The sequence below is a fragment of the Lathyrus oleraceus genome, chromosome 1, assembly GCF_024323335.1.
Source record: "Lathyrus oleraceus cultivar Zhongwan6 chromosome 1, CAAS_Psat_ZW6_1.0, whole genome shotgun sequence".
NCBI classification, from domain to species: domain Eukaryota; kingdom Viridiplantae; phylum Streptophyta; class Magnoliopsida; order Fabales; family Fabaceae; genus Lathyrus; species Lathyrus oleraceus.
Window position 1 is genome coordinate 58,050,150 of NC_066579.1, and position 72,089 is coordinate 58,122,238.

At 39.2% G+C, this 72,089-nt stretch overlaps 1 protein-coding gene across 1 annotated transcript; it reads right to left on the minus strand.

The window, feature by feature from the left end:
* Positions 1-2,777: 2,777 nt before the first annotated feature.
* LOC127091238 (uncharacterized) lies at positions 2,778-59,065 on the minus strand. Its single transcript, XM_051029822.1, has 3 exons — positions 58,986-59,065; positions 58,678-58,902; positions 2,778-2,906 (listed from the first exon to the last, which is right to left on the minus strand). Exons 1-3 carry the CDS (start codon positions 59,055-59,057, stop codon positions 2,778-2,780), a joined length of 426 nt encoding a protein of 141 aa, XP_050885779.1. The 5' UTR covers positions 59,058-59,065.
* Between the last annotated feature and the right edge of the window lie 13,024 nt (positions 59,066-72,089).

A 72,089-nucleotide genomic window follows, 5' to 3' on the forward strand; every position in this document is an offset into this window, starting at 1 on the left:
GCATTAGCCCTACGGTGTGCATGCATAAAATTCTCATGGAAGATGATCACAAACCAGTGGTCCAACCCCAAAAGAGACTTAACCCAACAATGAAAAAAGTGGTTCGAAAAGAAGTGGTGAAGTTGTTAGATGTTAGTCTTATATATCATATCTGACAGCTCATGGGTGAGTATGGTGCATGTGGTGCCCAAAAAGGGGGGAACCATCATCGTCAGAAATGAGAAGAATGAGCTAATTCCTACAAGGCCGGTTATAGGTTGGCGAGTATGTATTAACTACAGGAGGTTAAACATTGGGACAAGGAAATACCACTTCCCTTTCCCATTCATTGATTAAATGTTGGAAAGGCTAACTAGTCATGATTACTACTATTTTCTAGATGGATACTCCGGGTATAATCAGATTGCAGTTGCTCCAGAAGATCAAAAGAAGATAGCATTCACATGTCCCTATGGTGTGTTTACTTATAAAATAATGTCATTCGGGTTGTGTAATTCACCGACCACCTTCCAAAGATGAATGACTTCCATTTTTGCTGACATGCTTGAAAAGCATATGGAAGTGTTCATTGATGATTTTTTTGTCCTTGGTTCTTCTTTTGATAATTGTTTGACTAACCTCTCTCTTGTTTTAGACAGGTGCTAGCAAACTAATTTGATTCTGAACTGGGAGAAGTGTCATTTCATGGTGCGCGAAGGTATAGTCTTGGGTCACAAAATTTCTCGCAAGGGAATTGAAGTTGACCAAGCAAAAGTTGAGGTGATATCAAAACTTCCACCTTCGATAAACGAAAAAGGTATAAGGAGTTTCTTAGGACATGCAGGTTTTTATCGCAGGTTCATAACAAATTTCTCTAAGATAGCCAAACCTCTAACCACTTTATTGGTTAAGGATAAGGCTTTTGTGTTCGATAAAGAGTATGCCGAAGCTTTTGAGACATTAAAAAACAAATTAGTGTCGGCACTAATTGTGATTGTCCCAGATTGGTCTCTCCCGTTTGAGGTTATGTGTGATGCCAGTGATATTGTTGTGGGGGCAGTTTTAGGACAACGGAGAGAGAAGCTATTACCGAGAAGGAGTTGTTAGCAGTGGTTTATGCCTTTGATAAAAAAGATGAAAAGAATGAGCGATACTATTATGAGAGGTTTGAGAAGGTTGAAATTGAAATCTTAAGTGTGAGTAGAGAAAATTGTTCGTAATTGTTGGGTTAATGCATAATAGATTTGAGTAATAGATTGGATGTGAGATAAATGAAGTTTGAGTTGTAAAATAATACAATTTGGTTTGATTTAGTTCGGTTTGCAAAATATAAATCGCAAACAAAACCGAACAGCGCCGTTTTGTTAAAAAATGTCTCAAATACATCCGAATCAAATACGGTTTTTTACGATTTCAATTTAATTTGGTTTGATTTGCGATTTTTTATTGGGTTTGTTTGATTTCAAAAACTTCTAATTTTAATCTCATATTTTAAAACTCTTTGATGGATCCTCTCCACATTTGCAAACGTGACAAGATGTGAAGCGATGAGTAAAAAAAATATTTTATTATTTTTATTGAGCTGATAAGGATAATGTATTAACTAATATTTTTTATAAAATTAATTAATAATTATGTAATATTAATTAAGTTTTTTTTGAAATTATTAAAAAATTAATTAATATAAATTTTAAAATAAATTATTTGAATTTAAGACCTAAATCATTTCAGCATTCTTTCAATCCACAAGAAAATAATATTTCAAGTAATTGTGACCAATATAAATACCAATATTATTTAAAGACAAAATAATGTGAAACATAAGTCTCTCTTTAGTACTTGAGCAATCATATTTATAGAAGCAAAACCATTAAAATCCACTGGAGGAATATATTTTTATACACCAGTTTCCAAGTTTGGGAATTATGGGCTGCTATGAATAATGAGTATGTGGGATTATGTTGCACTCACAATCCTTTAGTTATTTTTTTTCTCAAACAACCAACATGACTATTAATTCCTTCAAGCTAGATTTCTTTGATTATTTTCGGTTTCTCCTAGTTATCATTTCCTCGTCATCAAAACCTACTTATTTGTAACAGTTACTTGCATTATTCTTTGATTATTACAATCATATCAAGCAAGTAACTGCATTTTGATATTAATGTAATTGCAATTTGATCAATATTGACACATATATCCTTTGATTTTATGTAGAAAAGTTTTGGACGCATTGCTGGGAGATAGGCTACATTCTTTTGAGCATAAGCACATTATTAGAGCATGTGCTTTTTCTGATAAAGATAATCTTCTTGTCTTTGGCACTTTAGAATTATGTAGCAGCAATTGTGTTGTTAGGGAATCGAATTATAATGGACAAAGTTGGAGTATGAAGCGTGAGTCAAACATAATTCCAGGTACAAGGTTCTTTAAGTGTTTGTTTGGGATTTTTTTTAGGGAAAAGCTTTGTAAGGTTATAAGGTTATGTCTATATCTTGAAATATGTATTATATTTCTAAAAAGTTAAAAAAAAAACAATATGATTTTGTATGTTAATGTACTACATTGTTTCTTAAAATTTATAAAAATATCACAAGCATTTCAAGATATACACGCAACTCTCCAAAAAATTTTCTTCCAAAAAAACAACTCCCAAATGGACCCTAAAGAAAAACAGTAATTGTTTCCAGAAATAACTCTTCCAACAATCGAGGTCTAAATTGTAGGATCTTTATACTATGATAGTAGATAGAAATAAATTGGTTTCTTATGACCCATTTGAATGATTACTTTCATGATTATTTTAGTGATGATACCAACTTCATATCCACAATTAGAAGACTTTCTAGGTGGTGCAATGGAAACTCGTCATCATGAGTATGAGGACATGAAAGAGAAACAATTGCTTTATTAAGCTTGGACAAAATCTATTACAACCATAATGTAGAACATGAAACAAATAGAAAACATTCATCTCTTGACATTTCACCATACTATTAAGGTTTTACTTGTCATGGAATGTATCAAGCACCATTCTTGACTCCTAATGGACTTTCATTATATTTCTTTGCCCTATCGATGGCTTTTTGTAATTACCAAGACAATGGCGCCCCTTAGGGCGTCTTTTATATTAATGACATTTACTGTTAATTCCTTTATAGCCATTTCTATATGATTTTTGTATGGACCTTGATTGAGGGTATTTGTTAATATCATACCCTTACAAGGCAGAGCTTATGCCTATCGTTTCCCTTGCAAGGAGAATAGTAAGGATTACTTTCAATAATTTATTGCTTCTAAGGACTTCAAGGGTTCCTCTTGGATACTCATTATTTTGATCACCTCCGAGGGCGGTAAGGATCCAACTTATAGTTCAAACATTTTGATCTCCTCATAAGGCAACAAGGATCTCACTTAAGGATCCAACATTTTGATCGCCTCTAGGACGACAAGGATCCCACTTTAGGGATCTATCATTTTGATTGCCTATTTATCGCCTCATAGGGTGACAAGGATCCCACTTAAGGATCCAACATTTCAATCGCCTCTAAAGGCGACAAGGATCCTACTTAAGATCCAACTTTTTAAACCCCTCATAGGGCAGCGAGGATCCCACATAGGGATCAAGCATTTTGGTCGCCTCCCAAGGGCGACAAGGACCCCTCTTAGGGATTCAGCATTTTGATCGCCTCTAAGGGCAATCCTCTCTAGAAACTTTATGTTTCATGCAAAAAGGAGAATAGACGACAAGTGCATATTCTACAAAATAATAAAATGAGGGGCCTCATTAAAAACCCTTGACCCCTTACTAGGTACATAGGTAAAAAAATGCACACACAAAATACTTAAACGAAAGCAAAGAAAACAAACAAATGACAATGGAGAAAATAACACCAATGGGTGTCTTTTCTGGGTAGTCAGTCTTTGACTTCCTCGCTAGCTTAAGGGGGACCTCCTCGCCTTTACAAGCCTTTCATGGTGGCTTTATTCGTGAGCCCACTTTCATGGTGTTCGCGCATAAAGGACAAACCCTTTTGAGCTTGAGGCTCCATACGTAGCATTTCCTAGCAATGTCATGCTCTCCAATATAACTTTATCTCTCCCTCTAGATATCAGGTACTTCATACACAAATACAAAGTCGACAAAGCGACGTCTAGCTGATTAAAAGTTAGACGCCTTATAATCATATTGTAAGAAGAAGAGACATCAATAACAAAGTATTTAACCTTAATTTTTTGGATTGATCCTGCTCTCCAAAGATGGTCTTTACAGTGTATCACTTGCATCAATTCTTCAGAATATCCAACTAGTGAGCCCTTAAATGGCTTTAAGTCCTCTAGGTTTAGGTGGAGTCTTTCAAACGTGTCCCAATATAGAATATCCGCAGAACTTCCTTGGCCTGTGAGAATTTGTTTGATCTCTCATTCATCACATCTAACCGTAATAACCATGGGGCCGTTATTGTGAGGATGGTTGTCAGTTGTGTCCTTCCCAGAGAAGGCAATTATGGCTTTTAACGTCTCAGGCTCACCTTCATCTTCAACACTGAGAGGTTTTCTATATTTAGGATTTTTTTGGCGAGTGTACTTACTACGAGCAGAGCTAGTCTCCCGCCTCTAGCAAATCCCCCTACAATAGTCGAGTGTGTGATGCACTATAACACTCCAATTTTATTAATTGTTTTATTTTGAACTATTGGTGATTTATGATAATTTTCAGTATTTTATTTAATTATAATTGTATGTAATTTATTTAGTTATTATGGTTTAACTAAATAAATAAGTGTTAGAGGGAGTGTGGTTAGCATTGTTGAGTGTATGGAGAAAACTAGATTAAATCTAGAATATTAGTATTTTAATATTTAAATATTAGTAATTCACTTGATTTATTTAATTATAATGAGAAAATAGAGACCAAAAGAGAAATTATGAGAAGTGGAAGGGAGTGAGGAGTAAGAGGGATAAGAGTTGGATCAGAATTTTGATTATAGAAAGATTATCCTAATGATAAAAGTTAAGAGTCTAACCTAAGTTTAAGAACTTTTTGAATCGGTATGTAGAAAATTGAAAGGAAAAAAAAGAGAAAGAGGCAAGGGAGAATAGGGAGAAGGCTAGGAGTTGTGGAAGAAGGATCAATAAAACCTGAATTTTACAAAAAGTGCTATTAGGAATTAAGGTAAGGGGGAGATTGCTTCTTTAATGGGCGTTTAAGCATGAGGGATAGAATGAGGAGTCTTTGACCTCCAATAGGATTAGGTGTTATAATGCTTGATTCTAAATTTTTTGTAATAATTATTGTTGTATGATGAATTTAATATGAACTTTGTTGCTATTATATGTTCATTATTTTCTGTTTTGAGATGTCAAATGTTTTCCACCATGTTTGAGGGTTTGGAAGGTTTGGGGTAAACATGAATTGATGAGATTAAATGATTTTGCTGATGTCAATATGTGAATTATTGTGAAATTTTTCTGTTTTAATCATTGAATACGTGTAGTATGTCGAATTCTGAGATCGGGGTTTTTTACGGAATCAAAATCGGAGGTCCAGAAGGCCTCCAACAGTGAAAATTACGCTTTTTTCCGTTTATGTACAGTGGTAACCGGTTAACGCATTGGTGTAACCGGTTACATCTGAACTGATAAGTTTTTTTGAAATTTTCATGACTGTAACCGATTGCGTGCTTTGGTGTAATCAGTTACAACTGTTGTGTACTGATTTTTTGGCCCCAACGGTTTTCATCATAACTGGTTTTTCATGACTCGGATTGAGATGCGGTTCAAAGTGTTGGAAAGATAACGTGAAATACTATCAAATGGTAATGTTTTCAGAGGTTGAATGTGGGGAAATTACCTGAATAATTGACGGAAATTACATGTGTAATTGTCTGACGATTTACGTCATAACTTTTGATATGATTGTCCAAATGACGTGTCGTTTGAAGCGTTAGAAAGCTAACGCTCAGAGTTGCATCATTGTAGTGCTTGGTGAAATAGTTGAGAGGTAGTCATGTGCCTACTATGGGGATGTTTGTGCTGACATGTATGATCGGTTAGCGAATCGTTATGTTTATATGGTGATATATCATCGTGTTGGTGAAGTAACATGATCAAATGCATATGAAGTTACAATTGTTGAGTTACTACTATTTGTTGTTATTTGTTGTTGTTTTAACGTTATTTAATTGTTGCTTGGTGATGAATAATTATGGCGACTGTTAAAGATGTTGCATATTTAATTATACATATACTATGTTTATGTTGATTATGTTGCTGGTGGCATATACGGTTAGAAGATGGGTCAATGTGTATGTGTTGTTATTGCATGATGGGAGTCCATACATTCATGTTATCGAAACTTCGATTATTTTTGGCGAGCCTTGGTCTTATGGTATGGATCGAGTGTGAGTAGTTGGTTACAGTGGGAATCAGTGAAGTGTTACTTATGGTGATGGTAACGATTTTGGTGTGCTTTGGTTCCAAAAAGGAATCTGATCCTATGGTGGGGATCGGGGAGAGAAATTAACCTGAGTATTCATATTTGGTACCACATGCATGTCAACTCGGTGTTGAGTATATTGCATAAGTGTTACATTTGTATTGATTGTTGTTGATATTTTGTTGGATGAGAATACTTAGTATGTTGGTGTTGATTCGGTAATGTGTAGGTTGTTATGTGATAATCTACTCCTGTTTGTTTTCACTGTTAATTATTGAAGTGTATTCTCACCCTTTATGTTTGAATGTTTCCTTTACATGGGCATCGTACATATACTCAGGAGTAGTATTGTTGAACTAAGTGGAAGATAGATATTCGAGTTACTTCTTTATTTTGTTGCTCTAATCATGTAACACAAGGTTGAGTTAAACACTTGTTTTATTCCTTATGTTTGATTATGTTGAAGTCATAAGACTGATTTTGTTGTTGAGCATTCTTAAGATGTTGACTTGATTAATTATAAATCTCTTATTTTGTTATTAGAATTGAAGTTTGAGACTAAATGTCATTACTGACTTCATCTTCCATAATTATTGATGATAATTTTGTTGCGGTGATACTTTAAAATGGAAGTGAGCATGTGATACTTTAAAATGGAAGTGAGCATGTGATGACAGGTTATGAATGTCTTATTATATGAATATGTGATACCGATCAGATGAGGTCGATGTTGTGTAAGCATCCCAGGTACAATTCAGATAAGTTGGATGTCGTGTAAACATCCTTATTACGAATGTGTGTACTGAAATTTACTGTTTAGACCCGTGTTACTGAGCAGGTCGTGTGTTTTATGAATGTGTGACACCTTACGTGGTTATCTTTTATATTTAAATTATGTGATAAATTATGTGCGAGGTTTAGGGTGTTACACATACAATTATGATTCCCTCGCCATGGGATGCCTCCTTCGCCTTGGCGGGCCTGAGACTCCTTGCGTCGTCTCGCAAGTGAGAACTAAATTGGTCTTTCCCACAAGATTAATCGTCCATCACATACTTCTTGAGGTATCCCTCTTGGATCAACCTCTCGATCTCTTTCTTGAGTTGGTAACAATATTTGATGTGATGCATATTGACTTTGTGGAACTTACACCATCTACCTGGTTCATGATCCATTACATTTGCCTTCAGATCTTGAGGCACGAGGATGTTGTGCACGTGAAGAACCTCATGCTAGATCTGTTCACGACTAGAGTTCAGAGGTATGAAGCTCTTTATCGCCTTACCTTCTCTCTTGAATGCAATTTTGTCCTTGATGGAAGAGGTGTAATAATTCTTCTTTTGGTGGTGTAAACCTTTGGTGTTGGGGACATGCTCATTAATGTCTCATTCATTCTTCTCATTATTGCTCTCCTCGCCTTTTATGTAACATTTTACCCTTGTGACCACCTCTACTAATGAAACTGTTGGTTTTTGGGCGAGAGACTCGTTGAAGTGTCCCGCCTTCGGACCATTCTGGAACGCCTCCATGAACATTTCTTAGTTTGATGGAACAATTATAATGGTAGCTTCATTGAACTACGTAAGATAATCCATCAGCAACTCTAATAGACCATATTATATGTTGAACAAGATGGTGGTTGACATCTTTCTGTGATAGTTGGCAGCGAAATGATACACAAGTTTCCTTACTAGCTCGTGATAGATGGTTCTTAAATCTCAAGGTAGACCTATGTACCATCGTAAGGTGCATATTTGAATGTTCCAGAAAACAGTTGGCACTTCATGGAGTCAGGTGCTCTAATGATGGCCATTTGGGTGTTGATAGAGGCAACATGCTCATAAGAATCATTTTGCCCATCAAAATTGGCCAGAGAGAGAGGTATGAATCCTTTAGGGACAGGCGCTTCCCATATTTCTCCCAAAAGTGGTTAGGGATCCAACACTTACATCTCCTCTAGGGGTTGGATTATTGATGTTGATGTATGATAATGTGGACATTATCCTCTGATGTCTGGTTCTGATGGCGTAGTTCGCCCATAGCAGCTTGCATTTCTGCCAAGGTGTTGGCATCACTATTACCACTGGTATCCTCCAGCGTATGGGATGGAACTCTCCTGTTAACCATATATGATGATGGCTAGGTATAAGAGTGGGGGTAATAATGAGTAAGGTGATTGTGATGAAGTAGGTGTCACCCATGGTGGGTGCAACTGTACTTGTAAAAAATTGCATATGTGTGTGGTGTTCCTACAAGGGTAACAAATACTTAGAGGACTTAGTAGGTTTATAAAATTTTAGGGTGGTTAAGGCTTTCCCACAGAGACAATAAGCCTTTTATGGTGGTTTTAGAGGACCAACTTATGTGAGGTAAGAAGTTATGTATACAAGCATGTTGCTTTAGGTATTGTTGTAGGTTATGATATATCCTTGTCCCGTTATGGGGGATGTATTTATGGAGGCCTTTAAGTCCTAAAAATTAGGAAACCTTAGGAGGTTGTAACTATTCCCCCTTTAATGAGGAAGGTTATTGACTATCTATTCTTTAGGAAGTCGTGGTATGACTCAGTACGCATGCCTTATGGAGAGATTCTAGCATAATGCACGTGTCTTATTATTAGGAGGACGAGTCCCCGCACTTCAAAGGTGGTGCATGACGTCACTTCGCGGAGAGGGAACCCTCATATCACCCCTGTTTGGGGACTTTCAAAAATATAACACTACAGGCTTTTTGATGACCAAAAGGTCCCCTGTCGGTCAATAACTTGCAATCAACATCAGGAATCAATCGAAAGAAGTCTGAAGAGGACTAGCCAAAACTGACAAGATATTACATTCCTCGTAACCATTAGCAATTGAGTTTTGTATATTTTTTGAGGTTAGAAATATGGTTGGAGAGTAAACAATCACCATATCAGTAGCCTCCATTAAGGGACTTTCCTCGTCAATGATAACTAGATTTCCTCGATTTGACTTGGCTTGAGTGGTCTTCACCATGGCTTAAGCATGATACTTCTTTAAAGCATTTAGTTTATCATAGAATGCCATATTATTTTCAAAAATAAAACAAGTAAAAATTTGTAAAAAAATAGCAAGTTGGCCATGAAAGGGAGAAACCATAAGATCTTCGAACACACCCATCAAACTCATAATGACACCAGTCCACAACATAAAAAAGGGATCATGTGTCAACATACTATATCCTAATCTTATGATATTTAGATTTACGGTTGTAATAGGAGATCTTATTAAAGCCGCCAATAAAATGTTGTATGACATCAATAGTCTCATTATTTTCTCAAGAAATATCTTATGATTTGAAAGAAAGACTTATTTTCATACGACAAAAAACATCCTGACTCCAACACCTTGGAAGTCCAAGTTCATGGGTTGCATCCAGGACCTCCACTTCACAACTGCATATATTTGAGCAGGTCTTATGGTTAACATGCTCAACCAGCACATAACAAAACTTACATTTTCTCCAAGGATTTAGTGAAGACCTCAAACGTTTTCGAGGATTGTTAAAGTGGACTAAACCATAAGGAGAAGCCAAACTTTCTCAAGAAACCAAAAAAAAAGAGGAAAAAAACCTTAATCGATGCCTCTCATCCTAAATATCAACATACATATAAGAAAGCTTGAATGAAGGCCCATCAATTGAGGTGTAACTATGAATGTGGTATTGCCAAATAACAAAGGACTTCTCGCTCCAAGGTAATAAATGGCATAAAAATTTCCATCTATCAAAAGTATATGTCAACATTAGGAAGAAATGATGGGAGAAATCTTGACATATTTTATTTGTGAAAGTCAGGATACTAATTTTATAAGCATTAGAGAACCTCTTACTTCATTAACAACTTCAAAAATATCTGATTCCTTCGAATCATAATACACTAAAGGAGTGCCTAAATAAATATCATTTATCCAAGGATGTGAGTTAAATTTGTCTTCATCTGTAATAGGCTCAAAGGGTATCACATATCATGGACCATTGTACCTAAGCACATAATAATAATAATAATAATAATAATAATAATAATAATAATAATAATAATAATAATAATAATAATAATAATAATAATAATAAGATGCAAAGAAAGCAACATTTCATGCTCACCATTCTCCCCTAAGAGAGATAGAAGATGACTAACCTAAAAATACCCCCATATTGCTATTACAAAACCCCCATTGATCAGTCATCATTTTTGTTGTATTTATCATCATTTGAACATTAAAGGTATGTGATTTATCTGCATTTTCATACAGTTTGAGTAATTTAGTGGATAATTTTTTTGTTTCCATGATTGTCAATGTTTTAAATTATTCCTAATATTTTTTATCTTTTGGGGAATATTTTCATGTGTTTTACAAGTTGGGAGAAAAAGATAAAAGAGGTCAGATCAAAGTCTGAGCCAAAACACAAAAGTTGAATCATAAGAAGCAAAAGTCAAAGCACATATGCCCATACGTGTGTGACATGGTCAATACGCATATGCAAATGCTCAACAGGCCAGATACGTTGCCTCTTACGTGTATTAGACCAAGTGGAAACATCCACTGCTAATACACGTATGAAGGACCCTATACGTGTATCATTATGTAATAGAACAAGAATAAGGACCCTTACGTGTATTAGAAGAAACAAAGAAAAACAATCAATATGTTGCCAATGCGCTAAATACATGTATAAGGTGCAGGAAATGAAGTCATGCACGTATGAAGGGCCCAATACGCGTATGGGAGCCCGAAGTGAAAAAAGCCTAGTTTCAAATTATTAAATGTGAGGAAGTGATATTTTGAGGGGAACTCTTGATTTTTAACTATAAGTAATGAATTAGGAGTTGAAGAACACATTAGAAGCATGGTGGAACATCATCTTCAAGGGATTGTTGAAGACTCTTCATCTTTAATCTTTATGTAGTGTTTGATAATTTTATAATATTGATTATTATTACTATGAGTAGTTAAATCCTCTAATGTTAAGGATGAGTCCATGTTCTTTAATTTGTTGGTTTTTATGAATTGAGCCTTATAGTGATTTATATTTTATCTTTATCTGATTTACTTTTGTATGATTTTAATGCTTTCTCTCTTGGTCAAATTGAGAATTGATTTATGGTTATCTGTTAGGAAGGACTTTTAACAATAATGCTTGATCGTAGTATTCTATATTAGATATCACCTAGGGCTAGAGATACCGTATAGAAACTGATATATTCTTGATAATTAAATGCTTAATTTTATCTATAACTCACTATGGACATATGAGTTATTTGAATGTTTAAAAGGTTTATTCACTAAGGACTTAGGAATAAACACCATTGAGAATCGGTAATCAGTAGGGATAAAGGAAGTTGTTACAAGGTCAATTTGGATTGTTAACGAATTCAGGTTCAAACCCTCATACCTAGCATGCTTTAGTTATATTATTTTCTACTTTATTACATTGTTATGATTTAATCTATTTACTCTTTTGAAGAAAAAAAACCACTTAAAAGCCTCAATTACTTTTGTTTAACTAAATTAAAACTTGAACATTATATCATCATGCGGTCTTTGAGATCGATACTTTGGGATTTACCATTATTACTATATTGACATATTATTAGACTTGCTAATTTATCGATCAAGTTTTTGGCGCCATTTTTGGGGACTGTCAAAGATTATAGAGTTCATCGTTTTATTTAGCTACAATTTTCTTTCTCTGCAACTAAAATTTTATTTCAGTTTTTACTTTTATTGTTGTTATCACTAACTTTTTTCTGACATTTGTATTTGAGGAAAACCCTCATAAAGTTTTCCTTTTAACACAAAAATCAAGAGAACCTTACACGCTCAACTCAGGAAAGCTCGGTTGCAGAAACTAGAAGAACAAGAGGAAATCAACTATAACCATTCAAATATAGAGTCAGAAGGAGAAGAGGAAGTCATGGATAAAAATTCACCTGGAAAATTATTAGGTGATTACGGAAGAACAAATGCACATGGGGTCGATTGACAATAATAAACCAACTGGTGAATGTTCCCGATTTTCAGCTGCATCCTACCACCATATGCCAAATCGAGAAGAGACCTACCACAAGAAAAATCAATGAAGACACCAACAAACATATGCAAAGGTTTTTTACTATGAGTACTCTAGAGATAGAAAGGCATACTAAAGAAAGAAAAAAACTAAGAATGTTGCTTTTCACTTTAGTAGAGGATGCAAAATAATGGTTTTATTCACTTCCAGCAAATAACATCACTACTTGGGAAGAGATAGAAACAACTTTTATAAATTAATATTTTCCTGCTTCAGTTTTCCTCATAAAAAGATATGAAATTCTAAAGTTCAAACAAAGAGAGGGTGAATCACTAGGTAGTGCATATAACATATTCAAAAGGCTCATTATTGCTTGTCCTACACACAAGTTAGATAAAACTGGACAAATGAAAATGTTTGTTAACAATCTCATATAAACAACTGATTGATACAATTGTTGATGGCTTATCAAATTTTACAATAGCCATTGGTATCAAGAAGATTATTGATGTCATCGTTGTAAATGAACATTTGGAGTTGTATGGTAGATGCACAACTGTAACACCTCAAAATTTGCCCTCCTCTCTTGGGACTAGCTTAACATATTGCATATCATTTTTAAGTCATTAGGCATTGCATATTGCATATCATGTGGTTACATTGTGCAAGTCATCCTCACAAGTCTTGATCAGAAGATAGGAGGTCATGTGCAAGCTAGGGTTTCATTGGACTGGTCATTAATCATCTGAGGATGTGGAGGTCCAAATTAGGGTTTTGTGATTCTCAAGGAGATTGGTCCTTATCTTGTTTGAAATGATTCATCATCATCATCATGGTTTGTCATCATCAAGTGTTTGATCAAGATTCCTTGAGATTAGGGTTTTGACCACTGGTCAACCCTAATCGGTTGTATTGGGCCAATCAGGGCATGGCTGGGAGATGGGGTCTATGATGGAGATGGGGATCATTTCATGTGATTATATGGAGCTTATTGAGGCTAGGGGTTCATCCTTGAGCCATTTCATCAGAGGATTGGGGCTCAGATTGATCAGTGCATTGCCAGATTCATCTATCAGTTGAAAAAGTCAACTGTGGTCAACTGTGCTTGATTTTATGGATTTGGAGGTGGGAGAGAGTTGGATACACTTCATTCATGTTGGAACAAGTGTTATTTGACATGGCAAAGCTCAAGAATGAAGAAAATAAAGTCAGAACAAAAATTGCCAAAAATAGAAAGTGACTTGTAATGGAAGTTTCCAAAAATGGAAAGGTTTTGACCACAAAATTACATGTCCAAGGAAGCTTCAAATGAAAATTTGTTCAACATGAAAGTTGTAGAGCTTGCTCTCACCTTTCCAAAAAGTCCAAGAACTTGAAAATCTCATGTATGGTTGGCAAGTTATGGTCCATTCAATTTCAAAAATGACCCATAATCAGAGGGGCATAACTTCCACATGGAGTGTCCAAATTAAGTGATCTTTTTATGTGCAAACTCCATTTGACATGTACTTTCATGGTGCATAATTGGAATTCATCAAAAATGGTCAATGCAAAAGCTCAAATTTCAAGTGTATAGTTAAAGATCCAAGGGCAAAATGGTCCAAGTTGAGAAATAATGGGAATTTTGGCATGGGAGTTTTTGCAACACCTCACATATGCCAATTGGAGATGGTTTGAACTGTCATAAGCTTGAAAAGTTCAATATTTGGTTAAATCATTTTTAAACTTCACTTGAAAATGCAAGATGTGGCATAACATAGTGAAAATGAGTTACACAAAGCCAATTGCCATGAGACAAGTTGCAACACACCACAAATGGAATTTGGAGAGTGTGTGAGCTGTCATACAACTGTCATGGGCCCCAGGGTGAAAAGACATTTTTGCCCTTGCTTTGTAAATTTCACATTATGCTAATTACATCATTTTGGTTAATTTGTGATTAAGAGATGGATTAAGTGGAAGTATATAACATTAATCATAACTAACTTTGGATCACAATCACAATTCTCAAGGTGTAACCACTTTTCCCTCCATTTTTCTCCAAATTCATCAAGAACCTTCATCAACCAAATTCATCAAAACTCCACGAATTCTTCATCATTTGGCTTGGTTTTTGTTGTTTCATCTTCCATAGATCATAATCTCCATCTGTTTTGGTGAATTGAAGCGAGAACCATCAAGATTCGCAACTGTTCACACCATGCTCAACAATGGAGTTTGAAGATTTCTCACATCTAGATCGTGCTTGAGCTGAAATACAAGTTCCAATCAACTTCCTGAGCTTCGTGCTTCATCTGTTTTGCCAGCCACGCCTTGTAACATCGAGATTCCTCACTGTCTTCGAATTAAGGTGCCAAATCGAACCTCATGATTCCTTTAATTGTTGTATGCGTTTTGTAGTGTGTTCAACATAGATGATCATGATGCCTTTAGTTTTTGGAATGGTTGATTGTAGAGAGAGATATTCCGATTTGAAGAGTTGATGTTAAAACCTAATTTGGTCGATCCATGAGATGTAGTTAGAATTAGGATAAATCATGTACATATTCGTGATCCTCTTGTTTAGACCTTTCCATTGGTTATACGCATGATGATTTTTGTTGAGATTCATTGTTCTTGATGTTCTTGCCATTTCTGGAAAAATGATGAAGATTTCTGGAAATTTTGAGCGTTTGATCTTCATGTTTGCAATGCCCGTTTGAATTCGTGTTTACCGCCTGTGTGGACCAATAGAAACATTTCGTTCCTAAGCTCAAAACGGCGTCGTTTTGAGGAAGTCCAAGTTATTTTCAAAAATGCCACTGGCGCCATTTATTTATTTAATTATTCTATTTCATTTTTTCTTGTTTTCCATTTAATTACATAAACTTCAAAAATTGATAACTCCTTCATTTTTGATCCAATTTGAGTGAAACTTTTTGTGCCATACTCATGAAATTGTGTAGAATTTAATGGACATTTTTTTTGGAATTTTTTGCATGGATGGAGAAATAAAATGGCTAGGGTTTGTAGAATGTGACACAATTGTATACATGTTTCCATTTTCATTGTGAAATGCTCATACATTAAAAGAAATTCCTGAAATTTTTTGTGCTCATTCTGGACATGTTGATGGTGATTTCCATGTAAAGTTTGTGATTTTTGGATACGTGATGATTGAGATATGATTTTTTGAATCTAGGTGTGACAATTTGTGTCACACCTAGCTAGGTCAAGTTTCTGAATTTATTTGCATGACCTATGATTGTTAGATTAGATTGAAATTTTGCATGAATGATCATTGGTATGTCAAGATAACATGTGAATTGTTCTGGATTTTTCTATGGCATTTTCCAATTAATTGATAATTTTCTTCACTGTATGCTCATTTTGCAACATTGTGTGACACATGTTTGTATATTGTTTGTGAAATTCTCATATGGTTTTGGATAAATGTGAAATTTGGTGTGCTGATTGTAGACACATTGTAGGACATCATGCTTTTGGTCCCATTCGTTTCTTATATGTTGTCACTGTTTTGTGAATTTTTGAAGTGAATGCATGTGTTGGTGCTATGAATTGGCTTGAATAATTGTGTCTGGATTTCTTGATTTTTATTGACCTAGTTCCTTTTGTCCAATTGAGCTGAAAATTGACATGCTACTTGTTGATTGTGTCCTGTTTAGATGTGAACTATATGAGGATTTTTGGAATTGTTTTGGTATGCTTTTGAGTGAGATAGTTCTGTTTGGTTAATTGAAGTTGCAAATTGCATGTTTGATGCCAAATTGTGCATGAAATGATATTGGTGAATGGTATGAGCATGGGACCAATTGCATTTGCTTTTGATTTGTTTTAATTTGATTTTGGTTGAACATTCCTTGCTGTTTAGAAATTTTTCTCCCTTTTGGACCCTAGGCTTGGCCTAGTGGTCTAGTTTCTCACATTTGGTTTGACTTTTCAGGTTAAAAGTGCAAAAGGCTTAAGAAGGAAATTGAAAAGTGAAAATTGAGTTTGTTTGATGTTGTCTACTAACATGTCTTTGTTTTGTAGGTTGTGATGCTTGAGCTTGAGCTTATAGCTTGCATTTGTGTGCATTAACTTGTGTTGTCTGTATAGATTAACATTTGTTGTTTATTGTTTGTCTGTCTGAGTACTGATGATACTTGATTGATTTCAGGTACATTTAGTCGCTTACAGTTCTTTAAGAACTTGCTTGCTACTGCTTGATTTTTAAACCACTTGAGGTAGGACTTCTATTCTTCATGTAGTCTGGAAGACCTGGCCTGTTACTTGGCCAGGCAACTGTCTGAAGTCCTCCTTAAGAGGCGTTGTTTGTGGTTGTTTACATTTGTGCCAAGCAGGTAAAGACCTCTATGAGGCAATTGGTGGATCAAAGGGATATGCAATCTATCCCCCACTATTCTGTGAGTCGTCCCTCTGCTCACACGGCTGTGTGTTGATGCATTGGGACACAAACCCAAGATCTTGTGCTGTTGCACAACCGAGTCAGAGTCTTTGAGCGTAGAAGGGTCCCTCCATTCTGTAACCCACGCTCCTTTGTCTGAAGCTCTCCCTGGTCAGGGATAAGAGCTGTGAAGTCTAATCTTCACTCACCTTTCATCTGCTTCACCTTAGCCCCTCAATGGCAAGGTTAAGAGCGAGCAATACCCATGTACAGATGACTTGCTGAGGCAGTCAAACCCATTGTTTGAGCCCACTTGACTGGTTATAGTGTGTGCTTTGTGAATATTTGTTTGCTCTGTTTGCTTGTATGCTTGTATGCTTGCTTTCTTCCTGGATAGGATTAGCTTGCAGTTGTGCAAGTAGGTAGAAACCTCAACGTAGGGCAATGATGCATGACAACACTAGGCTCGAGTACAGCTCCCTGGTAGTGTGTTTTCCCTTGGTTTCTGGCTAGATTTTCTCCCCCTTTGGGGGGAACTACATCGCCCCGATCCTTGTTCCAGACGAGGTATGTAGGCAGGAGACCGTGCGAGGTCTCTCCGGGCACCTTTTTTTCTTTTTGTGTGTGTTTGCTTGTTATCTTCTTGATTGTGTGTTTGGTTCGGATGCTGACGTAAGTCCAGTGATTGGCGGTCGGGCTCCACGTTTGCCGTTTTGTGCGTGTTTTGGTTCGGATGCTGATGTAAGTCCAGTGATTGGCATTCAGGCTCCATGTTTGTCTGTGTTTGTGTTTGCTTGTTTGGCGTGCGTGAGCCGAACTACGGCAGCTCTGATTCTCGTTCCAGACGAGATACGTAGGCATAGGATGCGACGTCCTATCGAGCTCTCTTCCTCTTAACCCCACCTGTGTTGTCTTCGGTGTGTGTGTGTATGATGTTTTAGCAACCTTTTCTTTCTTAGAACGTGGATCCCGTCGAGTACGACGGACGTGAGGGGTGCTAATACCTTCCCCTTGCGTAACCGACTCCCTTACCCTTTCTCTTTGGTCGCGAGACCCTGCTTTTTCCAGGTTTCTCTGAGCGTTTCCTTTCCCTATTTTGGGATAAATAACGCGCAGTGGCGGCTCTGTGTTGTTTTTGTTTTAGCCCGCCGGTTGTTTTTTCGCGGATGCGACAGCTGGCGACTCTGCTGGGGACCTTCACAAGATGTCGACCTGTGCTGGTCCATCTTCCCTAAGCGAGTCCTTCCTAGCGTTCTAGGATAGTTTAGGTTGCTTGTTTTGTTTTATTTATTGCATTTATTATTCTAACAGTGTATATATTTGCATAAATGTCTGCATGCATCATACTATCATGTTGCCGTCCTCTGTGCAGGTGGTTCCTCTGTTTGGGGGTGGGTGTTCTGAGTGGGGCTAAAACCCAGGCCCGAGTATACACCTAGGACTAGTGTGGTCTCATGTTGCCTCCTTCATGTTAGGTCAATATGTGCCTGGCAGCATGATGTACCACAAGCCGGACGAGGTTCATTTGATAGTGCTTGCCTCTGTGGGTATTCCACTTTGGTTGAGTTACTTCATCTGAACTGTTGACTCTGGTGACCGATCATTTCCCGGATCTTTGGTTTAGACGATCTCAGGAGAGCTACAATGGCACACCCGAAAGGGCAAACCCATTGAGTATCTCTGCCCGATTGTCGAGACTATTATCCGCCTTAGGATGACCTGATTAGAATTTACCTGTGAGGGGAGGGTGATTCTTTCAGATGCATGTTCAGATGGTGACTTTGATGGTGACTTTTGGTTCCGTTGATCAGAGTCTTATTTATAAGTCGGATTTATGGCCGTTTATTTCCGAGACGTCGGAGTGCTGTCCGAGTTATTTATCAGTGGGGATCCGTTTATTTTAGGATTCCCCGGGCCGATTCAGATGGTTATGGGTATCTGATCTGAGATGGTTTGATGATGATGATGATGTATTTGTCTTCCGTTTATTTCGGAATCCTTGAGTCGGATTTGTGGTTACATGTTCCCTCAGATGGTTGTGATCGGTTCAGAGATCCGAGCTGTGATTCAGAGCAATAGATGATCAGATGACTTGGAAGATGGCACAATGCATTGCATTCATTCATCTGCATCATTCTCATTTTGCATTCATCTGCACCTGAACTACGTCTAGCCATGTGGGGAGTATTATGGATTGAGAATCTGGTTGAGAGACATCTGGATGTCAGAATGTTATTGATGAAATATTATCTGTCTCGATGAAACCAGAATCGAAGGACAGAATCTTCCTCATATGGACAGACGTTGCATTCATGCATATTAACCTGTTTGCTGTTTTGCAGGTATCGGTCTAACCAGTGCGCACAACTTTTCCGCCCAGATACCCTCCCAGACTCAGCAAATCCAAACTGATGGATCTTCCCAACGCCGACATCCTCGAACTGAAAGAGATGGTGAGGGATTTGTTCAGTGTTGTGCAAGAGCTTGCCTTGGGGCAGAAAGCCATGGCCGAGAGATTGGAAAGGATTGAGGGCTGGATGATCAAGGAGAAAGTTCAGGAAAAGGCTCCGTCATCCGAAGTAACAAATCCCTCTGGTAAAAGGTTAGTATTGGAATGATCATTGATACAAAGATGAGTTTAAATTTTGCATATCACTCCACAAATAATTCATATGGGATAGAAAAGTTTAGCTTCCCGATTGATTTTGTGATTGTGGACATGCTTGAAGATGAAGAGACACCTCTCATTCTTGGTCGACCATTCTTGCTTACAAGTCAATGCAATATCGATATGGTAAAAGGTGCACTCAATTTAAATGTTTATGAAGATGAAATAACTTTGAATGTGCTTGAAAACGGGAAGTAAGAATGAGAAAAAGGTAATCACTATCAAGTAGGCATGATCAAAACATATGTGGAAAGCAAAATCCCAAGACTACCACCAGAAAAAGTCTCAAGAATAACCTTTTAAATGGTGTCATATCACTAGCATTTTCGAGTAAAAAAACTCAAAGTTCTAGTCCAAAAACCAAGAGAACAAAGAAAAAGCAACATCGAAGTAAGGCTATGGAAATATGGAGTAACTTGTTGCACAAAGTGGATTCTTTCACTGAAAGAGATGATTTCTTCGTCTCGAAAAGTAAAAGCAACAAGGTCTGGAAGGTGAAGTATGTAACACCCTAATTCTCAACCTGACATTTAATAAAATAATTCAACATATAGCATATTACACATGTTTCACCAAAACATAATCTTCAACAAAATATAACGACTATTAATGCAACGGAATATAAATATAAAGTTTGACATGAAAGTCTCAACACCAAAGGATCGTGAACTATCTAAAAGCATCTCAAACGAGAACATAACATAACATAAAAACATTGTGCAATGCATATAAAATAGTAAATAAGGGGGTTTTCAGGTTTCAAATTCAAAAATAAAATAAAATGTTCTGATAAAAATGCGAAAGCGATCAAGTTATGTATAGAATCCCTTATTTCTCTATTGTTGATGTTCGATGCATTAAATGAATGATATCGTCACTATAATCCCACTGAGAATTTACAAAACCTCTATACTCAATCCCTTGGTATATAGCTCACTAATTTATACTCATAGTTTTCTATCCCTAATCCACCAACGTAAGTAAGATTAGGCAATGTAATAGAGCGTTAATTCCTAAGTCACTACTCAAAGTTTCACATTTCTAGTCCACAAGCGTAAGTGTTGAAAAGTATATTTTCGGCAAATATTTTAATATCGTATCCACAGAGATTAGTTGCTATTACCGCCGTTCTATAATCCAAATTGTTATAAGCTCAAAATGTAACCAAGTTGTTTTGTTTGATAAGTATCTTTTGAGTAAAATGTCACTAAAACAATAAAATAGTTTTAATCAAATGTAAAATGATTGGCAAGATTGAAGTTCACTATTCAAATTGCTTATGATTCCTTGTGACAACTATATAGACTTAAGATTATTGATGATGTTCAAGTATCCTCTCAATATCATTTATGTCTGAATGATATTATGATAATCACTATATTAATCTTTAGACGATTTCTCCACCTAACTATCAATATAGCAATCTTTAATGGTTGATACAAAAGAAGAGTAGTGGATAAATCTATTTCTACAACTCATTCACTACTTGAAAATATATTTTATGTCAAGACTTAAATAATCTCTTTCAACAACTACTCAAATCTAATATTCAACTTAGGGCAAAAATATCATTCAATACATCAATAACCTTTTATCATATATAAGAGTCAAATGAAATACATAAACAAATAGGAATAGCTACTACCTCCAATCTTGACAAAATGGGGTTTAACTCCTCATCATCATTTTGGACAGCAAAATGCAATGGTAGAATAAACTCTGTTTTTCTCTTACAAAATGCGTATCCATCAATGAATATTTTTCTATTTTCCATTCTGTTTTCTTAAAGAGTTGAACCTTTCCTAAAATGTTCATTTTCATCTAAAACTGAAAAGCACCCTAAAACAGATACAAAACTGTCACAATACAGTTGGCTTCAAAACAGAACACTTGGCCCAACAAATGGCTTGCTGGTTTCGCAAGGTTCGCGGCGCCATCCTTGGTCGCGGCGCGAACTGAAGCTGATTCAGCTTCCTTGCCTTGCAAGCTTCATGTAACAAGTCTCCCAAGTGGTAGTCTTCCAAATTATGCCTCCAAATTGCATTTAACACTTCTTCCAAATTATGCTTATGCACTCCAAAGCTCTCTTGTCCAAAAACTCTACAAAACTAACAAATACGTGAAATAACTACTCAAAACAAAATCAATTAAACTTAATTGCGTTTAAACAAAATTGTGAGAATAAAAGTGTGTAATTAAATCCAAAATTGGTAAAAGGGACCAATAAAATTATATAAAAAAGTAGTACTAATTGGTCCCTAACAACTCTCTCCAACTTATCATTTTGTTTGTCCCTAAACAAAAGTTCCCACCAACACAACCAAAGCAATGACACAAAAGATTGAAACAAGGATTAACCAAGGACATTCAAATGGTTCAAAAGTGTATGGCACTTTCTCAATCCACCTATCTCAATGCTAGACAAAACATGAATAAGAGCAATGGTTGGGTGCAAAAATCATACCAAGGAATTCAAAGCCATATATGTCAAAATTGAATCAAACTTACACACATATCATAATAATGATGAATAAACATGAAGGTCTACTTTCACTCATCCAAGCAATTAAATCAACAATAACTCAAATCATGCGGTCATCAAAACAAACACCAAATCATGTGAAAAATGAGAATCAAGAGGTCTTTCAAGGGTTGTAATGTGGCTTGGGTTACAAGAAAGGATATGGTTAAGAGAATTCAACAAAAATGCCTATCCTAAGGGAGCATTCCCATACATTCAACTCTACACAATTTCCATTTCTTTGATCCCCGTATTTTTTTTCTTTTCTTATTTTTTTACATCCACACAACCATGAGCCTTTTCTTTGTTTTTTCTTTCTTTTCTTTTTCTTTGCTCTATGGTTTCAAGGGTGATTTCTCTTTCTTGTTTCTTTTCATACTTTCACCCTTTCATAAAAACTCACTTTTCCAAGTTTCTAATCAACTCTTTTTACTTTACTCTCCCCAACTTTAGATTCCAAAACCAAATTTATTCAATAATGCTCCCTACTTAGACATAAGCAAAAGGCAAAATTTGCAAACAACTCGGTTGCGAGTTCAATTGACACGAAAGAAATTAGGATTCATTTATTCACAAAATTTTCAATTGATTTTACACTTATCAATCAAATGAATCCTAAAGCAAGCTCAAAGGGGGTTAACTAAGGATCACTCCTCACAAGGTTAGTTGATTCAAAACTTTTTGGTCAAGTGGTTTTTCTCATAACAAACAATGCCTCTATCATTTTCAATATTTTCACACAAAAATAGATTAATGCATGATTTAGCATGATAAGAATGAGTTGAAATAATGTTCAGTTTCCCGCATTTTAGTGTACAATGGAAAGCTTCCTCACAATTGGTTTAGTCCTATTTTGATTCAAAAATGACATGTATTTCAATGAATTTATGATATGGAATTTGCAACACACCATCAAACTACTCATGTTAAGTCTAGAAAGCGATAAAGTGTATCTTGAAATGCCGACACTAATTCTTATCATCACCACTCGAAGTGTCCTATGCTTTTTTCTTTGCGAACATTTCTTGGTTGCTTTAAGCTTGACTTAAGAATAAGAACAATTAAACACTACGCCAAATAAGGGAAAAGAGGACGCTTATTTTGGCCTATAACAGCGCTTTTAAGCGCCCTCTAAAGTGGCACTGGCATAGGTAAAGACAACGCTTTGTTTTCCTGGTGAAAGCGCTCTCTAAAGTGGCCCTTTAAGTGCCACATTATAGTGCGCTTTCAGAAAAAAGCGCCCTCTGGAGTGGTCCATAAAGGGCCACTGTCATACGGTGAACTGACTTGGGGTGTTTTGCTTTTTATCGCAATGTCGCGGATAGCAAGAGTCGCCACCGACTTTTCTTTTATCCAATAAGGAAAGGTGGAAAAGAACAGGAAAGACCTCAATAGATTTTGGGTTCGGGAGGTACATTATACAAAGGGAAGGTGTTAGCACCCTTTGTATCCATGGTTATCCATGGGCTCTTAATTACTGGATCACTTATATTTTTGTCTGAAAAGTGTCGGTGAATTGCTTAAAAAATGTTTGAAAGAGAGTTTAACTTTGTAATGATTCTCGTATGAATGTATACAAAGTATTTATCTCATTTGATTTTGAAAATGGTTTAGAAAAATATAACTCGGTAATGATTCTAGTATGAATGTATACCAAGTGGTGATTTTCTAGGATTTGTAAAGTGTAAAGTGTGAGGGGTGGAAAATGTTTTAGGTTATGATCCAGTAATTGAGAGTTATACCTTCCTGAGGTCGTTATGGGCATTTCCTATCCTTATGAGGGTAAAACTGTCCTTACTATTGAGAAGTAAGTAATCTTACCCTTTGGATGTTTAAGGGTCACCGTAGGGTCATCGATAGGTCATTGAAGGCAACAATTGTAAGGATACCTTAGCATTCGAAGGGACGATCATCATTTAACCGTAGGCTACACCGAAGGGTCATCGAGGGACAAAATCGTATTTTCGAAGGCAACATCCGAGGGACCATGATTTATTTTATGATGATTTAATCGAAGGGTCTTTGCTAAGTGTATCCCTACATTCGCGGGACATGACCGTTATACCGTAATACCGAAATCGTGGGGTAACCAAGAGAGGTCCAAGATCACTTATTTAAAGGCAAAGTTTTACAATTAATTAGGTAATTAGGACGAGCCTCCATATTAAAATCAATACATTAAAATTAATACATTAAAATTAATACATTAAAATTAACACATTAAAATTAATTAAGTAATTTAGGGTGAGTCTCCACAAGGGTATCCCACAAATAAAGTGGAAGACCTAACGACAATCTTTTCCTGGGACATGTGAACCTTGGCAAAATTCAGCAAACGGGTTAGAATACCAAATCGGGGTGTAATCGAAGATTACACCGCAAAAGAAAATACAGCAGCATGAATGTCAGGCAAAACAGTGCATAATTAACATAGAATAGATCAGATACGCATAGGACATAACAAACAAAATATTAGCGACTGTCCCGTTCGCCTCTGCCTCGCCTAGCGAGGGCCTAGCGAATACTCGCTACATGCTCGCTTAGCGATGTGCTAGCGAGCGGCTGCGGGTTTTGAATTTCAGAACAGTATGACTTCAACCTGCGGCATGGCTTATGGCATCCAACACATAATTATACGGTTCAACATTCACAATATTCAGGCACACTTAAATTCACATGCAAAACCTTAAATATGTTTATGAATTCAATTATAATATCACATGCAAGTTAAGAACATAAAGCGGTATCACATGCAAATTAAGAAAATAAAGCGATAATAGTAATGCAAACCTGTTTGCAATCGAATTGCAACCTTGAATTGGCGAGCCGGATTGAGTTGGGCGGTGGTAGCTTCGGAGCGGAGGAGCGGCCTTCAGGGTTTCTAAAGTAGCCTCCAGGGTTTTTGTGCCAGGGTTTTCGTCTGTCTCCCTCTGTTTTTTCTCCTCTCTTTCATTACTGAAGTGCTGGTATTTATAATGCCCTTTTTCATGACCTAATGGGCTCAGAACGAAGCCCGAAATTTTTTGTTGTCTGTCAGCCTCGCTAGGCGAGCTGGTAGCGAACGTTTGCTTCGCTGGGCGAGCGTGTAGCGAACGTAACGTTCGCTAGGCGAGCGTGTAGCGAACAGGCCAGTTTGGGCCATTTTCTGGATTGGGCCATTCGTGAGCTGGGCCTTTGTCCCTTTAAGATCAGTGCCATAAAATGAGTCGGAATGCCCCTGAAAAATGTCTTGAACTATTGATGGGCAAATTTTGGGGTATGACAGCTGCCCCTGTTCAATATTCTTGAACCGAGAGAGTCAGAATGGTATGTGCCGTTCGTGGTCTGGAGGTGAAAGATTATTGAACACTAGAATGCCCCAACAATTTGCACTTGTCAATTAGTCTTGACGGAGATGGGCTTAAAGATGCCATCCAGGAAATTTGATGATGAAAGCTTCAGATTGCGCCGTACATTAGGCCAATTTGAAGACATGGGCGCCACACTGGGTCGTACGTTAGACCGAATAATGAGTCATCCATTAGGCTGTTGACTTCGCTAGGGAGTCGGAGTGTGTCATATGCTGCTGGGGATAAAGGATCAGAATGGATCATGCGCTATATCGTATCTGAGTTGAAGAGAGGGTCGTACGTTAGGCTGTGTCTGATGATGAAAGGGGGTAGTCGTACACTAGACTACACTTCAGAAATGTACCTTACACTAGGTAGCATCTGAGGAGACGAAGGTCTAATTGGGTCGTACATTAGACCGTATCTGAGCAGAATGAGCCATCCATTAGGCTGAGTCTGATGATAAAAGGGGGTAGTCGTACACTAGACTACACTTCAGAAATGTACCGTACACTAGGTAGCATCTGAGGAGACGAAGGTCTAATTGGGTCGTATATTAGACCGTATCTGAGCAGAATGAGCCGTCCATTAGGCTGAATCTGATGATAAAAGGGGGTAGTCGTACACTAGACTATACTTCAGAAATGTACCGTACACTAGGTAGCATCTGAGGAGACGAAGGTCTAATTGGGTCGTACATTAGACCGTATCTGAGCAGACTGAGCCGTCCATTAGGCTGAATCTGATGATAAAAAGGGGGTAGTCGTACACTAGACTACACTTCAGAAATGTACCGTACACTAGGTAGCATCGAAGGTCAAATTGGGTCGTACATTAGACCGTATCTGAGCAGAATGAGCCGTCCATTAGGCTGAATCTGATGATAAAAAAGGGGGTAGTCGTACACTAGACTACACTTCAGAAATGTACCGTACACTAGGTAGCATCGAAGGTCAAATTGGGTCGTACATTAGACCGTATCTGAGCAGAATGAGCCGTCCATTAGGCTGAATCTGATGATAAAAAAGGGGGTAGTCGTACACTAGACTACACTTCAGAAATGTACCGTACACTAGGTAGCATCTGAGGAGACGAAGGTCTAATTGGGTCGTACATTAGACCGTATCTGAGCAGAATGAGCCGTCCATTAGGCTGAATCTGATGATAAAAGGGGGTAGTCGTACACTAGACTACACTTCAGAAATGTACCGTACACTAGGTAGCATCTCAGGAGACGAAGGTCTAATTGGGTCGTACATTAGACCGTATCTGAGCAGAATGAGCCGTCCATTAGGCTGAATCTGATGATAAAAGGGGGTAGTCGTACACTAGACTACACTTCAGAAATGTACCGTACACTAGGTAGCATCTGAGGAGACGAAGGTCTAATTGGGTCGTACATTAGACCGTATCTGGGCAGAATCCGAGGACTTGACGGTCTAACTTGGTCGTACATTAGACTGTCACTGAGCAGAATCTGGTCTAACTTGGTCGTACATTAGACTGTATTTGATGACTGGAAGGTCTAACTTGGTCGTACATTAGACTGTATTTGATGACTGGAAGGTCTAACTTGGTCGTACATTAGACTGTATTTGCAGAATCTGACTTGAAGGTCTAACTTGGTCGTACATTAGACTGTATTTGCAGAATCTGACTTGAAGGTCTAACTTGGTCGTACATTAGACTGTATTTGCAGAATCTGACTTGAAGGTCTAACTTGGTCGTACATTAGACTGTATTTGCAGAATCTGACTTGAAGGTCTAACTTGGTCGTACATTAGACTGTATTTGCAGAATCTGACTTGAAGGTCTAACTTGGTCGTACATTAGACTGTATTTGAGTGGTTGAAGGTCAGAATGGATCGTACGCTAGATCGTATCTGAGTTGTTGAAGGTCAGAATGGATCGTACGCTAGATCGTATCTGAGTTGTTGAAGGTCAGAATGGATCGTACGCTAGATCGTATCTGAGTTGTTGAAGGTCAGAATGGATCGTACGCTAGATCGTATCTGAGTTGAAGGAGTCATATGTTGAGATGAATCAGGATGAACCGTACGCTAGGCTATATCTGATAGTATTTGTATATGCTGTATTTGCAATAAATGTCTGGGATGGGCTTATAGATGCCATCGTTAGGAGGATGTCAGAATGAATGTTGTCATGGAGTGTATCTGAAAGATGTAGTTGAATCCTGAATGTAATTGATAAGGATGTCCGTCTGAATGGACCTTTGTTTTGACTATGTCAGGAGGATAATTGACCTGAAAAATAAAGTTAGCTTCATGCCATGTCATGATGCATGAGATGCAAATGTTGTATGCATGCGTATGCTGTGAAATGATGTAATGAGTGAGTTATGCGTCTGGAATGAATGAGAGCATTGTATACATGTATATGTTATGAAATGATGTAATGTATATGATGCGGAACGAAAATTGTATGTAGGTATGTGATGTGAAATGATGTAATGAATGCACTATGTGTCTGAAACGTTCTTCCAGGGGACTCTACTGGGGAAATAAATCTCAGTCTTCTGGTCGGAGATATTTGTATTGATGACCCTTCCTTAGCTAGGGGTATTTGACCTTTATCTGATGGCAGAGATATTCAACAGAGCCTGGCTGGGGTAGAAGAGATGACCAGTCTAGTGATGCCAAGTTCTTCTGGGGCATAACTGGCTTAGCCGGGGAATAGAATTGGCAACAGATTCATTGGAAAGCCTGGTTAGACCTTCTCCTCGATCCTGAAGTCCTTTAGTAATTGTCATTGTTATTTTATGCATGTATTTTGATAAACATTGATCATATTCAAATGCATATATCAATTCAAGTTAAATCAATGGACGTTTATGCAAACAAAATAGAGAAAGTAAAACAAAAGCATTTTTTTTTTGAAACAGAATTGTATTGATTTAGAAAGAGGGCCTATAAACAGGCAATTTGTGTACAAGGAGACAGAAATCCTAGTAAGAGGAAATCGTCAAGAAACGAAGACAAAGCTATGCAGAAAAAGTCCTGTTGATTTTAATTCCACTACTGTCATTATGTCTTCAAGCCTCTCATCTCCTGCTGTCGGATGAAAGTGATTGGCTTGTTCAGTCCCTTGAACTTGGTTGAAGCAGACAGAGAACGGGGCATAGTCATACGCTTTAATCCCTAATTTTTGCCTGGACCGCCTTTTCAGGTTTTCAGTCCACCGGGATACCCTTTTTTTGCTCAAGCCGCCTTTTCAGGTTTTCGACTTGCCGGGTGTATGTCTTTATATGTTTATCCCTAATTTTTTGCCCGAACCCTTTTGGTTCGCCGGGATGCCCTTACTTTTGCCTAGGTACGTCGACCTAGCAGGTCTCTTTTATGCGTAGTATTTTTTTAACTATGTCAGCGTTCACAGGATGCGGGAACTCTTCGCCATCCATTGTAGCAAGCATCATGGCTCCACCAGAGAATACCTACAAATGGCCCTTCGTATGTGGGAGTCCATTTGCCCCTGGGATCACCTTGTGGTAGAATAATACGCTTGATAACTAAGTCGCCGATTTGGTACACTCGTCTCTTGACCTTTTTGTTAAATGCCTGGGTCATGCGCTTCTGACATATCTGCCCATGACAAACAGCCGCAAGTCTCTTTTCATCAATCAAATTTATCTGATCGAGTCGAGTTTGAATCCACTCATCCTCATCTAAGCCTGCATCTTTCACAATTCTTAGAGAGGGAATCTGAACTTCCACTGGTAAAACGGCTTCCATTCCATAGACTAAAGAGAAAGGGGTTGCCCCTGTCGAAGTGCGGTAACCATGAAGAGCAAAAGGTAACATCTCCTGCCGGTCTTTGTATGTTACTGTTATATTCTTGATATTGTTAGCAACCTCCACGGCGCCGTTCGTCTTTGGCCGGTACGGAGAAGAGTTATGGTGCTTTATTTTGAACTGCGTGTAGAGTTCAGTTTAGTACCATTATCAGTGATAACTCTCTCAGGAGACAGCAGGTTTCTCAAGTAGATATTTGATAGAATCCATCTTAGAAATCAATAAAGTGGTATGATTCAATATATACTGTCTTAGTCGGCGAGCAGCCTAAGCCAAAGCACAGTAAGCTTTCTCGAGCTGTGAGTATCTTGTTTCACAGTCGGTACCTTTTGCTAAGGCAGTGTATGGCATGCTCTTTTCGACCAGACTCGTCATGTTGCCCCAGCACACCCTATTGAATTTTCTAACACGGTCAAATACATGATTAGAGGTCTTCCTTCAACTGGTAGCATTAGAATTGGAGGTTCTTGGAGATATTTCTTGATTTTGTCATTCATCATTCCATACCATCTCTTGATTTTTCTTTTTTGGTAATTTGAAGATGGGTTGGCAGGTAGCAGTCAAATGTGGGATGAATCGGGCAATGTAATTCGAGTGCCCCAAGAAACCTCTGACTTCTTTCTTGTCTATTTCAGTACCCAGATTTACAATTTCAATTGATTCCTCATGCGGCTGTATAGTCTTTTGTAGTACCAGTCTGGCAAGTTCTCTAGGGACTTCACAATCTTCCTCACTTCCATCCTCGGCTTGGTAGATCGGATTTTCAAAGTCATAATGAACAGTAGCAGAGTCATTACCAACAGGATCCAGAGTGGATATGGATCGGCAAATTGTTACGTGAGTGTGTGCAAGAAAACATAGCTTGTTTGAAAAATGACAGGAAAGATAAATAGCGTAATATTTGAATGCAAAAAGTCCATTGATCTATTGAATATGAATATGCTTATGAAAATGACAAAACCCTTGAAAAATTAGCTATTGTGCCCCGGGCATAGACACAATGCTTTAAAACACTAAAATAGCAATAACAATTACTCCTGACTAAAGGAAATCGGGATAGTGTCTTCAGCCTTCCAATTATTGAGTTCGTCGCCAATTGTTGGGAAAATCCAGCTATCCAAGTCATAATCGTTATCAGTATCTTCCACAGCATTGACAGTCTCGCCCTGATTATGCAGAGGAGCAGTGATGACATTAGGAGTCTCAGGCGGGTCAGATTCAAATTCTCCAGCGTCGATCATATCCTGAATTTTGTTCTTCAATGACCAACTGTCGCATCCTGCGAAAAATCAACCGGCGAGCCTAAAAATAAAAACACACAGAGCCGCCACTAAACGTTATTTATCCCAAGATAGGGAAAGGAAACGCTCAGAGAAACCTGGAAAGACATGGTCTCGCGACCAGAGAGAAAAGGTTCGGGAGTCGGTTACGCGAGGGGAAGGTATTAGCACCCCTCACGTCCTAGGTACTCCTAGGGATCCACGTCCTAGAATAAAGAATAGGTTGCTAAACATCACACACACACACGGGGAACGCAGGTGGGGTTAGGAGAAACGGGCTCGATAAGGCGTCGCACCTTATGCCTACATATCTTGTCTGGAACAAGAATCAGAGCCACTGTAGTTCGGCTTACGCACACCAAACAACACAAAACAATCAAACAAGCAAGGGTGGCAAACATGGAGCCCGACAACCACTGGATGGAATTACGTCGGCATCCGAACCAAAACACACTCAAAAGGGCAAACGTGGAGCCCGACAGCCAATCACTGGGCTTACGTCGGCATCCGAACCCAAAACACGCAGCACAGTCAGATAACAAGTAAACACACGCAAAAAAGAAAAAGGTTGCCCGGAGTGGTCTCGCGCGACCACCTGCCTACATACCTCGTCTGGCACGAGGATCAGGGCGATGTAGTTCCCCTGAAAGGGACTAAATTGCTAACCAGAAACCGGGGAAAGATACACAACTAGGGAGCTGAGACTCGAGCCTAATGTTGTCATGCATCGTCAACCCTAAGTTCGGTTTTCTATCCTACTTGCATAAGCAAACTAACCTAACCAGGAAAGAAGCTAGCACACAAGCATACAATCATATATCATCAAATGAGAACAGGTATCTCAAACAAGCATGTCAATCAGATATCCACATAACACGCACTATAGCCAAACAAGGGGCACAATCAATCAGGTTTGACTGCCTAAGCAATCGTCTGTACAGGCTGTGTTTGCTCTTAACCTTGCCATTACGAGGCTAAGGTGAAGCAGATGAAAGGATGAAGTGAGGATCAGACCTCACAGCTCTTATCCCTAACCAGGGAGAGCTGACAAATGAGCATGGGTCCAGAATAGGGGAACCCTTCTATACTCGATGACTCAGACACAATGTGCACTGCACAGGATCTTGGGCTTGGATCTCAATGCTACAACCATGTAATGGGAGCAAGGAGAAGACTCAACTGAATAGTGGGGGACAGGTTGCTTGTCCCTACCTTCCACCAATTGCCTTACTTGAAGGACTTTTCCTGCTTGGCTTAAAAATAAACATACACAAGCATTGCCTCTTAAGGAGGACTTCAGACAATTTGCCCGGCCCGGTAACAGCCGGGTCTCCAGACTACATGAAGTAAGAATGTTATACCTCTATGCAAGTTGCTTAAGCAAAGCAAAGCAAAGCAATAGTTCACAAGGAACTGAGCAACTAAAGTACCTGGAAACAGTCAAACCCAGTCAGTACTCAATCAGACAAACTGTAAACAACAAGTGTATAATCAATCAGTTTAAACAAACTATGCACAACACAAGACAAGCTCAAGGCTCAAGCCCAAGCTTCAACACCTACAAAACAATGTTATGTTAGTGTACAAACATCCACAACATCAATTAAAATCAACTTGTATCATTCTCCATGCACATTATGCTTTTGATCCTGAAAAACCAAGCAAATATTAGTAACTAGACCACTAGGCCAAGCCTAGGGTCCAAAAGCAAGAAAAAATCTAAAACAGCAAGGTATTCATCAACCAATCTCAAATTAACATCAAACAAGAGCAAACATCATTGGTCTCATGTTTATATCATCCATCATGTTCAATTCATGCACAAAACAAAGCAAATGAGGTCAAATGAAGCACCAAACATGCAAACAGAATTATTGCATTCAAATCCATACCAAAACACATCAAAAAAATCTCAAATTAAATACACCTAAACAGGGGTCAATCAAGGTCTACCATGTCAAATTTGAGCTTAATTGGGCCAATGAAACCATGTCAATGAAAATCAACAAAAACAGACACAATTTCATGCTCCAATTCACACCATCAATGCATACATCCACTTCAAAAATTCATATCTCATTGGAAACTAAAAAGAAATGGATGAGACCAAAACAAGGAGGTCCTAACATGTGTCTAGTTCATGCATATCAAATTTCATGGCCATACAATACCATATGAGGATTTCACATCAAAATTACAAACCTATGTCACATGGACTTGCAAATTCAACAACCAGAAATGAAAAATCAAGATTAAATTGAAAATACAGTGAAAAATCCTACAAAAATTCATCAAGCATCCTAACATGTCAACAAGTCATCATGCAAAATTTCAGCCAATTCCAACATGCATAGGTCATCCAATTAAATTCAACAAGTTGACATCAAGAGGTGTGACACAAATTGTCACACCTAAGTTCCAGAATTTGCTGCTCTCTAACCAGGTATCAAAAATTCATGAAATTTACATATAAATAATCCTCAATGAGTCAAGAACCACCACAAAAATTTTCAAGAATTTATTTGCAAGCATGTGCATTTCACAATTAAAATGGTAAAGTGTGTCGAAATGTCATACATGTGAAAGAACCCTATGCCAAATAATAATTTTACCAAGCACAACTTTGACCAATAGGTCAAACAAATTCTACACAAGTCAACAAAGTCATAGAAAAAATTTCCACATTTTTATGATTTTTTTACTATTTTTTATGAATTATTTAATGTGTTAATGATTTGTTAGAAATTATTGAATATATTATAATTAAATTAAGATGAATTAGAATAACAGTAGTGGCATTTTAATGTGTTGGCGCATGGCTATAGGACAATTCTGGAGGGAAACAACATTTTGAATTGCCAAGCCAAAAAACAGGATCAAACGCGTTTTACATCCAGCACTGCTTCATCTTCCTCGCGTGTTCGCAAGCTTCCATCTCAAAACCGGTTTCAATCATTTCATCACCAAATTGCACAAACTAATACTCATTGGAAAGGTCTGAATGCATAGATCACGAATATATAACTTAATCAACCTAAATCTAACCGTGTAAACCGAATCGATCGTTTAAAGTTTCTCACTCAAAGCTTCGAGTCGCGATTTCTCTCAACTCGCTCAATCATTTTTCAAACCAATTGCTACATGTTAACCTATGACAAATGACCTACACAACGCATATGACAATTGGCAAAATCGTGAGACTCGAATTTTGAGTACCTTGAGATTGCAGTGGAGTTCTTGTTGTTCTTGAGCTTCAATTCCACGAAACAGAAGTAGTATATGCTGGTGGAAGTGAGATGCAAAGCCTAGGTTCACTCGATTTCGCTCCTAATGCTTGAATTCACGATTCACCATGGATGATGCACTTTTAGGACAGTCACGAATCCACACTCCTTGCCTTCCAATCTTCACAAACAGTTGGAGATATTGATGAGAGGAGATGAATGCAAAAAGAAATTCCAAGATTCATCAACAATTGATGAAGATTGATGAATTTGAAGTTTTGGATTGTTCTTGAAGAATTTGAGAATTGGAGAGGTTTTTGATCCAATCTTGGTGAATGTGCAATTCTGTTATGATTAGCAAGTGATCAAGCTTATATATCAATGCTTAATTGTCCCTTAATCCACTTAATTAACCAAATGCATTGTTAAGTGAAAAATGTCATTTTCAAAGGAGGGGTAAAATTGGAATTTCATCATGACAGCTAGTGCCACCTGTTTTGACAGCACATACACCTTCTAAATAGCATATGTGAACTGTAGAAACTTGCCTCATGCTCATTGGTTGCTCCATTCTCAAATTCACCATGTGTATGCATTTGGTCCATTTTTGTCATTTCCATTTTTCAAGACAAAATCCAAATTAAAAGCCTTATGCATGAAATGAAATTTCAAACACATTCTAAATGCCATTCCTGAGGTGTTGGAAAAAGTCCCATTCAAAAATTCCAATTATTTTGAGATTTGGACGATTTTGCCCCTGGTCCAATTCAGCTGTCCAGTTGAAAAGTGACTTTTTGCCTTGGCCATTTTTGGGAAAATCCAATGATGCACCCTCAAAGTACATGTCAAATGGAGTTTGTGCATATAAAGAACTTGCAATTTGGACAAAGTATGTGGTAGTTATGGCCTCCTGATTACGGTCTTTTCTGAAATTCATTGAGCCATATTTTGCAAACCGTACATTGGATTTTCAAGTTCTTGGACTTTTTGGAAAGGTGAGAACAAGATCTACATCTGTCATGTTGAACAATTTTTCATTTGAAGCTTCCTTGGACTTCTGTTTTTGAGGTCAAAAACTTTCCATTTTTGGAAACTTCGGCTACAAGTCACCTGCTATTTTTGGCAGTTTTTGTCCTGACTTGATTTTCTTCATTCTTAAGCTTTGCAATGTCATTTAACACTTGTTCCAACATGAATGAAGTGTATCCAACTCATTTCCACCTCCAAATCCACCAGATCATGTACAGTTGACCACAGTTGACTTTTCATCTAATAGATGAATCTGGCAATGCATAGATCAAACTGAGCTCCAATCTCCAACTGAAATGGCTCAAGGGTGAAACCCTAGCCTTACTAAGCACAATATAATCACAAAATGAACCCCATAATCATCAGAAACCTCATCTCCTGATCCAGCCCTGATTGGCCCAATGCAACTGATTAGGGTTGACCAGTGGTCAAAACCCTAATCTCAAGGAATCTTCTTCAATCTTCTGATGACATCCAACCATGATGATGATGATGTATCAATTCAATCAAGATGAATACCAATACCCTTGGGAATCATGAAACCCTAATTCACAGCCCAATCCTCAGATGGCCATGATCAATCAGTAAAACCCTAGGCTTGCACTTTGACTTTCTCATCTTCTGATCAAGACTTGGGAAGATGGCTTGCACTATGTAACCACATGATATGCAATATGAAATGCCTAATGTCCTAAAATGATATGCAAATATGTTAATGCTAGTCCCAAGAGAGGAGGGCAAATTTTGAGGTGTTACAGCTGCCCCTATTCAATCCACTGTGAACCTGTCGATACGAAATAGCCTCGGCTTTCGGATGATCAGGATAAAGAGTGATTGAATACCAAGAACAGACGAACAATTTGCACTCTGATGGGATAATAATTAACGACGCCTGTCAGCATCGGCGAAGAAACCGTTTCGGAAAACGTCGACCTGGATACCAAAATAAATGGTAACACAGGGATAACCACGGCCTGATCACCACATCCACTCGGGATTCTCATTCTTTCTTCTTTTTTATGCTTTTCTTGAACCCCGAAATTTCCTCTGCGCAAACGATCCTCAGATCTCTGCATTTGAACCCCGGAAAATGCCTCAGCACTCCTTCTTTGCCAAAATAATGAACCCCATCTCCAGTTTGAACCCCAGTCGCCTGACGATAACTCTCGATCGCCAGAATGAACCCCATTCTCCAGAAAATGTCGCAACATCTCCCTTTCTCCGTTTGAACCCCGGAACATGCCTCAGCATTTCCTTTCTCCATTTGAACCCCAGAACATGCCTCAGCATTTCTTTTCTCCATTTGAACCCCAGAAAATACCTCAGTATCTCCTATCTCCTGTGATAATTCCGCTGGCAATGTCGGAAATAACACCAAACCACTCTGAGGGCGACATGTCAGAGGGTAAACCTTCACAAAGGAAGGTAGCCTGTGTATCTCTTCCTCAGAAGACACCTATAACGACCTCCATTGGCCTCAACCAGAGTCTAAGGTGACACATGAACAGAAGACGCTCCTAAGGACCTCATCCCGGATACAATCTTCAACTCCAATCTCCATTTGAACCCCAGAAAATACCTCAGTATCTCCTTTTCTCCGTTTGAACCCCGATCTCCAGAAAATGTCGCAACATCTCCTTTTCTCCATTTGAACCCCGGAATCGCGCTGATCGCGTAACGTCTTCTGATATCATTTCCATCTCTGTCCGACGGAAACATTTCCTCCAATATCGCACTACTGGGGAACACTGCTGAACTGACGTCATGATGCTAAACTCCTCAGAGTAACATCTTCACCATCCAGCGAAACCAAAACTCCAAGCGGTAACCACGGCTTGAATTGCGCTGATCGCATAACCTTTCCATCTCTGTTCGACGGAAAACAATTACTCCAGTATCGCACCACTGGGGAAATACCTTTGATTCAATCACGATGCTGAACTCCTCGGAGTAACACCTCTTCACCTTTGGGCAAAACCACCTCTCAAACGGTAACCACGGCTTGAGACTAGCTTATGCTTGCCATGATGAATGATTGATTTTTTCAGCGTAATGCTCCACAATTATGGAAATGCTACGCGATTATTTATTTTTCTATGCAATATGCCATGTTTATTTTTTCATGATGAATGCATAAAGAAAGTATCCCCCTCAAGGGACTCTTCTGGGGAATACGAGACACTCTGCTGAGGGACTCGTCAACGCTCCGATTTCCACCATGCTGGGGAATCACTGCTGCTAGGGATAAGGCACCCTTGCTGGGGAATACCTCCTTTGCACCCAACCCTCTCGAGGACCTGCTGGGGAAGAAGAACCATCATCGCGCTATGTGGGGATACCACAATCTCTTTGACTCGCTGGGGATACACGCCCCAACTCCACTTCGGGAAAACCCCCACAGATATCTGTCGACTTCACTGGGGAAATGCTCACAGATACTCTGCCAGGGGAATAGCAACCTCCAGGCTCAACTGGGGAAACATCAATACATCACCTGCTGGAGATAACCACCTGACCCTGCTAGGGAATGCATACTACTCCGCTGGGGACAATCCATGCAATCCATAGGTAGAATCAACTCAGTTGGGGATGCAAAAATCCGTCCACTACGGGAACTCGTTCAATCCACTGGTAGGATGAACACTGCTGGAGAAATATGTCATTGGAACCCGCTCCACTCGGGGAACTGCAACCTTCTGGCCTGGCTGCTGAGGAAACAACGTTGTAACCTGTCCGGGATAACCATCCCGACTCGGCTGGAGAAGTTCACAGACCTTGAATCTGCTGGGGAGCTAATCCTATAACTCTGCTTGGGGACTTAGCTGGGAAATGAGAAAAGTTGGTATAAAAACACCCGTCGACTCGTCGAACCACGGTATCCACCTCCCAATCTCGTATCAGCTTTCCACTTTTGAGAATTTCCAGACTCGTCTGGACCTTTTCTGCTCCATCATCTTGTATTCCAAGTCGCTCCGCGCTCGACGAGAGACGTACTCCTGGGATTTATGCATTCTTTTCAATTTTCCGACTTTGAAGAGTCTTCTTGGTTAATTCCAAAGGTCGTCAGACGTCCCAACGCCTTCTCTCCGTTCCTCCTTCGTCCCTGGTCGAACTCTGCGGGGAATTGCATACTTTCAAATCTTTCGACTTTGAAGAGTCTTCTTGATTAATTTCAAAGATCGTCGTACGTCTCAACGTCTTCGTCATTCTTTCATATTCTCTCGTCCCTGAGCCTGAGCGAACTCTCTGGGGATCTATTACAAAGCTTCCACATCACAACCTGCAAGTGAGTGAAGAATATCTAACAATTCCTGCAAAACAGACCATCAGATAAAACCGTGCCCCAGGCGTGTCAAGATTTCAACACTTGGGTCACTCAACCTTCCAAATAAGATTTCAAGCTTTCAATCTTATAAACATGCATTGGAAGGAAACCTGTATGTCTTAAAATGCAAGATTCTTTATCAAAATAATCGGATGTTTTTGCAATCAAAGCGGTAATGAAAAACAAAAACAAAATTATTTGACTGAATGTGCATTTTATTGATTGAAAAATGTGTGGCTCAAATGAGCAATACAAAAGGAAGCAATTCCTGAAAAGAGGTAATTGCGCACAAAAGGAAAAATCTATCCTAATGGCAATGTGAAACCCGTGATCTCATCGAGTTCCAACTCAGTTACACCCCATATGTCCTCAGACTCTCCATGCTTTCTGCCTTCTGAACAAGACGCTTCTGACTGATCCCTACCGGGTATTATCCATGATGCTTTAACCAAAGCGCAAACGATCATGCTGGACGCAGTTGTTCGTTTCAATCCTTCTTTTGCATGGACCGCCCTTTCGGGTTTTCAGTCCACCGGGATACCCTTTTTTGCCCAAGTCGCCTTCTCAGGTTTTCGACTTGCCGGGTGTACAATTTTTTCACTTTTATCCCTAATTTTTGCCCGAACCTTTCTTTCTGTTTTTGGTTCGCCGGGATGCCCATTTTTGCCTGGACTATTTTATTCTTTTCGTCCAGCGGGTCAATTACACGAAGTATTTTTTAACTGCGTCCGCATTCACAGGGAATGGAAAATCCTCGCCATCCATGGTCGTTAACAACAAGGCTCCGCCAGAGAAAACCTTCTTGACCACGAATGGACCCTCATAATTCGGTGTCCATTTGCCCCTTCGATCGTTTTGAGGAGGAAGGATCCTTTTCAGCACCATATCACCTACGTGATATACCCGAGGTCGCACCTTCTTGTCAAAAGCACGCTTCATCCGTTGCTGGTACAACTGCCCATGACAGATGGCTGCAAGCCTCTTTTCCTCTATCAGGCTCAATTCTTCGTACCGGGTCCTTACCCATTCAGCCTCTTGCAATTTTACGTCCATCAGGACTCTCAAAGAGGGAATCTGAACCTCAACAGGTAACACAGCCTCCATCCCATATACCAACGAGAAAGGAGTTGCCCCAGTAGATGTGCGTACCGACGTTCGATACCCATGCAATGCAAACGGCAACATCTCATGCCAATCTTTGTAGGTTACCACCATTTTCTGCACAATCTTCTTTATATTCTTGTTGGCTGCCTCAACCGCCCCATTCATCTTCGGACGATAGGGAGAAGAGTTGTGATGCTCAATTTTGAATTCCCGGCACAACTCTGCCATCATCTTATTATTCAAATTAGAACCATTATCAGTAATGATTCTTTCGGGAACCCCATATTGGCAAATGATGTCTCTCTTGAGAAATCTGGCCACGACCTGCTTCGTCACATTCGTATAAGAAGCTGCTTCAACCCACTTGGTGAAGTAATCAATAGCCACTAATATGAATCTGTGCCCATTCGAAGCCGTAGGCTCTATCTTTCCAATCATATCAATGCCCCACATAGCGAATGGCCATGGAGACGACATTAAGCTCAACGGATTTGGAGGCACGTGCACCTTATCAACATAAATCTGGCATTTATGACACTTCCGCACGAAATTAAAACATTGGGCCTCCATTGTCATCCAATAATAACCTGCTCTCAGCAGCTTCTTCACCATTGCATTCCCACTGGCATGGGTACCGAACGATCCCTCATGAACCTCTTTCATCAATTGGCTTGCTTCTGCATCATCAACACATCTGAGCAAGACCCAATCAAAATTCCTCTTATACAAAACCCCGTCCTTGTTCAGGTAGAACACCATGGCTAACCTCCGCAGAGTCTTTCTATCTTTCTTAGATGCTCCCTCAGGATACTCTTGCGTCTCAAGGTAGCGTTTGATATCATAGTACCACGGCTTCTCATCATCAGGCGCTGTATCAACAGCAAACACATAAGCCGGCCTATCCAGACGTCCAACTTCCACACTGGGGATCTGATTCTACCTCTGCACCTTAATCAAGGCAGCCAGAGTAGCCAAAGCATCTGCCAACGGATTCTCCTCTCTAGGCACATGATGCATCTTCACCTTAGTGAAAAACGTCAACAATCTCCTCGTATAATCTCGATACGGAACCAAATGAGATTGATGCGTATACCATTTTCCGTTAACCTGATTTATCACCAGAGCTGAATCTCCATATATGACAAGGTTCTTGATTCTCAAATCAATCGCCTCTTCAATCCCCAATATGCAAGCTTCATATTCAGCTACGTTGTTGGTACACTCAAATGTTATCCGGGCAGCAAAAGGAATATGAGATCCTTTCGGCGTAACCAAAACAGCACCAACACCGCTTCCATTCACGTTAACGGCCCCATCAAACATCAGAATCCATTCGGATTCAGGGTCAGGCCCCTCCTCCGGGATTGGTTCCTCGCAATCTTTCGATTTGAGAAACATGATGTCCTCATCAGGGAATTCAAACTTCATCGGTTGATAATCATCAATAGGTTGCTGGGCGAGGTAATCAGACAATACACTCCCCTTAATTGCTTTCTGAGAGGTGTACTGAATATCATATTCAGTCAAAATCATTTGCCACCTCGCGACCCGTCCGGTCAATGCTGGCTTCTCAAAAATGTACTTGATCGGATCCATCTTGGAAATCAACAAAGTGGTATGAACCAACATGTACTGCCTTAGTCGGCGAGCAGCCCAGACCAAAGCACAGCAAGTTTTCTCGAGCAGTGAATATCTTGTTTCACAGTCGGTAAACTTTTTGCTAAGGTAGTATATGGCATGCTCTTTTCGACCAGACTCGTCATGCTGCCCCAATACACACCCCATAGACCCCTCGAGGACTGTCAGGTACAGAATTAACGGTCTTCCCTCAACAGGAGGCATCAGAATCGGAGGCTCCTGCAAATACTCTTTTATTCTTTCAAATGCCGCTTGGCAATCATCATTCCACCTGACCGTTTGATCCTTTCTCAACAATTTGAATATTGGTTCGCACGTGGCTGTTAGATGAGATATGAACCGTGAAATGTAGTTCAATCTACCCAAGAAACCACGAACCTCCTTCTCTGTTCTCGGTTCAGGCATTTCTTTTATCGCTTTTACTTTTGCAGGATCAACCTCGATTCCTTTTTCGCTCACAATGAACCCCAGCAATTTACCGGACCGCACTCCGAACGTGCACTTATTCGGATTCAACCTCAGTCTGAACTGTCTCAACCGGTCAAACAGCTTGGCCAGATCTACCAAATGCCCCTCTTCTGTTTGGGACTTTGCTATCATGTCATCAACATAGCATTCAATTTCATGATGAATCATATCATGAAACAAAGTCACCATGGCCCTCTGATAAGTGGCACCGGCGTTCTTGAGACCGAATGGCATCACCTTGTAACAAAAGGTGCCCCACGGTGTAATGAACGTTGTTTTCTCCATATCATCTGGCGACATTTTGATTTGATTATAGCCAGAAAAGCCATCCATGAAGGAAAACACCGAGAATTGAGCTGTATTATCTACCAACACGTCAATGTGAGGTAGTGGAAAATCATCCTTCGGACTAGCTCTATTCAGATCTCGGTAGTCCACACACATTCTCACCTTCCCATCTTTCTTCGGGACTGGCACAATGTTCGCAACCCATGGCGGATAATTAGTGACAGCAAGGAAACCAGCATCCCACTGCTTCTGCACTTCTTCCTTAATCTTCATCGCCATATCAGGTCGAGTTCTGCGCAACTTCTGCTTCACTGGAGGACAATCTGTTCTCAACGGTAGCTTGTGCACAACGATATCGGTATCCAACCCTGGCATATCTTGATAAGACCAGGCAAAGATGTCGACATATTCTTTCAACAATGCCACCATTCTGCTCTTAACACTTCCCTCCAAGGCAGCCCCGATTTTCACTTCTTTCTTGACATCATCAGTACCCAGATTTACAACCTCAATCTGTTCTTCATGCGGCTGAATCACCTTCTCCTCTTGTTTTAACAACCTGGCTAATTCCCCTGGCAGTTCACAATCTTCTTCGTCTTCTTCTTCAGCGAGATAGATCGGATTGTCGAAGTCATACGAGGGTGTAACAGGATCGTTATCAATGAGATCCGGAGAGGAATCGCATCTGCATGAATGTTGATTCATGCATTGCTTTAGAACCGGTGTGAAAAATTGAAAAAGGAAAATGAAAACATTGCCATTTTTATTTTGTTTTTATTTTTAAACTGCAAAAATAAATGAAAAACAGGGAACACCGCTTTTAACTGAAAAACATCCTTTTATTAATGATGCAAAATTCTGCAAATTTAAACATGAGGTGGCCCTTACAATGGACCATTACGTGTCGGGCAACACGCATGGTTTGCATGCAAATAAGAAAGAAAACAAGAAAAATATTACTCTTCGAGGAGAGTGACCCGGATGATTTCCTCGGCCTTCCAGTTGTGGATTTCCATCCCTGGTTCGCACGGCGTTATCCACCGGTCCATGTCACAGTCGCTGTCAGTATCTTCACCCATCATGCAGATGTGGTCTGGATCTAGCATTCCGGCACTCGTGAAAGTTACAGACGTACGACCCCCTCTTCCTCGTCCCAAGCCTCGGCCCGGTTGATATCCAACCCCAAAACGGTCCTTCTTCTCAGGGACCTCCATCATTTTGCCCCAACCAGGAGCCTCACCGCTCTTGACCACCTCAGCAGCCTGTTTGTACGAAGTGATGGATGGTTTCTCCTCCTCCTGCTTAGCAAACAGAGCATTCTCCACCTTGACGGTTTCAAATGCCTGGCTAGGCGTTTCCCATATCTCTCCATCCATCTCCACATACTTAAACGAAGACAGGTGGCTGACAAAGATGTCCTCCTCTCCGCAAACAGTAACGACTTGGCCTCCCCAGACATATTTCAGCTTCTGGTGCAAAGTCGATGTAACTGCTCCTGCAGGATGAATCCATGGGCGACCCAACAAGCAACTGTAAGCTGGCTGGATGTCCATAACATAGAAGGTCGACTTAAACACTTCTGGGCCAATCTTCACTGGCAATTCCACCTCCCCAAATACAGCCCGCTTTGACCCATCAAATGCCCGCACAATCAGATCAGTCGGGGTCAAAATCAGCCCATCACAGTTCAGCTTCGCCAAGGCCTTCTTTGGCAACACATTCAATGAGGAACCGGTATCAACCAGCACATGCGAAAGCACGGCTCCCTTGCATTCCATCGCAATGTGTAGCGCCCGATTATGGTTCCTTCCATCTACGGTCAAATCCATATCAGTAAAGCCCAACCCATGGCTAGCATGCACGTTGGATACGACCGTCTCCAATTGGTTGATTGTGATTTCCTGAGGCACATAGGCTTTCTTCAGAATTTTCAATAAAGCCTCCCTATGACCCTCAGAACTCAACATCAGTGAAAGAATCGAGATCTTAGAAGGTGTTTGCTGCAAGTGATCCACCAATTTATACTCCGACTTTTTGATGATTCTCAGAAACTCTTCAGCCTCATCATCAAATTTGTTATCCGACCCCGCAGGCGCCGGTGTCATCACAGGAGTATTACCACTATCTGCCACAGCCTTCCCCTTTGCCCTGGCTAAAGCCTCGGCCTTTTCCTTTTTATCTTTTTCTTCCTCCCCCCTCCTCAAAGCATCGGGAGCAAATAACCTACCGCTGCGAGTGAAACCGCTGGGACCGGCATTATCCACCTTTAGCACGGTGGTTTCACTAGCAGATTGTTCTTCCAACCTCTCACCATTACAATATACCTCTCCCCCATAATGCCATGGCACGGCATCCTCTTTGTCGTATGGAATTGGCCCAGGTACCGTGATGGTAACTGGGGCCTCCTCCACCAGGTTAGACAAATCAACCGGGTCATAGAAAATGGTTATGGTGGAGACCTCCTCCTTCTTCCCTTCAGACTTCTCGATCACAATCTCCCCATCGTCCATCAGCCCCTGGACATGCTTCCTCAGAAGCTCACAACCATTTGCAGAAATAGTGCACTCAGCACAATCAGATCCGCAGCTCGGATAGACCCCATTCCTCAACAACTGCCTTTTGACCTCAATCAAAGGCGTCTTCAGCTGATCAACCTCAAATAGCCCAACTCGACTTTCCTCAGAAATTGCATTCACCCCCCTCTGACCATGCGCAGGCATGGGATTTGCGTTGACATTGGGAGATGGCGCAAAATTAATAGCCTTGGAATCCACTAGATCCTGAACTGTGTGCTTAAAAGCTTTACAGTTCTCAATGTTGTGCCCGGGCGCACCCGAGTGGAATTCACATTTCGCAGTCTCATCATAACTGGCTGGCCTCTGATCAGGTCTCAAAGGTGCCAGAGTTCTGGTTTGCACAAGGCCCAAATCCATCAACTTTTTGAACAAAAAGGCATAGGTCACCGGAGGCCTATCGAATTGTCTGTCCTGCGCTCTGCCCCGGACTTGATAACCAGCCCTTTGTGGTCTCTGTTGAAAGGGTTGTTGTCTCTGTTGCTGTTGCTGTTGCGGTTGTGCTGAATGAGACTCAGCAGGAATTGTTACCGCAGCGGTATGCTGGAAGTAACGTTCCCTACCGGGTCCGCGCTGCGTGTACACTGCGCTGGTGTCTCCTTCCTTCTTTCTCTGCCCACCATTATTGCCGAATGGTTTCTTCGTACCAGAAGAAGAAGAAGACGCACCCTGAATTTTGCCCAGCTTTAACCAACTCTCTATCCTTTCCCCCGCCACCACAATGTCGGAGAAGTTGGTGACAGGACAACCTACCATCCTCTCAGCAAATGGCCCCTGCAGGGTCCCCATAAACAAATCAGACATCTCCCGATCTACCAACGGAGGTTGAACTCTGGCAGCCAACTCTCTCCACCTTTGCGCATACTCTTTAAAGCCCTCATTATGTTTCTGAGACATGCCCTGCAGCTGGGTACGACTCGGAGCCATATCTGCATTAAACTGGTACTGCTTAAAGAAAGCATCTCCCAAATCTTGCCAGCTTTTGATATCGGACGATCTCAACTTGGTGTACCATTCCAAGGAGCCTCCAGACAGGCTGTCCTGGAAAAAGTACATCCACAGTTTTTGATCCGCGGTGTATGCTGAGATTTTGCGGACAAATGCCTGGAGATGAGTTTCCGGGCAAGAACTGCCATTGTATTTGTCGAATGCGGGCGCCTTGAATTTCGGAGGGATTACAATCCCCTCCACCAGCCCCATGTTGGACATATTTACCACCCCAGGCGTGGCATAGCTCTCAAGCACTTTTATCTTCTCAGCCAGCAGCTGAATTTCCTTGTTCTGAGGAGGAATGTCATAAGGCACAAAAGGCTCATTTCGCATAGAGAACTGGTCAGCCTCTCTATCTTCCTCCTGATCTTCGTCAAACCCATAAAACGGAGGCACAAAGTTGTCTTTCATATTCTGACTAGGCCCAGGTTGACCAGCAGCACCAGCATTATTCACCAGACCAACTGTTGTCCTCTTTCCACCATCACGAGATCCCTGCCCCTGGTTGGAGACTCCATCCAGGTTGACCCCACTGTTCTGAGCAGAAACCCGCTCGAGTTTCTCAACTTTATCTGCGAGAGCCTTCTGACCAATGGCAAAACCTTGCATTATATTGATCAGTTCGGTCATTTTCTCCTTCAATTCCAGCATATCAGCACTGGGAAGCTCCATGAGTCTGGGAGTGTTTCTTCTTGTGTAATATCTGTGAGGGCGAGTTGAGTGCAGGGGTACTACCCTTCGAGCGCGAGCAATGATTCCTGGTTACAAACAAACACGTTAGTAATAGTCACCTGCAAAATAAAACACAAGTTATCATGATTATGCATGTATGCAGTGCGTATCCATATGAAGGACACTTTGTCTCTCGACCCTGGCATCATCGAGACAAATAATAAGCCGGCATTAACATTCTGATTAGCAGTGTTTGATTTTGTCGTGCAGATCGGAGATATGTGATTTAGCATGATACCCCCAACCATGTGTGTGCTCGTGAGAGTGCATACAGCAAAGCAAATAAAGCTTGAAAACCAATCACTGAATGAAAAATCACCATCACATAGCAAAAGTGCACAATCAGTGCCATAGTCATACATCAACCAGATAAGGTCAGATACAATCCTCCAGAATAGGAAAGAAATACAGACAAGTGAATTCCGTCAACAAGCCTGACGGTAATTCACAACAAAAGAAAGATCTAACTGGATGAGGGTCCCGCAGATGGCCCTATCTCGCCTTCCATCCTTACGAACTCTGCGGCGAACCTGAGCTCGGTATTCTCCTGCTGTAGTCTTCCAACTTCCTTCTGATGAATCTTCATCTGTCTGAAGTAGTGGTCTCTCTCTGCCATGTAATGATCTCTCTCGGCCCTGATCTTTGCTTTCTCTGCCTCCCACTCTGCAGCGAGGACTCTGGCTCTCTCATCCCTCTGATCCCTGACTAGGATTTGCCTCCTCTTCTCATCTTCTATCACCTTTGATGCTCTGAACAGCTTATCCTTAGTGATGTCGTGCTCCCGGTTGGACGATGCTAAAGCTTGGCTGATCTTCCCATAGTAGGCTGTATCCATCTCGAAGCGTTTGGCCTCCAAAGCATGTCGCTTGTCTTGATCTTCCATCTTCACTTTGATTTCCTGATTAGCTGCCTGAAAATGAGCAACACTTCTCTCCAACTCCGCTTTCTCTGCAAGTAACTGATCTCTGGCCCTCTTCATCTCAAGGAACTCCTCCATGCTGACAGAAGAACCTGGACCCTCAATCCTAGGACACACTGAGTCACCTCCAGGGAACGGTAGAAATGTAGACTCAATCCTCTTCCGCAACCAATCCTCAAATAGTGGAAAATACCGGCAGTTGACTTTGCCATAAGGAACCTTACCCCTCCTCTGGATATCTCGCCATTCATCCAATACCTGCCTCAACTTGGTCTGGTTACCATCAATCGGGAAATAGAAGGACTCCTGAATCTCTCGCCCGAGAGGAGGACCCTCTATAGCAAACCCCATCTGTCTCCGGAGAAGCATCGGGTTATAATTAATGCAACCCTGAACTCCCACCAAAGGCACATTAGGTAAACTCCCACAACTGCATATGAAGTCCTGACCAGCTAAACCATTATGAGTCCAAGCAATGTCATCAGCCCGCAGACCCATCAATCGGAAGGACCACTTGACACTAGGGTCAATCTGAACAAAAGCACCTCGGGAAGGCAAATACCCCATGAACCATCTAAAGAGCAACTGAGAGCAGCACCTGACCAGACCCCCACGCCTCTTCTCATTCCTGTTATGCACTGAATAATAGACATCTCCAATCAGGGTAGGAATAGGGTTTCTCTGCATAAACAATCTGATAGCATTATGGTCCACAAAATTCTTCTGGTTAGGAAACAGCACAATCCCATAAATGCTCACAGCAATCAGAGCACAGACCGTCTTCCAGTTACCCACAGCAGCATGTTCCTTGGCATTGGCCTCCAAGAAACTCAAATGAAACCCGGGTAGCTTTCCTTTTTCCTTCAAACCTTCCTTGACCATTTCCGGACTCAAATAAAGAGCACGTGAAATTCCAAGGACATCTGGCTCTGCTCTGGTGACATGAAAAGGAATCTGATCACGGATCTGAATACCCAGGATGCTGACATAATCCTCCATCAGAGGTCCCAACAGATAGTCTGGAAAAACGAAACACCTCAACCCAGGGTCATAGAACTGAAGAAGAGTGTGGATGGCGCTCCTGTCGCAGTCAGTGAGTCTGAAAACCATCTTCAGAATACCGCCGTATGACTCTCTAAACATTCCCACATGGTCAGGAGTAATCAATGCTATCATATCCTTGAGCACACCAATCTCTGGATCAAAGAAACTGTAAGCAATGTTGTTCTTCAAACCGGTCCTCATATTTGAACAGAAATCTCTCAACCAGAATCTCGATCAAAAGTGTCCCTGCATATGGGTAAACATGGGTTAGATGCAATTAATGCAAAATGTAATGATGCTGATGAATGAATGCAATGCGTTGCCATCCTCCAAGCCATCTGATCATTTGCACTGAATCTGGGCTCTGAACCGATCATAACCATCTGAGGAATGTACAATCCCAATTCTGACCCACGGGTTCCGAAATAAACGGAAGACAGATACATCATCATCACCATCATCACCAAACCATATCCGAGTAGACACATCACCCTTATCTGAATCGGCCCGGGGAACCCGAAATAAACGGATCCCCACTGATAAAATATCTCGGCCCGGGGAATCCGAAATAAACGGATCCCCACTGATAAATCACGGACAGCACTTCGGCGTCACGGTAATAAATGACCATAAATCCGACCTATAAATATGACTCGGATCCACGGAGCAAAAAGTCACCATTTGAGTCACCATCAATCACCAACAGTCACCATCCGTACCTGTTAAAGTGATCATTCCCTCCCCACTCACGGGTGTCATCTAGGCCAGGGTAAAGTCGAAAGAAACGCAGCATAAATAACCTTTCGCAGAATACCATCATATACACACCCGAAGTATGTAACGATAATATCCTACCAGGGTCTGAACTGCTCGTGATGTCAATGTTCCGCTAAGTGGCGCCATACCACCCGCTTCCCATGAATCACTCTATTCCTAGGTTTCCTAGATTTCACTCATAGCCTGGGTATTGGGCCTTTTACCTCGAGTAACTCCCACCCCAAAACAGAGGAACCACCTGTACAGAGGACGGCAACAGTATGATAGTATGATGCATGCAGACATTAATGCAAATATATACACACTGGTTAGAATAATAAATGCAATAAATAACACACAACAAGCAACCTAAACTAATCCTAAAACGCTAGGAAGGACTCGCTTAGGGACGATGGACCAGCATAGGTCTACATCGAGAATCCCCAGCAGAGTCGCCAGCTGTCGCATCCTGCGAAAAATCAACCGGCGAGCCTAAAAATAAAAACACACAGAGCCGCCACTAAACGTTATTTATCCCAAGATAGGGAAAGGAAACGCTCAGAGAAACCTGGAAAGACATGGTCTCGCGACCAGAGAGAAAAGGTTCGGGAGTCGGTTACGCGAGGGGAAGGTATTAGCACCCCTCACGTCCTAGGTACTCCTAGGGATCCACGTCCTAGAATAAAGAATAGGTTGCTAAACATCACACACACACACGGGGAACGCAGGTGGGGTTAGGAGAAACGAGCTCGATAAGGCGTCGCACCTTATGCCTACATATCTTGTCTGGAACAAGAATCAGAGCCACTGTAGTTCGGCTTACGCACGCCAAACAACACAAAACAATCAAACAAGCAAGGGTGGCAAACATGGAGCCCGACAACCACTGGATGGAATTACGTCGGCATCCGAACCAAAACACACTCAAAAGGGCAAACGTGGAGCCCGACAGCCAATCACTGGGCTTACGTCGGCATCCGAACCCAAAACACGCAGCACAGTCAAATAACAAGTAAACACACGCAAAAAAGAAAAAGGTTGCCCGGAGTGGTCTCGCGCGACCACCTGCCTACATACCTCGTCTGGCACGAGGATCAGGGCGATGTAGTTCCCCTGAAAGGGACTAAATTGCTAACCAGAAACCGGGGAAAGATACACAACTAGGGAGCTGAGACTCGAGCCTAATGTTGTCATGCATCGTCAACCCTAAGTTCGGTTTTCTATCCTACTTGCATAAGCAAACTAACCTAACCAGGAAAGAAGCTAGCACACAAGCATACAATCATATATCATCAAATGAGAACAGGTATCTCAAACAAGCATGTCAATCAGATATCCACATAACACGCACTATAGCCAAACAAGGGGCACAATCAATCAGGTTTGACTGCCTAAGCAATCGTCTGTACAGGCTGTGTTTGCTCTTAACCTTGCCATTACGAGGCTAAGGTGAAGCAGATGAAAGGATGAAGTGAGGATCAGACCTCACAGCTCTTATCCCTAACCAGGGAGAGCTGACAAATGAGCATGGGTCCAGAATAGGGGAACCCTTCTATACTCGATGACTCAGACACAATGTGCACTGCACAGGATCTTGGGCTTGGATCTCAATGCTACAACCATGTAATGGGAGCAAGGAGAAGACTCAACTGAATAGTGGGGGACAGGTTGCTTGTCCCTACCTTCCACCAATTGCCTTACTTGAAGGACTTTTCCTGCTTGGCTTAAAAATAAACATACACAAGCATTGCCTCTTAAGGAGGACTTCAGACAATTTGCCCGGCCCGGTAACAGCCGGGTCTCCAGACTACATGAAGTAAGAATGTTATACCTCTATGCAAGTTGCTTAAGCAAAGCAAAGCAAAGCAATAGTTCACAAGGAACTGAGCAACTAAAGTACCTGGAAACAGTCAAACCCAGTCAGTACTCAATCAGACAAACTGTAAACAACAAGTGTATAATCAATCAGTTTAAACAAACTATGCACAACACAAGACAAGCTCAAGGCTCAAGCCCAAGCTTCAACACCTACAAAACAATGTTATGTTAGTGTACAAACATCCACAACATCAATTAAAATCAACTTGTATCATTCTCCATGCACATTATGCTTTTGATCCTGAAAAACCAAGCAAATATTAGTAACTAGACCACTAGGCCAAGCCTAGGGTCCAAAAGCAAGAAAAAATCTAAAACAGCAAGGTATTCATCAACCAATCTCAAATTAACATCAAACAAGAGCAAACATCATTGGTCTCATGTTTATATCATCCATCATGTTCAATTCATGCACAAAACAAAGCAAATGAGGTCAAATGAAGCACCAAACATGCAAACAGAATTATTGCATTCAAATCCATACCAAAACACATCAAAAAAATCTCAAATTAAATACACCTAAACAGGGGTCAATCAAGGTCTACCATGTCAAATTTGAGCTTAATTGGGCCAATGAAACCATGTCAATGAAAATCAACAAAAACAGACACAATTTCATGCTCCAATTCACACCATCAATGCATACATCCACTTCAAAAATTCATATCTCATTGGAAACTAAAAAGAAATGGATGAGACCAAAACAAGGAGGTCCTAACATGTGTCTAGTTCATGCATATCAAATTTCATGGCCATACAATACCATATGAGGATTTCACATCAAAATTACAAACCTATGTCACATGGACTTGCAAATTCAACAACCAGAAATGAAAAATCAAGATTAAATTGAAAATACAGTGAAAAATCCTACAAAAATTCATCAAGCATCCTAACATGTCAACAAGTCATCATGCAAAATTTCAGCCAATTCCAACATGCATAGGTCATCCAATTAAATTCAACAAGTTGACATCAAGAGGTGTGACACAAATTGTCACACCTAAGTTCCAGAATTTGCTGCTCTCTAACCAGGTATCAAAAATTCATGAAATTTACATATAAATAATCCTCAATGAGTCAAGAACCACCACAAAAATTTTCAAGAATTTATTTGCAAGCATGTGCATTTCACAATTAAAATGGTAAAGTGTGTCGAAATGTCATACATGTGAAAGAACCCTATGCCAAATAATAATTTTACCAAGCACAACTTTGACCAATAGGTCAAACAAATTCTACACAAGTCAACAAAGTCATAGAAAAAATTTCCACATTTTTATGATTTTTTACTATTTTTTATGAATTATTTAATGTGTTAATGATTTGTTAGAAATTATTGAATATATTATAATTAAATTAAGATGAATTAGAATAACAGTAGTGGCATTTTAATGTGTTGGCGCATGGCTATAGGACAATTCTGGAGGGAAACAACATTTTGAATTGCCAAGCCAAAAAACAGGATCAAACGCGTTTTACATCCAGCACTGCTTCATCTTCCTCGCGTGTTCGCAAGCTTCCATCTCAAAACCGGTTTCAATCATTTCATCACCAAATTGCACAAACTAATACTCATTGGAAAGGTCTGAATGCATAGATCACGAATATATAACTTAATCAACCTAAATCTAACCGTGTAAACCGAATCGATCGTTTAAAGTTTCTCACTCAAAGCTTCGAGTCGCGATTTCTCTCAACTCGCTCAATCATTTTTCAAACCAATTGCTACATGTTAACCTATGACAAATGACCTACACAACGCATATGACAATTGGCAAAATCGTGAGACTCGAATTTTGAGTACCTTGAGATTGCAGTGGAGTTCTTGTTGTTCTTGAGCTTCAATTCCACGAAACAGAAGTAGTATATGCTGGTGGAAGTGAGATGCAAAGCCTAGGTTCACTCGATTTCGCTCCTAATGCTTGAATTCACGATTCACCATGGATGATGCACTTTTAGGACAGTCACGAATCCACACTCCTTGCCTTCCAATCTTCACAAACAGTTGGAGATATTGATGAGAGGAGATGAATGCAAAAAGAAATTCCAAGATTCATCAACAATTGATGAAGATTGATGAATTTGAAGTTTTGGATTGTTCTTGAAGAATTTGAGAATTGGAGAGGTTTTTGATCCAATCTTGGTGAATGTGCAATTCTGTTATGATTAGCAAGTGATCAAGCTTATATATCAATGCTTAATTGTCCCTTAATCCACTTAATTAACCAAATGCATTGTTAAGTGAAAAATGTCATTTTCAAAGGAGGGGTAAAATTGGAATTTCATCATGACAGCTAGTGCCACCTGTTTTGACAGCACATACACCTTCTAAATAGCATATGTGAACTGTAGAAACTTGCCTCATGCTCATTGGTTGCTCCATTCTCAAATTCACCATGTGTATGCATTTGGTCCATTTTTGTCATTTCCATTTTTCAAGACAAAATCCAAATTAAAAGCCTTATGCATGAAATGAAATTTCAAACACATTCTAAATGCCATTCCTGAGGTGTTGGAAAAAGTCCCATTCAAAAATTCCAATTATTTTGAGATTTGGACGATTTTGCCCCTGGTCCAATTCAGCTGTCCAGTTGAAAAGTGACTTTTTGCCTTGGCCATTTTTGGGAAAATCCAATGATGCACCCTCAAAGTACATGTCAAATGGAGTTTGTGCATATAAAGAACTTGCAATTTGGACAAAGTATGTGGTAGTTATGGCCTCCTGATTACGGTCTTTTCTGAAATTCACTGAGCCATATTTTGCAAACCGTACATTGGATTTTCAAGTTCTTGGACTTTTTGGAAAGGTGAGAACAAGATCTACATCTGTCATGTTGAACAATTTTTCATTTGAAGCTTCCTTGGACTTCTGTTTTTGAGGTCAAAAACTTTCCATTTTTGGAAACTTCGGCTACAAGTCACCTGCTATTTTTGGCAGTTTTTGTCCTGACTTGATTTTCTTCATTCTTAAGCTTTGCAATGTCATTTAACACTTGTTCCAACATGAATGAAGTGTATCCAACTCATTTCCACCTCCAAATCCACCAGATCATGTACAGTTGACCACAGTTGACTTTTCATCTAATAGATGAATCTGGCAATGCATAGATCAAACTGAGCTCCAATCTCCAACTGAAATGGCTCAAGGGTGAAACCCTAGCCTTACTAAGCACAATATAATCACAAAATGAACCCCATAATCATCAGAAACCTCATCTCCTGATCCAGCCCTGATTGGCCCAATGCAACTGATTAGGGTTGACCAGTGGTCAAAACCCTAATCTCAAGGAATCTTCTTCAATCTTCTGATGACATCCAACCATGATGATGATGATGTATCAATTCAATCAAGATGAATACCAATACCCTTGGGAATCATGAAACCCTAATTCACAGCCCAATCCTCAGATGGCCATGATCAATCAGTAAAACCCTAGGCTTGCACTTTGACTTTCTCATCTTCTGATCAAGACTTGGGAAGATGGCTTGCACTATGTAACCACATGATATGCAATATGAAATGCCTAATGTCCTAAAATGATATGCAAATATGTTAATGCTAGTCCCAAGAGAGGAGGGCAAATTTTGAGGTGTTACACCAACAATTGTTTGTATCATGCCCGGGGCTATCGGAGTGATATGCACACCTGGCATTGGGATTATAACGAGGAGAAGTAGTGTTGGGTTTCGTAGGAGGATCTCTGAGGATAATCAAATTTGCTTTTAGCATACCCTGCAGTGCCTGTGCTAGAGTCATATTGATCTTCGTAAACTGCCTTCTTCCCGGGTTAGTGTGCCTCACAGGTTTCTGGTCTTTCTTTTTCTCGAGCAACAGAGTCTTCAGCTCCTCCTGCCCCTTGGATAAGTTCAAGATCATCCCCTGGAATTGAGCATTCTGAGCCTGGAGATCTCTGACAATTTGTTCGAGGTCCATTTTTCTGTTTGCATGAAAACCGTGAGAATACTGATCCCTTTAGAACACCGGTTATGCAATGTTATGCTATGCAATGTATGAAATGTTTTCAAGGCCTTTTGGAATTTAACTTTGCATAAACTACCGAAAAGGGAAACTTTTTTGTTTTGTTTTTTGTTTTTGTTTTTTTTTCATACAAAACAGAGCAAAGTTAAATCCCTAAGTCCTTGAAATGGTTAGTACAATGTTATGATGTCATGATGTTATGATGTTATGATGTTATGAGGTTAAATAAATAACAAGCACAAGCAAGTCACACAACCATCATTCCTAGGTTTTAAGGCTTGCATGAGTTCCATAGGTAAGTACCCTCCCCACTGAAGTTTAGTTGGTTCAACCTGTCCTAGAATAGTAACCGGGTTCTAAAAGGATCTCCAATCATTGACCTTCCTTCAAGTCCACTTCAGTGCAACACCAAGTGGTTGACCGAAGCTTCCCTAAAGTCCAATCTCAAAGAGTGTAGTATCGAGTCTCAACCAACCCCAGTCGGAACCGAAGTCAGTTATCTCACTACTTTCTAATGGCCAGGATAAGTCAATTAGGGTTCTAAAGGTCTGGTTAATGCTTTGATGACACCACGCGGAAGCCAAATTTTTCCTCAAGTAAACATGAGGAACATCAGGACATCCAAAGTGTCACATTAACCATAGCTATCATTTTGACCATTCCAGTATACGCCGGATAGTCGCGATGATCTATTGCTACTTACCTAGGGTACACTAGATCCGGGTGTAGGATCTTTCACTCAAGAATACCCAAGCAATCCCTTAAAAGTAAATCAGACAATTTTAAATAAGTGATCTTGTTTTTAAGGTAACCTCTCTTTTTAAAGATTCCCCAGCAGAGTCGCCAGTTCTGTCATACGGTGAACTGACTTGGGGTGTTTTGCTTTTTATCGCAATGTCGCGGATAGCAAGAGTCGCCACCGACTTTTCTTTTATCCAATAAGGAAAGGTGGAAAAGAACAGGAAAGACCTCAATAGATTTTGGGTTCGGGAGGTACATTATACAAAGGGAAGGTGTTAGCACCCTTTGTATCCATGGTTATCCATGGGCTCTTAATTACTGGATCACTTATATTTTTGTCTGAAAAGTGTCGGTGAATTGCTTAAAAAATGTTTGAAAGAGAGTTTAACTTTGTAATGATTCTCGTATGAATGTATACAAAGTATTTATCTCATTTGATTTTGAAAATGGTTTAGAAAAATATAACTCGGTAATGATTCTAGTATGAATGTATACCAAGTGGTGATTTTCTAGGATTTGTAAAGTGTAAAGTGTGAGGGGTGGAAAATGTTTTAGGTTATGATCCAGTAATTGAGAGTTATACCTTCCTGAGGTCGTTATGGGCATTTCCTATCCTTATGAGGGTAAAACTGTCCTTACTATTGAGAAGTAAGTAATCTTACCCTTTGGATGTTTAAGGGTCACCGTAGGGTCATCGATAGGTCATTGAAGGCAACAGTTGTAAGGATACCTTAGCATTCGAAGGGACGATCATCATTTAACCGTAGGCTACACCGAAGGGTCATCGAGGGACAAAATCGTATTTTCGAAGGCAACATCCGAGGGACCATGATTTATTTTATGATGATTTAATCGAAGGGTCTTTGCTAAGTGTATCCCTACATTCGCGGGACTTGACCGTTATACCGTAATACCGAAATCGTGGGGTAACCAAGAGAGGTCCAAGATCACTTATTTAAAGGCAAAGTTTTACAATTAATTAGGTAATTAGGACGAGCCTCCATATTAAAATCAATACATTAAAATTAATACATTAAAATTAATACATTAAAATTAACACATTAAAATTAATTAAGTAATTTAGGGTGAGTCTCCACAAGGGTATCCCACAAATAAAGTGGAAGACCTAACGGCAATCTTTTCCTGGGACATGTGAACCTTGGCAAAATTCAGCAAACGGGTTAGAATACCAAATCGGGGTGTAATCGAAGATTACACCGCAAAAGAAAATACAGCAGCATGAATGTCAGGCAAAACAGTGTATAATTAACATAGAATAGATCAGATACGCATAGGACATAACAAACAAAATATTAGCGACTGTCCCGTTCGCCTCTGCCTCGCCTAGCGAGGGCCTAGCGAATACTCGCTACATGCTCGCTTAGCGATGTGCTAGCGAGCGGCTGCGGGTTTTGAATTTCAGAACAGTATGACTTCAACCTGCGGCATGGCTTATGGCATCCAACACATAATTATACGGTTCAACATTCACAATATTCAGGCACACTTAAATTCACATGCAAAACCTCAAATATGTTTATGAATTCAATTATAATATCACATGCAAGTTAAGAACATAAAGCGGTATCACATGCAAATTAAGAAAATAAAGCGATAATAGTAATGCAAACCTGTTTGCAATCGAATTGCAACCTTGAATTGGCGAGCCGGATTGAGTTGGGCGGTGGTAGCTTCGGAGCGGAGGAGCGGCCTTCAGGGTTTCTAAAGTAGCCTCCAGGGTTTTTGTGCCAGGGTTTTCGTCTGTCTCCCTCTGTTTTTTCTCCTCTCTTTCATTACTGAAGTGCTGGTATTTATAATGCCCTTTTTCATGACCTAATGGGCTCAGAACGAAGCCCGAAATTTTTTGTTGTCTGTCAGCCTCGCTAGGCGAGCTGGTAGCGAACGTTTGCTTCGCTAGGCGAGCGTGTAGCGAACGTAACGTTCGCTAGGCGAGCGTGTAGCGAACAGGCCAGTTTGGACCATTTTCTGGATTGGGCCATTCGTGAGCTGGGCCTTTGTCCCTTTAAGATCAGTGCCATAAAATGAGTCGGAATGCCCCTGAAAAATGTCTTGAACTATTGATGGGCAAATTTTGGGGTATGACAGCCACCTTAGAGGGCGCTTTCTGGACAAAGCGCCCTCTAAAGTTGTCAATGTAAAGTGTTTAGAGGGCGCTTCCTACAGAAAGCGCCCTCTAAAGTGTTAGTTATTTTTAAAAAAATTGTTTGAAAAACAATGGGTATTTAATTGGGAACCTGTTCGCATGCTGCAAAAGTGTAAAATTCATATTGATTTCATCATTTAATCCAATGTTATACACCATTAATCCATTGATATATACAACATGAATCCATTTATATACAACATTAATCCTCCATATATACAACATTAATATATTGATATTCATGCATGTACAACAACATTCCATACATATATGTACAACAACTACAACCTATATGATTCTATGATCAATAATGAATTGACACAATTCATCCTTCATTTCATCCAAATGAGCTCTTGAGTAAGATTTCTATTCGTCAAAGTACTACAATTAAGAGAATAAAACATATTCATGATTTAGTAACAAATTAGATGAAATATCCGATAATATTAAAATAAACCCTAAGTTATTATTCCATACCATTTTTGGGATGTCTATACGATTCAACGCAATGATATCTCTCATAAATCTCAATACAAAAAATCCGCAATCGATCGAATTGTTTTGTTGAGGACACTATACAGAAAAACAAACAAACAAACAATATATATATATATATATATATATATATATATATATATATATATATATATATATAGTTAATTTCTTACAAACACTATTATAAGCAAAAATAAGAAACTTAATATATACCTGAACTCTGACCCAGGTAATGTCCTTCCTATAACGATAATTCTTTTTCGATCTAAATTTTAGTATTGCCCTAACAAAATAAAAACGTATATTGAGATCAATCTGACAGACATAATTAAATATACAAATACACACGAATATTTAGGGGAATTTCACTTACGCGTCAACCGTCTTCTTCATACTCGGATATTTACTCCAATTATCCGGTAATGAATCGAGATAATACACCATTAGTCTCGAAAGATCCATAGCAACCAACACCCAGTGACCACTGTAAAATAAAACAAAAATTTAGATGCATGAAAATTTTCTACGTAAAAGATATACATAGATTAGAATGAAATTATTAGAAAGAAAATCTAACCCGTTGCCAGAATTAAACGGTAAAAAATACAAACTGGGTGTAGTATTATCGCCGACCACCATGAATCTATCGACTAGTTCATTCATTACGGATGTTGGATTTTTCGTTATAAACGTTGTGTTGATACGGGAAGCAGCAATAAAATTGAATCGGTTACACAATTCAGTTCCCCGCATCAATGTGTCATACATATACCTTAAATAGAAACATAATAAACATTAGACTACTCATTGAAATGTGTAAATAAATTGTTCAACTAAGTAAATAATAGATTGATCGGAGTACCTTATGTATGTATGAATGACAGCGATGCCCAATTCTTCGTGTTCAAAAAGTTGTTGCATGTCCTCCTTTGCAATTAATTCGGAATGAGCAATTCCGAAAACACCTTCATCCATATCTACACTACGGATGGCGCCGTGCATAATATCTGACTCTTCCACCATTTTCTCAAGACGCATCATAATTTGAGATTTTGTCCCGGACGTCGTTGGAATTTCCTTACTAGCTTTGTCCAACATTTGACCGGGAACCTAAAAATATAAATTAAATCATGATTTTTTGTGATGCAACAGAATCGTTGTGTATATAATTCAATGGGTATATATATTTGTACCTCTTTTTGAGATTTAGGATTTGTTTTTGTCCCGGACTTCGTTGGAATATCCTTACCAGCTTTTTTCAACATTCGACCGGGAACCTAAAAATTCATATAAATTAAATCATGACTTTTTGTGATGCAACAGAATCGTTGTGTATATAATTCAATGGGTATATATATTTGTACCTCTTTTTGAGATTTAGGATTTGTTTTTGTCCCGGACTTCGTTGGAATATCCTTACCAGCTTTTTTCAACATTCGACCGGGAACCTAAAAATTCATATAAATTAAATCATGACTTTTTGTGATGCAACAGAATCGTTGCGTATATAATTCAATGGGTATATATATTTGTACCTCTTTTTGAGATGCAACCAACTCGATGCGTCTTGAAATCCCTTTACCAGCTTTATGTGTGGGTCTTGTAGGAGTCTAACATTACCATGTAATAAGGATTGATTAAATATCATAATTGTAGCTGAATTGAAATGTGAATACTAAATATTCATAATCATTTAGAACATATATACCTCGGCATCTGGGAAAATTAGATCTGACGGCCATCCAACAAAGAATCCGACTGCATCTCGCATCAACGTTGTCTCTGAAACAACGTCAGGTAATGGTAGAAGCGCGTCCGTATCTAATACAAGGTCAACCGAAACTTTCATATATCCCACCGGGAGGAGATTATGGTGAAGTAATTCACCCGAAGTGTTGTGCACTTTTCCCTTGCCAACTATGCGATAAGTTGGTGACGATAGATACAACTGACAAGGTGTAATGCCCTAAACCAATAATAAATATGTTATTGTTAACGTGTATATGTGTCAAGTAAAAAAGTGCTATTTTAATTTCATAATAAAATATATAATTACCTCGGGAAATTTTGGTTGACAATTGATACTAGCTCGGTCACTAGTATCTTTTGCCTCGGAACCGCGCCTTTCCTCTCTATACCTTGCATTCTCCTTTTGCAGTTCGAGTACTTCTGCCCTTAACTCCGCCAAGGTCTCCATCACCTCTTTGTTGGTAGGATTTTTTTTTTGGTTTTTTATAAAATGACGACGGAGTCACACCAAAACCCTTACCCCTCACACGACCGGAATACTCAGGAACATTTAGTACTCGACTAAGTAGGCTCCTGCAATCCTGGACCTTGGTTGAAGGTAAGGTTTGGGATAAAGTCTCCTGAAATATTATTAGAGGAGATTAAAAATGAATTATATGTCTAACAAATTTTTTGATATAATTAAAGAAATAATGTTATATATACTTACACATTCGTCATAAACATTTTGAACCGCTTCAACGACAGCCCCATCCTTCCCAACCCGAGCAGCCTTCCACAATACGTGCTCCGGAAGAGATGTTGCGTCACTTTTCTCCTCGGCTAGCTACACATTGAATCAGATTATAAGATCATCAATTATAACATATTGTGACAATGTATAAGCTCATAGCATTTGAATATACTCACAATTCTTTGTTGTAACCGTGCATATCCCGTACGCCCTTTTTTGTACGGATACGCGGGTTTTGATGCCCTTTTCATATTTTTGTCGCTTACTTCCTGGATAAAAAAGTTTAAGGCATATCAGAACCAAGTAACTTAACAATTGTATAATACCATAATTAATAGACATTACATGGAATTTTTCGTTTCTTCGTTTGGCGACAAAGTTATCCCATTCTTCGGCTGAAATAATCTCAACATACTTCATTGGCCGTTCTGCTTCAACAAATTTTCCTTCCTCATCCTTGAGAAATTTGTTGGACAAAAAGGATCGAAATCCTCAGAGTCTTTTTCCGGCCAATTGAATACAATATTTTTGCCGGCTTTCATCGATGTGAAAGGATCTCTAAAAAACATACACATGGAGTGTGTTATTATAAGTGATATTATAACAATATATGGTCAACAAATAGTCAACAAAAAAAACATATAACAATATATGGTAAGTACCTGTATCTCGGACCATATCTTTGCCAACCTTCAATTCCGGACTTCTCCAATTATCACATGTAATCGGAATATGTTGTCGAACAAGGAAACCAATGTAACTTGCCAACATTGAACCGTTAGGTTCAATTAGTTGGTCTTCAGCACTCCAACGTACTTCGAATTTTTCACCCTTGTCGCTTGCACGAATGATTGACTTCATAACAGTCAATCCTCGTTTGATTTCATTTTCAACATTGTTACGTGATCCACTCGCGTCATGGGTATCGTCTTGGTTACTAGCCATTTTATCTGTAATATAGAAATGATTCAATAAGACCCAAGTAAGACAATGACCATATTCGTGAAGCTACACAAAAAACACATTCATATACCTTCCATTTCTCTCATGTTACAACAATCTAAACTCTCTCTTTTTTTCATCATTATTGAATACAAACTCACACACACCTACTGCATACAAAAGACCAATGCAAACTTATGGTGTTTGGAACATGAACAAACTTGCATCCATAATCATCAAACTTCCAAGCACAAGCTCAAACACACTCCAAATGACATCAGTTTTCAATCAGAAATAAAAAACCTTACATAACCATACAACATATAACATTCAGTGATCAAAACCATACACACAAAAATAACAAAAAATGATTTTCAACAAGGTGCTCATGAACACCATATAGTGCTCGTTTGCCCTAAACAACATTAATCAACATAATTCACAAAATGTAAAACTCAGTTTAGAAAATGCCCTAATCAAACACCTGAAAATACAAACTATTGAGAGAAATACCTTCAAGGTGACGGTAACGATGGAGAAGAAAGTGAACAGCGACGGTGGACGCAGATAACTCAGTGAACGTGAACGCAGCAGCAGAAAAAGGCGACGGCGACGACAACAGTGAGGGAGGGAGAACGAACGGAGGACGAGAGTAATCGCAGTAGAGAGTAATCGCAGTAGAGAGAAAACCCAGTTACGTAAACGAAATAGCATATAGCGAGGGAAAATAAAGAGACATGCAGTATATGTTATAATTTTAATGTTTACTAAAGGGGACCTTAGAGGGCGCTTGTGTAAAAAAAGCGCCCTCTAAAGGGGGCCTAAGAGGGCGCTTCTAAAAGCGCTCTCTAAGGCTTTCCAAAAGCGCCTTATAAACTGGAAATGTACATGGACTTAGAGAGCGCTTTTTTAAAAGCGCCCTTTAAGGGTACCCTTAGAGGGCGCTTTCATAAACGCACCCTCTATTGGTGTCCCTCCATTTCCTCATTATTTTTTCGCTTCACTTTAGAGGGCGCTTTGTTACAAAAGCGCCCTCTAAAGTGCGTTGTCTATTCCAGTTGTTCGCTCCTTATTTTTTCTCTTCACTTTAGAGTGCGCTTTTGTAATAAAGCGCCCTCTAAGGTGCGCTGTCTATTCCAGTTTTTGGCGTAGTGAAACAAACAAATGTTAGTAAACCAAATTCATTGTAACACACTTAAATCTCACGGAGTATTCATGCAATTAACAAAACAAATTAACATACCAAAGTTTTGGTGAACTAGAGCCACCCAAAAGTACAATCATAATTAAACAAAAGCAATAATAATACAAAAAACTCAAAATAAAAAAAAACTACTCTAATTCAACAAACTCCTCAATCTTCCTCCTCATGGCCACCACCAACGGATCCAAGGACATCCTCCATCTCATCGTCATGGTTCGCACCACCTCCTGCACCCCCCATAAAAGCTGGCCTGCCCTCAGGCCAATTAGCATAAGCAACATACTCCGCCTGGGAAGGGAATGTGCGGGCTTCAGGTGCAAGGAAGATGTTCTGAAATTGCTGCTGCATAGCATAAAAAATAAACGATTGACACCTCCTAGAGGCATCAAAGCTCTCACAACAATAATTAGCGAACGCCATCTGATCGAATGCTTGAGTAGTGCGGGCTCAGGGTCTAGAGGACGAATTCCCAGCTCCTTCGGCTCTATCCATCTGGCTCTGGCAAAACCTGTTCAGATAAGCATCATTAATAACACTAGTGATAGACAAATGTACCTCATCCGGAATGGGAACATTTGCCTTTCGGCAAAGTCCCATAATCAGCCCCGGATATGTAAGAACACCCGCTTTACCACCGAACTTCGTTCCGCTAGTAGCCACTTTGCGCATTTCCCCCGCAATAATGGATGCCACATTTACAGATTTACCGATCATGATGTAGTAAAATAGGCATCCTACATCCAAAGGAATAGTAGTGTTGTGGCTCCTTGGCCGAATATTATTCAAAAGCAGCATCAAATATGCCCTTGCCTCCAAATTCAAACTTTCTCTCTTCCATGACTTTGGGAATCCCTGATCATTTAAATCATACGTCCTTCCTTCAAGGCATAAGGTAGCGCTCACAGTCGGAAGATCCCAATCGTTGGCCAATTCTTTAGCACGGTACACGCATCGCCCATTCTCCGCCAAGGTGAGAGGATTACCTAAATACGCATTTATTGCGTCTCTACTAAAAGAAATGATTTTTCCTTTCACTCTTGTCTGATAATGATATGCCACTCCCTCTTCCAGATGAAGAGCATTGGCGTAGAACTCACGCACAATGTCATAATTAATTTCCAGCTCCGGTTCACAAAGCTTACTCCATCTTTTTCTCTCAAAATTCGACACCAACTTCCGATAAGTTCCACCCGGCGACAAGCAGATAAATCTTTCCGGTTGAATGGTTCGTTTGATCAATTTGTCGAATCTCTCTTCATGCTCATCGCTTGTGAATCGTCGCACGGAACGAGAAGGACCGACACTTGTGGTTTTTATTCTCTTTGACATCTGCAACAAAAATTCAGAACAACCACACAAAAAAAACATAAGAGAAATTAGTATTTAAAAGCCTAAAACATGAGACTGGAATTTCCCAGTTCGCGGTGCGAACCCTGCGAACCAGGAAAATTCCAGGTGCCTTCTAGGGTTCCTAATGCTTGCACCTTTCAACAATCATAACCATAATCCCTAACCTATTCCTAATTTGAATCCACTTCAGACATGCAAGGTTATCTTAAGCATTTAAACCAAATTTTTGCAAAACCATGTTTCACCTAAATGCGGAACAAAAAGGAACGGGAAGAGAACACACATACCTTGTTGAATTTGACTTGGTTCTTGTTAATAAGTTGGGATTTGGGAATGGAGAGGAATAGTTTTGAAATTTGGAGGTTTGGAAGTGGGGCAGTGAGGTTGTTGAAGAAAATCTTAAGTTTGTGAAAATAGGAGTGAAATGAAAATGACATAAAACAGAACTTAAAAGGTTCTGCCACGCTCAGTTTGCTGGGCGAACTCTGTTCACGGCGCGAACTTAATTTTTCCATTTAGTTCGCGAGGCGAATCCTATTCGCGGGGCGAACTAAAGGAAATTTTAAAAAAATGTTGGCAGTGGACAGAACTCAATTTTTTCACAAGAAAATAAATTAGCAGCTAAATTGACAAAAATTTAAAAGCAAACTTACGGCGCTGGGTTGCCTCCCAACAAGCGCTTTGTTTAACGTCGTTATGAGCTCAACGGTTCAATGATTATCTTCACGATCCGGCTTTGTTGAGAAACTTACTCAAGAGCTTTGTTGTCTTTAAGAGGTCCTTGATGACCCTTCGATAAAATCCGATACCACCCTTTTTCGGAACTACTTGCACCAGACTCACCCATTCACTATCGGAGATAGGACAAATCATCCCGGCCTCCAATAGTTCGACAACTTCCTTCTTTTTCAGCACTCATATCAATCGCTGCTCCTTTTTTATGGACAAGGTATTGCTAATGATCACCGGTTTAGTACAATCATCACCAAGGGACACATACTTCAAGTGTGGCTCTAGTTTTGGCTCTTCCACTTTCTCTGTCACACCCAAGCCTTCATTTGTTTCTTCATGATAAACAAGCTCTCCACAAGACTCTAATTCATGCAACATTGCTTCAATCTTTTTTTTTTCATTTTCGATCGAAACATTATAGACTCCGAGAAGAGATCTCTCTAATGGATTAGAAACATGAACCTGGTTTGCGATCTCCACTATTTCCTCCTTGGTGGCATCAATTCGGACAGAATCATGCTTATCATTAGGATGTTTCTTGGCTTAAAAAAGATTGAAGGCTACCTCTTCATCGCACACACTTACTTTCATTAGTCCATCATCAATGTCAATCATCATTCGGGCTGTTTTCATTAATGGTCTTCCAAGAATTAGAGGAACATCACGATCCTCATCCATGTCTACTATCACAAAATCTACCGGAAACAAGAATTTGTCCACCTTTACTAGCATATTTTGATCAACTCCATATGGTGAAGTGGTAGACTTATCAGCTAGTTGTGACGTCATCCTTGTAGATTTAATTTCAACATTCCCCAATCTTTTAACAATGGACAAGGGGATTAAAGTGATGCTAGATCCCAAGTCGATCAAATCATTGCCAATGTAGGTGCCTCCAATGTTTACTGGTAAAACGACTCGGCCCGGATCAGATTCCTTCCTTAGGAGAGTTTTTTGGATTATGGCACTACAACGTGCATCGAGCAAGATTGTCTCGTCTTCCACATGTCTCCTTTTCTTTGTGAGAATATCCTTCATGAACTTTGCATACCTTGGCATTTGCTCTAATGTGTTGGCAAATGGAATATTTATTTGAAGTTGCTTGAATATGTCCATAAACCGTGCATAGTGTTTAGCATTATCTTTCTTTGATGGTTCGTGTGGATAGGTTAGGTGTTGAACTGGAATGACATTCACTCCTTTGTCTCTTTTTTTCTTCTTTCTCGGCTTTGTTTCTTTCTCCTTTTCCACTTCGCCCTGCTGCTCTGCTAACTTCTTTTGTTTCTGCTCTTTTCGCGGCGCGAACTGAAATTTTTTTGTCTCCTTTTCTTTATCACACTCCACATCCTCATTTTCATGAACAACCTCCATATCATCCTCCACTGTAATCTCCTCACTTTTCCACTGGTTAACTATTTACCGCTTCTAGTAAAAATTGCTTTACAATGCTCCTTTGGATTGGTTTGAATGTTCGCGGAGAAGGAAGAGCCCGCGTGTTATTCTGACAATTGCTTCGCAAGTTGGCCTACTTGATTTTCCAAATTCTTGATAGCTGCCTCATTACTTTTTTGGTTAGCCATGGAGGCTTGCATCAATTGTTGGAGAGTGTCTTCTAGCGTTGAATTTCCTCCTTGCGATTGTTGTCCTTGAGAATTTGGTTGTTGATAAGGACTTTGTTGCTGAAAATTTTGGTTGTTGAACCTTGATGGTTGATAACCTTGATTGTTCCTTTGATATGAGTTGTTGTTGGGTGGAGGTTTCCTTTGATAGCCTTGATTTTGATTGTTCACATAACTCACTTCTTCTAATGGAGGACAAAAACCGGTTGGATGATCTCATTGACATAGTTCACAACATGCTACTTGATGTCTATCTTGAGATACTTGAATTTCCTTCAATTGTTGTGGAAGTTTGAACATTTGTTGAGTGAGCAACTCCACTTGTTGAGAAAGTAACTTGTTTCGGACAAGAATAACATCATTGGTATTTAACTCAAGAACTCCCGGTTTCCATTGTGAAGGACTACGGTCATGTTGACTTTGACGATCATTGAGTGTCATCCGGTCAATAATGACTTTTGCTTCTTCCGCATTCTTTGACATAAGAGAGCCACCCGCGATAACATCCAAAAGTGTCTTGTGAGTTGATTGGAGCCTATTTAGAAAAATATGGATTTGAGTGAGCTCATCAAAACCATGGCCTTTGCATTTTCTCAACATTGACTTGAATCTTTCCCAAGCCTCATTTAGAGACTCGTTGCTTCCTTGAGTGAATACCGCAATAGCCGTTTTGGCTTCCATGAATCGGGATTGAGGAAAATATTTTTCTAAAAACTTCTCTTCTAACAAATTCCAATCCGTCATCACTCTTGGTGCTTGATCAAGGTACCACTCTTTTGCCTTTCCCACTAATGAGTGTGGGAACATCCTCTTGAATAATGCTTCTTCACCCGTTTCGTCAATTCCCGTAGAACCCGAAATCTCATAGAATTTGATGAGATGGGTATACGGATCTTCATGGTCCATTCTGGTGAATGGATTTGCATAAAGAAGTTGGAGGATTCCGGTCTTCATCTCCGTATTCCTTCCACCACGAGCAAATTGAGCATTCCTTCTTGGACTATTAGCGGACATTTCGGTAGGAGTATCATCCGCCATGTTTCCTTGAAAAGTCTCTATAACCATTTCTTTGATTTGAACAAGTGAAGAAGTAGATACTTCCTCTCTCTGGTTCCTCTCTTCGGCTAGTTTCCTTCTTCTTCGTGTTTTGCTATTGAGCTTTCGAAGTGTTCTTTCAATTTCGGGATCGAATTGAAATTGCTCCTCGGTAGCTTTTCCTCGCATACACTAGAATCTACAAAACTAACAAACCAATTGAAACACAAGAGTGATAGTAGTACAAAACTTAGAACAATGAATTATTGCAATGCTTGTAATATCGAACACCAATCCCCGACAACAGCGCCAATTTGTTGAAAAGTATATTTTCGGTAAATATTTTAATATCGTATCCACAGAAATTGGTTATTATTACCGCCGTTCTATAATCCAAATTGTTATAAGTTTAAAATGTAACCAAGTTGTTTTGTTTGATAAGTATCTTTTGAGTAAAATGTCACTAAAACAATAAAATAGTTTTAATCAAATGTAAAATGCTTGGCAAGATTGGAGTTCACTATTCAAATTGCTTATGATTCCTTATGACAACTATATAGACTTAAGATTATTGATGATGTTCAAGTATCCTCTCAATATCATTTATGTCTGAATGATATTGTGATAATCACTATATTAATCTTTAGACGATTTCTCCACCTAACTATCAATATAGCAATCTTTAATGGCTGATACAAAAGAAGAGTAGTGGATAAATCTATTTCTACAACTCATTCACTACTTGAAAATATATTTTATGTCAAGACTTAAATAATCTCTTTCAACAACTACTCAAATCTAATATTCAACTTAGGGCAAAAATATCATTCAATACATCAATAACCTTTTATCATATATAAGAGTCAAATGAAATACATAAACAAATAGGAATAGCTACTACCTCCAATCTTGACAAAATGGGGTTTAACTCCTCATCATCATTTTGGACAGCAAAATGCAATGGTAGAATAAACTCTGTTTTTCTCTTACAAAATGCGTATCTATCAATGAATATTTTTCTATTTTCCATTCTGTTTTCTTAAAGAGTTGAACCTTTCCTAAAATGTTCATTTTCATCTAAAACTGAAAAGCACCCTAAAATAGATACAAAACTGTCACAATACAGTTGGCTTCAAAACAGAACACTTGGCCCAACAAATGGCTTGCTGGTTTCACAAGGTTCGCGGCGCCATCCCTGGTCGCGGCGCGAACTGAAGCTGATTCAGCTTCCTTGCCTTGCAAGCTTCATGTAATAAGTCTCCCAAGTGGTAGTCTTCCAAATTATGCCTCCAAATTGCATTTAACACTTCTTCCAAATTATGCTCATGCACTCCGAAGCTCTTTTATCCAAAAACTCTACAAAACTAACAAATACGTGAAATAACTACTCAAAACAAAATCAGTTAAACTTAATTGCATTTATACAGAATTGTGAGAATAAAAGTGTGTAATTAAATCCAAAATTGGTAAAAGCGACCAATAAAATCATATAAAAAGTAGTACTAATTGGTCCCTAACAGTAAGCACAACAATTGCCCCTAGGTCCAACACATTGATTGATGGTCAGTATTTCCTATATATCCAAAATCAGATTAAAAGAGTAGTTCACATAAAAAGCATTAAGAACAAGTTGTAATTGAATAGAATTATAGATTAAATTGCTAATGTAACATCAAATCAACACATGTGTTCCAATAATATCAAAATAGGTTCATTAAACACAACCTAACCTAAAGAGGATTTACTACTCACAGTGCAAATTACAATACCAAGAACAATTGAGAAGGTTGCATAAGAAATCCCTTGAAGAATCAGCCTCCAATGACTTCCAATGCTCTCGAAAACTCCTTATAATGTTGTAAACTCTTGCCAAAACGTGTAAAACTCAGAACCCTTGAAGAAATACCAACTTTAACGTTTTAAAGTCTTCATAATGGATCAGACGCGTCAGAAAAAGCGCATAAAAAGGGTCATCGCGTGCGTGATGCAACCTTTACTTTTTTATCATGCGTGCGATTATTCTAGTGGGTGCACACTTTCATTCTCCTTTTCACTTGATTTTCACTAAGTCCCTATTTTATCCACACTTAGTCATTTTTCCTATTTCTTTGGCCTTTGTTCTTCATTTTTGTTCCTCTTTAACTTGTTTTGATCTGTTTCTTTGACAAAAAATATGCAATGACAAAGTGTCATCAGAAACCAATATTACACAAAGCATTGACCATCATCTTTAATCTTTTTCTATACATACACATAACAATTACACATAATCATTTTTGTTGGGTGTCATCTAGATACAAGATTGATAAGGTCTAATTTAGGTTTGGTGTAACCAAATTGGGTTAAGTATTCTTTTTTTTTTGGGGGGGGGGGGGGGGGGTCATTGGTAAAACCGGTTAGGGTTTTCCCTCCAAGATCAAGGGTCATTTAGTTTTTTTTTTGCACAAGTCTTTGCAATTTAATTTCAGCAGAGTGAAAGCTTTAAAGAAAGGAGTTTATGTCAAAGGAGTAGCGATAATCGGAGGATCAATTAAAAGACTTGGGATACATTTTTTGCAATTTGGATCCAGTTGAGTGAAAGCTTTGAAGAAAGGAGTTTATGTCAAAGGAGTACTGATAACCGGAGGCTTAATTGAAAATCTTGGGTCACTTCATCTTGCTTAAGATCAAGGAAAAAGAAAAGGATAGAATCAACATCAAATTTAGGGTTTGAGGGGGTTCTATTGTGTATTTCTCTCTTGTATACAACATTTGTAAAGGTTAATTTAATATCTTAATTCTATTTGAGTTGGGGCAAACATTCCTATAGTGAGGATAATTTGGAAACTGCCTAAACAAATCCTTGTATTCTCTCTCTCTCTCTCTCTCTCTCTCTCTATATATATATATATATATATATATATATATATATATATATATATATATATATAATTTGTTAATTTATTTAGTGTGCAATTTCATATACTGATAATTTTGTTTGTGTTGTGATATTTCAAACAGTTTTGTAAGATTATTGTAATCTATAAAATTGCAATTGATTTTCACATACAACACAAAGGAAAATCTTTTTGGTGTTCATTGCACACCAGGTATTTGATAAATTGTCTTAGTCAATTTTTTGTTTCCTATTTCATTGAAAATTTATTATCAAAGTGTGACATTGTTCAAACGTTATTTTCAAAAACATATTGATTTGTTTTTCTCATCATTGTAATACGTTTTATTACAATTTAATATGCATATTTGATTCTTTTTTATAATGGTTCGGGATAGAAGACTGTCGATTCGGAATTGCTTTCGTTTGCCATAGTAAAAACAAATTTAAAACAAATTTTTAATTAAAAGAAATTTTATTTGCGATCTATTCACCCCCCATTTAGATCGTTGCCCTCGTCTAACAGTTCTTGCATATGAATCAAATTTCACTTGTAAAAAAGTCATGAATCAATCATTAACTTAAACAATATAACATTCCCAATAAATCTTTGTCTTCCAACAGTGTCAACTTCAAATAGAAGGGATATTGTATCTCAAAATATTCGACAAACCAAATGTATCATAAAATACAAACTAATATTTATTTAATAAAAGGTTTAAAATAATACTATTTATTCAATATGATTGCTTAATTTTAAGTGATCCATGAACCATATAATAAACATAAGTTTATTAATACATAAATATCATCTAGTATTATCTATGAACCATATATATAATTGTCATACCCTAAATTTAACCCCGAGTTTTCCATCTGCGCCAGCATGATATGATCATTCCATTTGATCATACATTTTATCATTCATTTCATTGCATTATTCAGAGGCTTAGATGGATAAAAAGTCGAGAGCACTTAATTTCATTTGTGTCTTTTAAAAACATATCTGTCTTTTATGATTGAGAATTAGAGGTAAATAGTCCAAGATGTGACTTTTTGCAGTTAGTTCTCTACTCATAATTCATCGGTATCATTGTCATTCATCAACATATTTTGGAATAAAATTTAAAAGTCAAAGTTTGACTTTGATGACTTTTCTTACTAGTTCATTTGCATTGTTTTAATTATTTTTTAACATAATAAAGATAAAATAAAGCAAATTGTATTAATTCAAATTTTTGTTTTTACATGACATTTCAACAAGTAAGTACATTTAAGTTACAAAGTACAATACACCATCAGTATATAAATAAGAAAAGGAAGAGAAAAATTCAAATGCAAGCCAAGTCTTCAAGCTTCAAACTTGCATCCTTGCAGTCTCTAGAATACTTCCTAGTTTACAAAAATCATGTGGTAAACCAAGACCATTCCTTGCTCTCTCGATTGTGTATCAGATAATTGATCTTAATGATCTAAAGCCTTTATTGAGAAACAAGTCAAAAAAAGACGTTCAATCTCAAATGTTCTTTCAAAGATGTTGGCCTTTCCTGAATGCGAATACATGTGGCAGGGTGTCTTTGAAGTGGATAGAAATGAAAAGTCTCCATAATTATATACTATAGTTCAAGCACATTTATCCTCTTCTGTATTTCCTAAGGTTCTTGAGGCATTGTCCAAGTTTAGTCCCAAAGTTTCTCTCAACAAATTTCTCGCTTGAGCGGATGATCGTCACAGTTTCATCATGGTGGTGCTAGAGAAGATAATATCTCTCTTTATTTCTTTCCGAGGGATGTTGAAAGCTACGAGAGACACTATATGGTAATATTGGCTCACATGATTAAAAAAATGCACTTACTTCATTCATTTCCATACATAAATATCCTTTTACTGTGAGTAGGAATACTTATATCAATCACCAGACACATTTGTGTTCATAACAAGTAAGCTTAGAGAAGCCAGATGATAGAATCAATAGCAAAGCATCGTCAAGTCCAAAAAAGATGTAACCACTTATGTCAACCAACGAAATCCATTGGTTCTTCCTTGGAAACTAGTGTA

Excerpts from the sequence above, each read along its gene's own strand:
- LOC127091238 (XM_051029822.1), bottom strand. The coding sequence starts at position 59,057 with ATGTTGAAAAAAGCTGGTAAGGATATTCCAACGAAGTCCGGGACAAAA. Across the intron at positions 58,903-58,985 it reads ATCCTAAATCTCAAAAAGAG|GTTCCCGGTCAAATGTTGGA; the intron begins GTACAAATATAT and ends TTATATTTTTAG. Across the intron at positions 2,907-58,677 it reads AACACGAAGAATTGGGCATC|ATTTTGTCCAAGCTTAATAA; the intron begins GCTGTCATTCAT and ends TGGTTGTAATAG.